Source organism: Myxine glutinosa, chromosome 1 (genome assembly GCF_964187855.1).
Source record: "Myxine glutinosa chromosome 1, kmMyxGlut1.1, whole genome shotgun sequence".
NCBI lineage: Eukaryota > Metazoa > Chordata > Myxini > Myxiniformes > Myxinidae > Myxine > Myxine glutinosa.
The window spans coordinates 278,052,483-278,124,571 of NC_136261.1; the positions used below are offsets into that span (position 1 = coordinate 278,052,483).

At 44.1% G+C, this 72,089-nt stretch overlaps 1 protein-coding gene across 3 annotated transcripts; it reads left to right on the plus strand.

The window, feature by feature from the left end:
- Positions 1 to 6,898: 6,898 nt before the first annotated feature.
- Positions 6,899 to 39,844, plus strand: LOC137437742 (tigger transposable element-derived protein 1). Of its 3 annotated transcripts, none has more exons than XM_078766308.1 (9): positions 6,899 to 6,926; positions 8,678 to 8,783; positions 11,940 to 13,929; positions 14,714 to 15,152; positions 15,352 to 15,470; positions 21,885 to 22,089; positions 28,563 to 28,767; positions 32,451 to 32,672; positions 34,903 to 39,844. In XM_078766308.1, the coding sequence occupies exon 3, from the start codon at positions 12,277 to 12,279 to the stop codon at positions 13,918 to 13,920; it is 1,644 nt and encodes a 547-aa protein (XP_078622434.1). In that variant the 5' UTR covers positions 6,899 to 6,926; positions 8,678 to 8,783; positions 11,940 to 12,276; the 3' UTR covers positions 13,921 to 13,929; positions 14,714 to 15,152; positions 15,352 to 15,470; positions 21,885 to 22,089; positions 28,563 to 28,767; positions 32,451 to 32,672; positions 34,903 to 39,844. The 3 variants fall into 3 exon arrangements, with proteins under 3 accessions (XP_078622434.1, XP_078622437.1, XP_078622441.1); XM_078766311.1 differs by lacking the exon at positions 6,899 to 6,926 and adding an exon at positions 7,738 to 7,987 and having other exon boundaries at positions 8,678 to 8,753; XM_078766315.1 differs by lacking the exon at positions 6,899 to 6,926 and having other exon boundaries at positions 8,265 to 8,753.
- Positions 39,845 to 72,089: the final 32,245 nt, after the last annotated feature.

Below are 72,089 nucleotides of genomic sequence, written 5' to 3' on the forward strand. Positions count from 1 at the left end.
AGAACTAGCCTTAAGGTGGGGTAATAATAAGTTATGCGATTAGTCAAACTCATGGATCGTGATTGGTAAGTCTTCTGGTGGCAGAGACCCTTGTGGCCAGTGATTGGTGAACCTCGATGGGGGTGGGAGGGGAAGAGTTGGTGGGAGGGAGACTTGCGGTGGCGTGGGAATTGGGTATAGAACTCCTGCACTGACATGAAGCACTGCACTGAGTCTATCTGTGTCTGTTGTGCCCTGATGCTTTCTCTGTCTCTTGGCTTGGTCTCCCCTGGCGTACTTGAACCAGGTCACGCTCTCTGGCTTGGCCTTGCTGTTTCTCTGTCCACCTCTCTGCCTCGAGCTGCTGGTTGCCCTGACCCTCCGGCTTGTTGTCTTCTTTTTGCCCTGATGGAGACGAGGCCATGACGTGCAAGTTCTCCTCCAGCTTCATGCTCTAAGTGTACTTCACCCTGTCTTTCCTCGACATTACTGGGTGCCTGTTGTGTGTGTGGTGCCGAGGGTTATGACAGGCTGGTGTATTACTGTATGTGGTTTTGTGGTCGGGATTTGTGTTATATTACGGCTTGTGTAATGAATTATTTATTTATGCCTGCCTGCCGTGTGTGGCCGTGGAACGGTCCACCGTATTTTGCCGCCATTTTGTTGTGCCAATTATCAGACTCATTTAGCATTCCTGAAGGGTAAAATTTATTATATTCCTGTTTTACAGTGCATTCAGAAAGTATTCAGACCCCTTCACTTATGCTGAAATCGTTTAAATTCATTTTTTCCCTCATCAATCTACACTCAATACCCCATAATGACAAAGAGAAAGCAGGATTTTAGAAAGTTTTGTAAATTTATTAAAAATAAAAAACTGAAATATCACATTGACATAAGTATTCATACCCTTTGCTATGACACTTGAAATTTAGCTCAGGTGCCTCCCATTTCTCTTGATCATCTTTGAGATGTTTCTACACCTTGATTGGAGTCCACCTGTGGTAAATTCAATTGATTGGACATGATTTGGAAAGGCACACACCTGTCTATATAAGGTCTCACAGCTGACAATGCAAATCAGAGAAAAAACCAAGCCATGAGGTCGAAGGAACTGCCTGCAGAGCTCAGACAGGATTGTGTCGAGGCACAGATCTGGGGAAGCCTACAAAAAAATTTCTGCTGCATTGAAGGTTCCCAAGAGCACAGTGGCCTCCATAATTCTTAAATGGAAGAAGTTTGGACCAACCAGGACTCTTCCTAGAGCTGGCCGCCCGGCCAAACTGAGCAATCGGGGGAGAAGGGCCTTGGTAATAGAGGTGACCAAGAACCCGATGGTCATTCTGGCTGAGCTCCAGAGATCCTGTGTGGAGATGGGAGAAACTTCCAGAAGGACAACCATTACTGCAACACTCCATCGATCTGGGCTTTATGGCAGAGTGGCCAGACGGAAGCCAAACAGTTCAATATTGGTTTCATCTGACCACAGAATCTTGTTTCTCACAATCTGAGAGTCCTTTAGGTGCTTTTTTGCAAACTCCAAGCAGGCTTTCATGTGTCTTTCACTGAGGAGAAGCTATTTTTTACTTCATTTCAATCTCCTCGTAGATGTCAAACATCGTCGTCCATTGGATGCCTCACTACAGCTTAGTGTTCTCGGTAAAGCATCCATTGTTTCGTCACTGAACATCGCGTGTCTTCCAACTATGCCCACATGACCTTTTCAGAAAATACTTTATGATTTCCCGTCTATAATGCATCTATCGCTGACAATCCAGCCCATCGAACATGAGATCACACATCACATCAAACCCACGGGTCCCTCTGTTTTCACGCGTGCTCACCAACTAGCAACCACGAAATTTTGTATCTCCTGCTAGGAGTTTGACTACATGTTACAATGTGGCGTCATCAGACCATCGTCCAGCAGTTGGGCATCACCACTGCACATGGTACCAAAAAAGTGTCCCTGCGGAGATTAACGGTCCTTAAACGAGACTGTTCCAGACATTTAACCCATTCCACACATTCAGGTTATCCACTACACTCCATGGTACCACAGTCTTCTACAAGGTCAACCTCATTCATTTGTACCATCAGATTCTCATGGATCTAGATGACATCCCGGAGACAGCAGTCACCACACCTTTCAGCCTGTTTGAATTCCTTCAGCTGTCATTTGTTCGGCCTACGCAATGCCAAACAAACCTTCCAATGTTTTATTGATCAGATGCTAAAGGTTCTGCACAACGTTCTGCTACGTGTGTATATATGATACTCTAATCGCCAGCGCAACCTTGGAAAAAACATCAGGAACACCTACGTCTCCTCTTCACCCATTTATAGGACTTCAGGCTCATCATCAATCCCACAAAGTTCATATTTGGTGTTCTAGGGTTGAATTTCCTCAGTCACTATGTTTACCGCTCAGACATCCGTCCGCTCGAGAAGATATAGATTATTTGGGATTTCCCTTTACCGGCATCTTAAAGCAAACTGCGAGAGTTTTTAGGCTTCGTCAACTTTTACCATCAATTTCTTCCAAACACATTCACAACACTGCAACCGCTGAACGAGTTACTCACCGCTGGTAAGCACCCTGAAGTGTTCCAACAGTCAGAGCCCACCTTGACAGCCTCTACACCTTCATAGATGCATTGGCCAACGCCTCACTCCGGATTCATTCGAAGCCAGAGGCGCCAACATGCCTGATGGTAGACGCATGCCAACATGCCTGATGGTAGACGCATGCCAACATGCCTGATGGTAGACGCATGCCAACATGCCTGATGGTAGACGCATGCCAACATGCCTGATGGTAGACGCATGCAACATGCCTGATGGTAGATGCATGCCAACATGCCTGATGGTAGACGCATCTGAAGTCACAGTGGATGTGGCCCTTCACCAGTTAATCGATGCCGACTGGCGTCCATTGGAGTTGTTCTCGAAAATGTTGAAACCACCAAAACGCAAGTGCAGTGCCTGCGATGGGGAATTATTTGCTGCATACCTCGCCATCAAGCACTTCCACCACTTATGAGAGGCCGCACCATTCTCTGTCCTGACTGACCACAAACCTTTATCTTTCGCTCTGTCCACCCATTCGGACTCTCACTCTCCTCACACAATTCGCTAACTCAGTTACATCTCACAATTCACCACCGACATCCGGCACATCAAATGAATTGCGAACTTGGTGGCCGATTCTCTCTCATGCATCGAGATATTGCTATTGTCTTCTACCAACACACTGGCCATCGATATTGATGCACTTGCAGCAGCACAAGGACATGAAGTTGCACCGTTTCCAGTCTGCAAATGGTTCGCTTACATTTTGCAAGGTACAAATCCCAGGGACAAACACTACCCTCATGTGTGATACATCAAAGGGACAGTCACGTCCTTTCGTTCTTGCAGCATTCTGCAATGTAGTCTTCGACACTTTTAACTCATTCGCCCACCTGGGTATTCGAGCAACCCAGCGACTCATCACCTCATGCTACGTCTGACTATGCATCAACGCCGACATGCGCCATTGGGCCAAGCAATATCTTCAATGTCAACACTTCAACATCCAACGTCTTACTGTCTCATCACTCGGTAGCTTTTCAACATCTGGTAGGCGTTTTTCATCAGGGTCCACATGGATCTTGTCTCCCAGGAGAATTCCTTTCAGCGCCCTGACTACCTTCAACCAGCAACCGCTATTTACTGACTTGTGTTTACCACTTCACCCGTGGGCCGGAGGCTACACCGATACCTGACCTCGCCTCACCTACCATTGCCAGGACTTTTGTCCACACCTGGATCACATGTTTTGATGTTCCATCAACCATTACTATGGATCGTGGTAGCCAGTTTGAATCAGCTCTATTTCGCGAGCTGACTCAACTCCTAGGTACCGACCTGTGTGTGAACCACCGCTTACTATCCAGCAGTGAATAGGATGGTGGAGCATTTCCAAGTCTTCTGAAGTCTGAAGATTGAAGACCAAGTCTTCTGAAGTCTTAAGATTGAAGACCAAGTCTTCTGAAGTCTGAAAATTGATTTCCAGGTCTGAACATTGAAGACCAAGTCTTCTGAAGTCTGAAGATTGATTTCCAGGTCTGAAGATTGAAGACCAAGTCTTTTGAAGTCTGAAGATTGAAGACCAAGTCTTCTGAAGTCTGAAGATTGATTTCCAGGTCTGAAGATTGAAGACCAAGTCTTCTGAAGTCTGAAGATTGATTTCCAGGTCTGAAGATTGAAGACCAAGTCTTCTGAAGTCTGAAGATTGATTTCCAGGTCTGAAGATTGAAGACCAAGTCTTCTGAAGTCTGAAGATTGAAGACCAAGTCTGAAGATTGAAAACCAAGTCTTCTGAAGTCTGAAGATTTTAAACCAAGTCTGCTGAAGTCTGAAGATTGATTTCCAAGTCTGAAGACTCAAGTCTTCCCTGAAATCACATGCCAACTCTACGCACTGGACGGACGTTGTACCTATGGTCTTGCCTGGTACGCGAGCTGCTCTAAGAGACGACCTTGGATGTTCCACTGCAGAGCTTGTGTACGGTGCACCACTTCGTTGGTTAGTGCTTGATATTTTCTAAACGTTACGTCGTGAAAACTCCATCTGTAATATGGATAACTACCCTTTAGTTAGATTTTTCTTGCAAATTATTTATTCTTGTTATTTCGTATAACACCGACACGGCTGCGGGGTAGCACCATTGGTTGAGGGTACGGCTGTGCCGCTGATGCAGTGCCCCCTGTACATTAGGGCAAGAACTTTGAATTTGGCCAGGGTTACGGCGATAGCTCAACTACTCTTCACAAAGGATAATCGTGGGATCTTTGATGTCCACCAAGTATTGCTGGCAGACGGGCCACCATTTTAATGTTATTCTGAGGGATGGCACATTGATGAATCAATGGCCCTGCCTATGAAACATCGCGAAGATCGTTTATAGCTGGATCAGATCCAATAATTTTTGAAATGGTTCTTCACCATTCAGCGATGGGGCCAAAAACGATATATAGCACAAACAGTATAGCACGATATCTCAAAAACTTGTGGATGAGTTATAATAAAATTTGGTGGATGAGTTTGTGAGGCGAGAACAAACGGATTACCTCCACCACCAAAGGTGGATGGAGGTTATGTTTTCACCTTTGTCTGTCTGTCCGTTTGTGAACAAAATATCTCAAAAAGTTGTGGACGGATTCGGACGAAAATTGTCAGAGATGTAGCGTATGTGACAAGGACGAAATGATTAGATTTTGGTGAAGATCCGGATCTGGATCGGGCTCGTATAATTTTTTAAGTGATTCTTCACCATTGGGAGATAGGGCCAAAAATGATACATCGCAGGATATCCCAAAAAGTTGTGGACGTATTTGGACGAAACTTGTTGGACCGGTTGGGTGTGTGACAAGGAAGAATCGAGTCAAATTTGGCGAAGATCCGGATCCAGCTCGTAGAATTTTAAAGTGATTCTTCACCATTGAGTGATAATGATATGGACAACCGGACGTATAACTATAATATGCTCTCTACTGAGTGCCGTTCTAGTTAGATTTTGGTTCAGGTCCTAATCCAGATCCGGCCGATCAGTGATATACAAAACATAAACTGTTCAGCCTGGCGGAGGTATGCTGTCTACCAAGTGCCCGTTGTAGTTCATAACTTTATTTCGTACATAAATCGTGTGGAATCTTTGAGATCCTCCCCTCGTCCCTCCCACCGATGATCACTTACTGCCTGCCCTGCCCCTTTCCCTTCTGTTCCCTCCCCTTTCTCATGTCTCCGCCAAACCTTCTTTCGTCATAAACTCTCGCGAGATCTGAGCATGGTTCGGAGCTAATTATCGTGAATTTTTATACAGGTCTGGAAATATAACGTTACATGAACCGTTCAAAGTACAAAGATAATTTTTGGATTGAGACGCATCATCGCTCATGAAATAAAGAAACAGATGATTCATAATAGTGTATAAGAATTCCCATACCACCGTCTACACCGCAATAAATGTGAAAACACGCAAGAAATGTTAAATCCGATCCCTCCCAAAACTCGTAAATTAAAACGATCTGTACAGAAAGAACTAAAAAAGTATCCACATGTTAGATTCCTATCAGGTAAACATATTGTACACATGTTGCTCGGTGTACTGCAAATTTCGTCGACATGGCAAGTAATGGCGATATCCAGTAAATGGCAAAGATACGAAACCCAGAAATCGATACTTCAAGAGAGAGGGAATGAAGATTGTGAAGAAATAGAAGAATTAAACATGCCTTGAGATCGGATATGGCTGTATTGGGGAACGAGGGGTGTGGGTGTAATATTGGTTTGTGAGGATGGCCGATGGTCGGTGCATTGTGATTAGATGGGTGACGACACTGGGGTTGGTGCAGCGCAGCGCAGGCATGATGGGCCGAATGGCCTCCTGCGCCAAATCCTTGCGTATCAAAATTAAAGTCTGAAGTATATCTAGTGGAATTTATTTATAAACAAATACTTTGAATTTAATAAATGTAATAAGGTGTCTAGTATTGTTATCTTTTCTTACGTTTGAGTTGTTATGTTTCTCCAATGTTGTTGTTGTTGTTGTTGCGGATGAGACGGATGTGTTTTGTGCCGGATATGATAGTGTAGCTGTGTAGGAGGAAGTGTGTCGTGTGATGGTGACGTAAGAAGAGAGATGCCATCTTGTGGAGCCCGACGTATGTGAACGTTACGTGCTGCGGAATAAACGGACTTGTGCCTGGCGATTATTCGCATCATTTAGCGTCTGTTGAGCGATGCAACGTCACAGGGACGCGATTTCGCTTCAGAAAATAATTAAAAACCTGTGGTAAATTAAGGAGTGGGCGTGGTCGTCAATGAGTGGGCGTTGTCGAGAGCTAATAAAACGCCCAATCGGGAGATCTGCTTCCTTTTTTTTGTTGGTTGCGATGATTGAGGTAAGAGCCTAAGACGGTACGCCGTCTTTCAGAGATGTTTTTCAGAGAAAACATTCAGAGATGTTTCATTCTCCATTGTGCTTTTAAGTGTTTGTCGATGAGCGTTGGTTTTAAATGGAAGCAATTGAGAATATTATTTTGATTTATTGCATTGGAACCATTTGGACGGTGATGTATCGGTTACGAAACCTGGGAATTTTGTTTTTATTAATAACAGTGAAAGAACTACAATGTAAGTGTCCATGAATATGATGACGGTGTTTCGGGATCGTGTGATGTTGAGATTCCTCTAAAATGAATCTCTCCTTACCACGTGCTTTCTTGGTTGCCGCCATTTTTTTTTCTTTTCCTGAATGTCGTATATGAACAATGCCAATGGTGACCACAGGGTGAAGGTGAATTGACTAAGTGTGAAGACTTGGTGAGCATGTACTTGGTGCTGTCTTGTCTCTAAGGGATATATCGATGCAGGCCAGCTACAAGGAGCTCAACTCTGGCTTTTCTTGCCGTTTATTCCTGCACAAAGTAACCTCCTTGATCTCTGACCGCCTTTTTATATGTCGTGGGTGGATTGGACGATTGACGTGGGACAAGTCCATTCAGGAATTTTGAGATTTGGCTGGATTGAGGTTTACTCTCTCCTTAAATGTTAAAGTCGATTTTATGTGTTAGTAGATATCTTATCCGTTTGTACAACTTTAATACAAAGTACAGTAAAATTGATGTTTTAGGTTCGTTTTCCTTAAAAAAAAAAAGATATTGTGAGTTTGCTTTTAAATAATCATACATAGTTTAAGGTTTTTTTTGTTCGTTTTTTTTTATTTTTTTTATTTTTTTTTTACGTATTCAGTCTGTGAATGCTGGCCTGGTTACATCATTTTTCTGGATGTGCTGATGCAGTGCCCCATTACCAGAGCTGGTACTCAATTTGCCGACCTCGGAAGGATGAACAGGCTGAGTCGACCCACCTGGCATTATAAATTCAACGATAGACCTGGATTCAAACTCGTGATCCTCGGATCCCAAGCCAGCACCCTAACCACCAAGGCAACATGCCTGATGTTTGTACCATAATGTTGAACCATAATCCATTAATTTTTAGATTCTTACCAGTGCAATCCATGACCTGTTAGTGTTAATGTGAGTGAGTGAAAAGCCATGTGATGCACTTTGCTTCTTTAGTGTGATCAATGGTGATATCGTTTGTCAGGGCCGTTTGGTTCAAATTCTTCCAAAAGCACCAAATTTGGCCCAGATGTTGCCCATGCCATACTCTTTCGATTTTTGACGGGCGCCCCCCCCCCCCCCCCCAGGGGCCCCATATTGGCGAAATACTAAATGGCCGCCCCCTGGATTAGAGGAAAATCGGTTAAATAACCAAAAGGGTTGGAATCGTGTATGATACCACTTTTCAGGGGTTTTTGAGGTCGAGGAATCCAATTATGATATTTTGATGATTTGAGGTCAAGGTCAACCCTCAAGGTCATCTTAAAGGTCATTTTTTGAGTCAAACATGTCGGTTTTTGTTTTTTTGTCAAGATTTACGCGAGGTTCACCATTTTATGTTTCTGGGTTGGGTAATCGAACTCTGACCTTATTTTTGACAATTAGAGGAAATATTTACATGTCTATTTCCTAATTTTCAGGCATATGCAGTTCATCAGTCTAATTACAAAGGTATGGATTTTGATGTTTTATGAACTGTATGCCATATCCTTGTGTTTAATTTTTGTGCTTTTCTTTTTTTTCAGATAATGCTGTGTCTGAGTGTCAACATTCCCAGCTGCAACGGTGGTGCCTGATGCCATTCGGACCTCACGTCTACTGGTGTGAACTATGTGATGTCTTCTACCGAAAGTATGAATTGGGAACTCTGTTGTCTTTGTCAATTGGACAAACCTCATGAAGCCTTGCAAACTCCTAAAGAGGAGGGACTTGAATCTCTTGAGAGAGATCTGAAAGACTTTAATGCTATTAGTGCCGATACTCGTCCTCCTGGTATCAATATCACAATTGGTCAGCTGAATGATGGCTCAGGTATTGCAGAATCTCTTAAATCACATAAGGCTAAGTATCACAAAACCTGCAGGAGTTATTGTAGTAGTTCTCGGGTAAAACGGGCGAGAGAGAAACTAAAGAAAGAAGCCGGTCCTCAGAATAGTGCAAAAAAACTCAGATCATCCAGCGAATTCTATCCTTTGGCCAATGCCATGAGCTGTGTGATATGTGAGTATGAGGTTAACCTCCACAAGGTAGTCGCCAATGTTAACCTCCACAAGGTAGTCACCGATGTTGTAGATGCCAACCTAAAGCGTTGGGCAAAGACCAACGAAAACTTTCCATTACTTGGTAGACTGGTTGCTGTAGCGGCTGATGCACATGCAGCTGACACCTATTACCACCATCAGTGTTATGTACGTTTGAGAGACTCTGCTCGCGCTGCCGAGCGACGAGAATCGGTGGGTCCCGTACCTCCACCCTTTGATCCCATCATCTGTGCTCAAATCGTAGCCCTGATCGAAAATGCAGACACCACCTCATTCAAGCTCTCAGAGCTATGCGAGATGTATCAAAAGCTTATCAGTGACCAAGGTCGCCCATGCCGAGATAAAAAAGAGCCACACTCAACTCGATTCAAGGAGCACCTTCTTGACCTCTTACCTGAATGGGGTGAGTTTTCAAAAGGGAATGAAGGCAGAAAGGATGTTTATATATCGCACAAAGTCAAGGTTGCTGATGAGCTGGCAAAGACGTATAGGTCTCAAATTGAGCAAAAGGATGCGCTTATTTTCATGCGAGCGGCCGTGATGATGCACAAGTTCTGTTTACAGAGCCAGGAGTCTTTCGACGGATCCTTCTCCCCTAACTGCCTCACAGCTCCAGTCTGCGAGGAGATGAGAAGTTTCTTCAATGTTGTGCTCCGGGGTCCGTCAGCCCTTCATGGGCGTGAGAAAATTGATGGCGATGCCAATTTGGATGCCCGGGAGAAAATCGCATGCGACATCTCCCAGTTGCTCATCTACAACACTTTCAAGGGTACACACCATGCTGTAAAAACGGCAGCAGTAAGGCACAGCAAGGAGGCAGATTGAAAGGTTTGTCATATTAATGTACAGCAAGGGTTGTGGTGCAGCCAGTGTCAACGAAGCAAGGCATCATCTCTTCACCACTGGAAGCAGATCACTGGAAAACATCCCACCTACCCAAGCCGCGCTGTTCCAGCATGTGAAACGAGCTCTACTACAGGTGCGTTTCTACTGGAATCAGGCCACCACAGTCCAACAGGAAATCCCTGACTTCAGTGACTGGGGCTGGCAAAAGGATGGCAGCAATAACTGGCAACCATTATGGACCACACAGCGATGCTTCAATGGCATGCGCCATTCTCCTACACTGTGGTTGCAAAAAGGCCTGCACGGGAAGGTGTAAATGCAACCGTGCTGGTGTCCGATGTACGGTCCTCTGCCAATGCGAAGGAGGGTGCATTAACAATGATGGTGGCGATTCATAGAGAATATGCCAGAGACACATAGGAAGCAATATCAATCACTGACAATCATTGTTACAATGTACATATTGTTGCTAAACTTTCCATTTTTTTGTATTTTCAACATTTGAAAGCATATTAGTCATGCAGTGCTGCATACTTGTAGTTACTTTATTTTGTCTGCAGATGTTATTTCTGAAGTACTTTAATAAAATTGTTCCTGAATAATGTTTGTGTTGTATTAGTGAAACTGCTGTTTTTTACCTTGGAGCCTAAAATGGGGTGGCAAAATATCGCCTCGATCCATCGAAATAACTTTAGAATAGGATTCTCCTATACCGTAAATCACATAAAAGTGGTATTATTTGTGATTCTAACTCATTTCGTTTTTTACCTATTAATGAATATGATGACCTCTGCTTAATTTCTGGTTCATGGGATCTCTATAATGCATGACCCTAGCATGTAATATTATCTGGAAACATCACATCAAGGTCAGGGTTAGATTACCCTCCCCAGAGGCAGATAAAATGAGGTACTGCTTGTAAATCTTGACAAATGACTTTTGACCCAAAAATGACCTTGAGGGTTGACCTTGACCTCAAATCATCAAAATAACAGAATTGGATTCCTCGACCTCGAAAACCTCAGAAAAGTGGTATCATACATGGTTCCAACCCTTTTGGTTATTTAACTGTTTTCCTCTAATCCGGGTGACAGCCATTTAGTATTTCGCCAATATGGCGGCCTGGGGGGGGGGGGGGGGCGCCCGACTTGGCGCCCGTCAAAAATCGAAAGAGTATGGCATGGGCAACATCTGTGCCAAATTTGATGCTTTTGGAAGAATTTGAACCAAAATATCCCTAAGGGCCCTGACTATTTGGTAATCTTTCTGCATTGGTTCACATGCACCATGTGATGGCCACCATTCCTTGAGTGTATCAAAAACCACAGGAAATAGAAAAGATTTGATTTGGACGAAATTTGGTGGAGATCTGGATACGAATTTTTTAAAAAGTGATTATTCACCATGGAGTGAAAATCAAAAACTATATATAGCATGATATTTGAAAAAGTTGTGGATGGATTATGACAAAGCTAGGTGGATGAGTTGGTTTGGTGACGAGACCGAATCTATTCAATTTTGATTAATATCTGAATATGGATTTGAGAATTCTTTCTTTTTTTTCCTTTTTTTTCAATACGAATTTTTTTTTTTTTCAAGTGATTATTCACCGTGGAGTGAAAGAATCAAAAACTATATATATATATATATATATAGCATTGTATTTAAAAAAAGTTATGGACGAGTTATGACTAAACTTGGGGGGTGAGTTGGTTTGGTGACGAGAACCAGCCTATTTGATGTTGGTTCAGTTCTGAATGCAGATCCGGCCTATCTGTGGGATACAAAATCTAAACTGCTCAGCCTGGCAGAGTATGCGTGCTCTACCCCGTGCTGTTTTAGTTTTGTTGGAATATGCCGAGTCCTTGTACTTAATACATTGCCTTTCCTTCTCTTTCAGGTTTGAAAACTCAAGTAAGCGGTGCCTTACCCAAGTCTACAAGGCAATTCAAAAAGTGAAAGATTGCACAGAAATTGCCAAATGCAGCACAATATTCCCTGCCTTCCCAAACAGGAAGCATTCCAGCTCTTCAAAATTTGGTTTGCTCAGGACACTGCATTTGAATATTTGGCATGCTTTTGAACTCTGGTTTTGACATCATCCATCCAGTTGGCTGCTTTTGGTGCATCACTCTGCTCTGTCCTTTTGGGTTTGCTTGGAAAAAGTACTCGTCATTAATTTGCCTTTCATTTGGCGATATCTGTATTCCGTGGCTTCTTGCTCTTTAGTTTAAGAGATGAGTTTGAAAGATAAGAAAAAGCGCTCATTGAAGGCTTGGTCACTTGAGGAGAAGCTTGCTGCTGTGGCTCGTGTGAGAGCAGGTGAATCGATTACGGGTGTAGCACGCAATATTGGGGCCAGCCCTGCTAGTGTCTGTGAATGGAAGAAGATAGAAGGAAAACTTCGTGAAGGTTTTGCAATGCGAAGGCAGCAGAGAGTTTTTCTGCTCAGTCGGTATGAGCAGATGGAAGAAGCTTTACTGTTTTGGTTTCAGCAGTTACGGAAAGAAAATTTACCCATCTCTGGACAGATGGTTCAAGATAAAGCACGGAAAATTTACAACAGCCTTCCTGCACCATCCTCTTCAGCCAAGAGTGAATCCTTCACTGCAAGTTCTGCATGGCTTAGCCGGTTTGAGGTTCGTCATGGCTTGCATCTTGCATCGGAGCAGGAAGAAAATGTCAGCACAAATATGGCTTTGGCAGAAACCTTTAAGGAGAAGTTTGCCAGATGTGTCTCAGAATACACACCAGATCAAGTTTACAATGCTGATGAGACTGGGTTGTTTTGGAAAAAGATGCCAAACAGGATGTTCATATCGAAGGAAGAGTCTGTGGCTGAATTTAAGGCATCAAAAGAGCGCTTGTCACTACTACTTTGTGCCAATGCTGTGGGGACAGATAAGCTGAAGCCTGTTGTGGTGGGAAATGTGAAATGCCCTTCTGCTTTCAATAAAGTTAGCATTTCCCATCTCCCTGTTCTTTGGCGCTACAACAGCAAGGCACGGATGGTGCAGACTCTCTTTGATGACTGGTTCCTCCACACATTCATTCCGCATGTGAAGGAGTTTCTTCATTCCAAGAACTTGGCAGAAAAGGCTGTTCTTGTTGTAGACAATGCAACGGCGCATTGTCACGGTATTGTGGAATACAGTAAGAATTTCAAGGTGATCTTTCTTCCTGCCCACACTACTACATTTCTCCAGCCCATGGACCAGGGGATCATTGAGAACTTCAAGCGGTTTTACACTAGGAACATATTTCATCGCCTGGCCCTTGCTGGTGAGCAGGCAGATGCTGTCAGAAGATTGTGGCAAAACTACACCTTAAAGAAGGCTGTCTATGACATCTCCCACGCATGGGATGAGATCTCTCAGTCGTGCCTGAATGGTGCTTGGAGAAAATTGTGGCCTCAATGCAGCCCGCTCTCTGATGAAGACAGTGTTTGGCAAGTCAGCACCCAAGAATTGGTTGCATTTGCCAATGATGTTTCTGGGTCCGAGAAGAATCCTTTGGCTGCTGAAGACATAGAGGAGCACATTGAGAGCCATCGGAAAGAGTTTGGTGCAGAAGATGTCGCTCACCTCGCAGTACAATCGGAGGAGCTAGAAGATGATTATTCATCTGACCTCAAAAGTGCTTCCGTAGCTAAACTGAAGAGTATTTTGTCACTGCTAATTCAACTGCAGGACACCGTCGCTGACTATGATCTCTGCATTGAGAGGAGGGATGGTGCCTTGAAAGAATTGAAATTGTTGGAGAGCCAATATTACCAGGTCTACAATGATAAAAAGATCATCGAAAGCAAGGATGACAACTTCTTCCCAGTTTACTGTTCTCAGCTTGTTGAAAGGGCTCCATCCCCATCTCTGTCGTTATAAGTCTTGCAGGTAAGCCGTACTTTTATGTTTTTGTTTGATTCAGTGGGTTACTATTTTGGGCCTTGTTGCTGGGGCTGACTAAAACATCAATTGTACCATGTGCATTTAATAATTATTGATTATTTGTTTGCATGATTTTATACAGCACCTGTGCTTGCTGTGTTCAGTATATCTTGTAACGAGGGCCAGGAAGGTGGTTATTCCCAGTTGTATTTAATTTAGTCGATTTAACTGACTGAATGAATGAATAAATTATTGTTTTTAAGGCCATTTTCCCCACTAGAGCAGGGGTTAGCCTTGCGGGCCCCATGACAATCATGGTTTCCTGTTTGAGGCAATGTTTTTATGGCCGGATGCCCTTCCTGACGCCAACCCTTAGTCGCCTTTTACGATGCGCAGGGATACGGTGTACCTATTCTAAATCGGGGTACACACCGTGATCATTCATCCCAGCAAGCTGGTACTCAATTTGCCGACCTCGGAAGGATGACAGGCTGAGTCAACCCCCCTGGCGTTAATTCAGCGATCGACCGGGATTCTAACTCAGGATCCTAGGATCCCAAGCTGAGTCAACCCCCCTGGCGTTAATTCAGCGATCGACCGGGATTCTAACTCAGGATCCTAGGATCCCAAGCCAGCACCCTAACCGCTTAGCCAACACCGGGCTTAAACTTTAACAGTCGATTTAACTGTTGGAAGGAAAACGTTTTTTCACTGTACGTTTTTTAGTCTTGTATCACTGAAGTAAAATGGCTTCAAAATAAAGTTTTAACCTGTTTACTGTATTTTGCAGGTTTACATCTTGATACATTGTTCTGCAGTCGGACAGAGTATTTGTATCTGGTTGTCGAACATGGAAATTCATCGACCTATTTCCATTTGTAGGAAGTGTACAACACAGAATAAACCATTTTTTAGGTGGGCTAAGAGTTTCAAAACAAGATAGCCAAAAGACATCGAACCATTGAGCATGGTGCAGGTTATTTGATGGTCGTTGATAAACGGAGCTACCTGAGGCTTTTATAATCACTTGTAATTAAATTGTGGTTTCACTGAAGACTGGAAATATACTGCCATCTTTGAAAATCTCAACTGTTCTAAAATGACTTCAAACCTTCACCGATGTGTAACCCTTCCATTGGAAATATTCATGATCGAATATGGATCATCTCCAGGAAACCCTCCTTTGTTTTGAAATGGTCATTGGCTCATTTTACATCGCACACCTTGAGGTACATTTCATCATCTGATCTGACCTTTTTCATTGGCTTTGATAATGGCTCTGAAAAAATGATTCGTATTTTCTGGTTTAATACCTGATTCTTCGTACCAACAATCTGAATTTCCTGCTTGATTACCTTTTTTTGTGAGTTTTAGCTTTGAGTACTCCAACATTTGTCTCCCCTGCCCCTCATGCCCTCCCTCTTCTAGGCATTTTACCGAACAAGGTGTGAACTACACTTTTTGCATTATTTTGGTTAGTTTTGCTCATTTCCTGCAAGCTGCTGTTTCCTTGTATCAGTTTCTGCATCAACAAGGTTGACCAAAAGGTGAGGTCATAGCTTTGATATTGTCAAAATGTATGCATGTGAATATTTTTTTTTGTGGAAATTGCTTCTGCAGGTAAACAATATGTAGCTTTTAAATATTTTGTGTGTGTGCGCGTGCGTTGGTGCGTGCGCGCGTGCCCAAGATATCTGTCAAAGTTCTGAACGTATTTGGATGAAAGTTGGTGGGATCATTGCCCTTGGGATAAGGAAGAATTGATTAATTTTTGGTGAAGCTCAGGATATTATTCTGGATCCAGGAATTTTTTGAAGGATTTTTTTACCATTGGAAGATAGGGCTCAGCAGTGGCCACCCATGGCGGGAGTATGCGCTCTACTGAGTGGCGTTCTAGTTGTAATATAAAATGTCTTTGTAATTATGACAGTGGGATGGCAGAGAGAGGGGCAGTATTGAGGTTGTGGGAAGGATATTTCAAAAAGCTGTTGAACTGGGAAGGAAGCTGGAGCTGTGGAAATCATGGAAGAAGGGAGTGCAGATGGCATTGAAGAGGATGAAGAAGGGAAGGGCGCCAGACATTGAGGTGTGTACTGAGATGATAATTGCAGCAGAGGGGGGGGGGGGGGGGGTGGCGATAAGGAAGAGTGGAGATGGAGATCGCAGAAGAGCAGCAGCGGTTGAGAAAGTGAAGGGGGACGACAGATGGGATGTTGATCGCTGGTAAAGAGGTTGGAGGTACAAGGTGAAATGGCTTTGGGATTTGTGGTCCTGGAGAAGGCCTATGACTGCTCTCTCGAGAGATGGTGATAGCGACACAGATGGATGAGAGTGCTGGAAGCAGAAGTTAGGTTGTGGGAATGGAATGGAAGGGAAGTTTGGTTGGTCCCGGATGTTTGAGTTGTGTGAACATTTGTTTGAGGCAGGGAAGTGCGCTCAGCCCACTCATGTTTATCATTGTGATGGAGCTGGTAAACTTGTGAAGAGTTGGTGGAAGATGCAGTAAGTACTGGGGGAGTCGTGTAAGGAGGCATTTGGGAAGCATGGGCTGAAGATGTGTATGGATAAAACTGAAGTGATGTGGGTCGGGTAGCAGATAAAATGTATGAATATCAGATATGAGAGGGGAAGGAGATCAGATAGGGAAATATGTTTGGGTATCTGGGGAGTGGGACATCCCTGGTTACTGATCAGATAGGGAACCAGGATGGCAATCCATCGCATTGTTTAGTGTCTGAGTGATGACACATCACAGGGATGCAATACGAAAGGGCAATGCATTTCCCCTCCTTTTCAGTCTTTAATGATTAAGGTTTTTGGCAGAAGCAGTGTAAAGCTGGTTTTAAATGTTCACCTCACTTGTATCAAAGGTTTGCTGACAAATATGTTATGTTATGTAAATTTGGTGACCAGCATGAATGCAAATTAACCAAGTGAAAACTCTCAGCTGTTGTGCTTGGTTGGTGCTGTTTTGAGAGGCCTAGCGCTGCAGGCTAGCTACAAGGGGCCAAACTCTGTGGCCTTTCTTGCCGTTTTCCCCCTGCACAAAGTAACCTCCCCCTGTAAATCACTGACCGCCCTTTCCATATCGTGGGTGTGTTGGACGCTTGATACGGGACATGTCCATTTTGGAATTTGTCTGGATTGTGGGTTTTACTCTTCAAATCGATTTGATGTGTTTTTAGATATTTTATTTGTATGTACGACTTTAATACGATAAAAGCAATGAAGAGTAGAAAAGCGGGAGGGCCGACGGGAGTTGTGGGAGATATGTTGAAGGCAGCGGGAAATTGGGTTGTGAAGAGAATGACGGAGATCTGCAATCTGGTGGTGAAAGAAGGCTGCATTCCAGTGGATTGGGAACTGAGTAGCCTCGTCCCTCTATACAAGGGGAAAGGTGACCCTCTGGAGTGTGGCTCGTACCGAGCGATAAATGTATTGGAGCATGGAATGAAGGTATTGGAAAGGGTGTTGGAGAGGAGGATAAGGAAGAAGGTGAAGATCGACGAAATGCAGTTTGGATTTATGCCAGGAAGAGGAACGACAGACGCGCTTTTCATTGTGAGGCAGTTGCAGGAGAAGTATATGGAGAAGAGGAAGAAGTTTTTTCTTCGGTTTGTTGATCTGGAGAAAGCATTCGATAGGGTTCCATGTGAAGTAGTGACATGGGCATTGAGGAAGTTAGGAGTGGAGGAATGGTTGATCAGAGTAGTGATGTGCAAAAGAGCGTGCACAGCTGTAAGGACGAAGGATGGGAACAGTGGTGAGTTTGAGGTGAAGGTGGGAGTGCATCAGGGGTCGGTACGAAGTCCACTACTATTTGTAGCTGTGATGGAAGTGCTGGCTCAACGTAAAGGAGGGTTTACCGTGGGAGTTGTTGTATGCAGATGATCTGGTGTTTGCAGAAAGTATGGATGGACTGAAGGAAAAGATGAACAAGTGGAAGGAATGTATGGAGACAAAAGGTCTGAAGGTGAATATCGGAAAAACGAAGGTGATGGCAAGTGGTAAAGCATGTGGTGAGGTGGAAAGAACTGGGAAGTGGCCGTGTGCTGTGTGTAGGAAGGGTGTCGGAGTGAATTCCATTCAAATTCAATGTACAATGTGCGCTGAGTGGGTTCATCAAAAAAGTAGCGGTTTGAGAGGGTCATTAACCATTGTGGCAGCTACATTCAAATGTAAGGTGTGCACAGAGGGAGCTGCAGATGGAGGAAATGTTGAGTTGGATCTTGGAGACGGTGTGAAGCTGGAAGGTGTGAAAACATTTTGTTACCTCGGAGACATGCTGAATGGAGAAGGTGGATCAGACTCAGCAACGGTTGCTAGAGTGAGATGTGCATGGAAGAAGTTTCGGGAACTGAGTGGCGTGCTGATGAGGGGAGTGTCGTTGAAGCTGAAGGGAAAGGTGTATGCTGCATGTGTGAGAAGTGTTATGATTTATGGGAGCGAGACATGGGTCATGAATGTAGAGCAGCAACGAAGGCTGGAAATGCAAATGGTTCGGTGGATGTGCGGAGTATTGTTGAGAGAGAGGAAGACAAATGATGAATTGCGAAAGATGATGGGAATAGAGCCTGTGATTGATGCTGTGAAGAGGAACAGGTTGAGATGGTTTGGTCATGTGTTGAGGAAGGATGAAAGTGACTGGTTGAGAAGAGTGATGGAAATGAATGTAGAAGGAAGTAGAGGACGGGGAATACCGAGAAAGACTTGGCTAAAGATGGTCGAAGACGAAATGAGGGCAAGGGGGTTAACAAGGGGAGATGCAGAAAATAGGGCAAAATGGAGAACATTGTCATGGGGCTAACCCCCGCTCTTGCAGGGAAAATGGCCTTAAAATGCCTGTTGTGTTGTTGTTGTACGACTTTAATACGAAGTACCTGTACATTCAATGGATTATTTTGGCTTCGTTTTGCTTATTAAAGAAAAAAAAAAAAATCTTCTGCATGTTTGCTCTGAAAGCATCATAGTTTGTCAATGTGTGTGTATGACTGGTTGTGCAGTGCAAAGGAGGAGATAGATGTTTACTGTACAGTAATCCAATAATTTAAAGATTCTTACAAGTGCAGTCCATGACCTGTTAATGTGAGCATTTGAAAATCCATGTGATGGCCACCATTCTTTATTTATCCAAAACCAAAGGAAATAGACAAGGTCACCAAACATTGGTGGCATCTTTACGACCTGGCTAAATTAGAAAGTATTCACAAAATACTTACCCTGCACAGCCCACTTGGTGTGTCAACATTTCTGATTTGAAGGTTTTTAAAATTTATTTATTTATTTAATCTAATATGGTTGGTGGATTACATGACTGATGGCATCATAAATTTACATTCTTCAATATAATTGTTGCTTGGGTCACCCTCGGGAAATGTCACTGAGCGGTGACATTGATCACTAAGCGTTGAGATGTCACGAACGTTGTCAAACTGATCAGACTAAGCGTTGTGCTTGTCTAATTATGACGTCGTCATGAAGGCACCAATGACATCATCGTGAACAACACTCGTTTCCCACACGTAGCTCCTTAGAATGAGCCACTTTTCAATTTTTCTCAGAGTGGTTTTGGAGATGTTGATATACAATTCCCCCCCCCCCAGATTGTGCCCATACCATATGACCCGACGTGTATAATTTTTAGTGATAATTATAACAAGGAGACGCATCCTATGGTGAAAACTGTCGCACCCTTTGCCGAGAATTTTTTTTTATTTTTTAAATGCAGACACTTATGACATATGTACATACACATCTGATCACTTAAGCTCACTTTTCACTTCGCCAATGCAGAGGAATAACTGACATTGACATCACAAAATTGTCTCTTTATGCATGAGCCATGACATTTGTAGATACAAGGGATGCAAGTATTGAGAAATTTCGATTAAACAGTCACCTTAAATTTTATGTTCTCCATACAAGCATGCATGATTGAATGAATGATCGTTTTAAGGCCATTTTCCCCGCTGGAGCGGGGGTTAGCCTTGTGGGCCCCATGGCAATCATGGTTCCCTGTTTGAGGCAATGTTTTTATGGCCGGATGCCTTTCCTGGCGCCAACCCATAGTCGCCTCTTACGATGCGCAGGGATACGGTGTACCTATTCTAAACCGGGGTACACACCGGCATCATTCATCCCAGCAAGCTGGTACTCAATTTGCCGACCTCGGAAGGATGACAGGCTGAGTCAACCCCCCCTGGCGTTAATTCAGCGATCGACCGGGATTCAAACCCAGGATCCTAGGATCCCAAGCCGGCACCCTAACCGCTAAGCCAACACCAGGCAAGCATGAAGGGACAAAATGATTTGTTGTTCTAATTGCATGTTGGGTACATCTGTCACCCCATTCAGGAGCCTTTAGGTATTGTGGGTTTGTGCATTTTGGTACATATATTACTTTGCGCATTATTCCTCCTTTTTATTTTTTTATGCCTCAATGACAGTGTCTGGAGGCATGATGTTTTTGGGTTGTCTATCAGACTGTCTTTCCATCTCGGTCCGTGATAGGTTTTCATTAACGCGCTAACTTGACAATGGCTGAAGGGATACAAGTCAAACTTGGTGCAGGTATGCATAATGAGGTAAATCTGAGGTGATGAGATTTTGTGGTCAAGAGGTCATGTTAGGTGAAAATCCTGTTGCTGTGATAACTTGTGAACCAGTGATGGGTGTTTGGCCAAAGTTGGTAGAAATATGTATCATGATGCAAAGATGAAATGATTAGATTGTGGTTGAGTTCAAAGGTCAGAGGTCCCATTTGGTTAAAAATTCTGTCCCCAGACTCTTGTGAACCAGTGATGGGATTTTGACCAAAGTTGGTTCAAGATATTATGATGAAAAGATAAACTTTAGATTTCTGCATCAAAGGTAAAGAGGTCATGTCAAGTGAAGATGCGATAGTTGAGCTGAAGGGATTTATATGAAACTTGGTACAAGTATCTACAATGATATAATAATGTGGGTGGAGGCATATCGGTCAATGAGTGCCGTTCTCGTTTTAATACAAGAGTGGGTTTCATGAAAAACTTGGTCGAATTATCTGTCATTGGGATAAATATTAAGAGATTGAAGCAAGAGAGGAAGACCTCGGTGCCGTGTAGCAAATGAATCTAGAAAGCATCTTGAAATGCAAATTCCATCTTTGTATTCAGACTTTTTCTCAACATGAAGCATATGCCAAACATGACAAACAGGTAAAATGATGATTTAGGTTACCTTCATCTTTTTACCTCAAAAACAATAGGCTTCAGTGACTTCAGGTGCTTCTATTTTCTTTAATTTTATCACCCCTGCCACCAAAGGTGGATGATGGAGGTTGTTTCCACCAGTCTTTCTCTGTCTAAACACGATATCTCAGTTGTGGACGAAATTTGGTCGACGTTGGGTGTCACACAGACCAAATGATCAAATTTTGGTGAAGATCTGGATCTGAATCAGCATTTTTAAAAGCGATTCTTCACCATTGAGACGGCATGATATCTCTTGTTGTGGTCGGATTCAGACGAACCTTGGTGGACAGGTTGGGTTTGTGAAAAGGACAAATCTATTTGATTTTGTTGAAGATCCGAATACGGATCAAGATACGAGAATTTTTTTCTATTCTTTTTGATTCTTTACTATTGAATGATGGGGCCAAAAATTATATGTGGCATGATATTTCAAAAAGTTGGGGATTTCTTGTGACAAAACTTGGTGGATGAGTTGGGCAAGTGACGAGAACAAAATTTTCGTTCATGCATCCAGATGTGGCCTACCGGTGGGATATACAATGTAAATTGTCCACCTGGTGGAGGTATACCCCCGACCGAGTGCTTCATTTATATACAGTGTATATATATTCCTTTTCTTTCGTGACTGGTGTTCTATGAAATCATGTTTACTTTTTCATTTGAGGCACCTGAACATAGGATGTACAAACCTAACGTGCCTTTTGCTGATGTGTGCACCTCTTGCTGCAGTGACGTAATTAATCACAACAGCGAGGAAGGCTTTAATCTTGGAGCAGCGAATGATGGAGACATAAGAATAGAAGTTGTTGCCAATCTTCATGTTGAACACCAATCCAGGCCATCAAAATGATTCGGACATTGAGGTTATGTGAAGGATAACCTGCTGTGACCACAAGTGCAACACCAGCTGAACTGCTTCCAGAAACATATCAAGGTGTTTACTCTATAGAAGATAGATTAATTGTTTTTTTTGTTATTTAATTTGCTTTTAAAGTGCAATCCATCTCCCCTCTTCAGTCTTTATTGATTTTAATGTTTTTGGCAGAAGCAGTGTAAAGCTGGTTTAAATGTTCACCTCACTTGTATCAAATGTTTGCTCACAATATGTTATGTTGTAATGTAAATTTGGTGACCAGCGTGAATGCAAATTAACCAAGTGTGAAAACTCTGAGCTGTTGTGCTTGGTTGGTGCTGTTTTGAGAGGCCTATCGCTGCAGGCTAGCTACAAGGGGCCAAACTCTGTGGCCTTTCTTGCCGTTTTCCCCCTGCACAAAGTAACCTCCCCTGTAAATCACTGACCACTCTTTCCATATCGTGGGTGTGTTGGACGCTTGATACGGGACATGTCCATTCAGGAATTTTGGAATTTGGATTGTGGGTTTTACTCTTCAAATCTATTTGGTATTTTTAGATATTTCATTTGTTTGTACGACTTTAATACGAAGTACATTCAATGGATTATTTTGACTTCGTTTTGCTTATTAAGAAAAAAAAAATAAAAAATCTTGTGCATGTTTGCTCTGAAAGCATCATACTTTGTCAATGTGTGCGTATGACTGGTTGTACAATGCAAAGGAGGAGATAGATGTTTACTGTACAGTAATCTTTAAGATTCTTACAAGTGCAGTCCATGACCTGTTAATGTGAGCATTTGAAAATCCATGTGATGGCCACTATTCTTTATTTATCCAAAACCAAAGGAAATAGACAAGGTCACCAAACATTGGTGGCATCTTTACAACCTGGCTAAACAAAACAACAACAACAACAACAACAACATGCATTGTAAGGCCATTTTCCCTGCTAGAGCGGGGGTTAGCCTTGCGGTCCCCATGACAATCTTCTCCATCTTGCCATATTTTCTGCACCTCTCCTTGTTAACCCCCTTGCCCGCATTTCTTCTTCCACCATCTTTAGCCAAGTCTTTCTCGGTATTCCCCGTCCTCTACTTCCTTCTACATTCATTTCCATCACTCTTCTCAACCAGTCACTTTCATCCTTCCTCAACACATGACCAAACCAGCTCAACCTGTTCCTCTTCACAGGCTCTATTCCCATCATCTTACGCAATTCATCATTTGTCTTCCCCTCTCAACGATACTCCGCACATCCATCGAACCATTCACATTTACACCCTTTCCTTCATTGCTGCTCTACGTTCATTACCCATGTCTCGCTCCCATAAATCACAACGCTTCTCACACATGCAGCATACACCTTTCCCTTCAGCTTCAACGACACTCCCCTCCTCATCAGCACGCCACTCAGTTCCCGAAACTTCCTCCATGCACAGCTCACTCCAGCAACCGTTGCCGAGTCTGATCCACCTTCTCCATTCAGCATGTCTCCGAGGAAGCAAAATGTTTTCACACCTTCCAGCTTCATGCCGTCTCCAAGATCCAATTCAACATTTCCTCCATCTGCAGCTCCTTCTGTGCACACCTTACATTTGAATGTAGCTGCCACACTGGTTAATGACCCTCTCAGACCACTACATTTTGATGAACCCACTCACCGCACATTGTACATTGAATGGAGTTCACTCCGACACCTTTCCTGCACACAGCACAGGGCCACTTCCCAGTTCTTTCCACCTCACCACATGCTTTACCACTTGCCATCACCTTCGTCTTTCCGATATTCACCTTCAGACCTTTTGTCTCCATACATTCCTTCCACTTGTTCATCTTTTCCTTCAGTCCATCCATACTTTCCGCAATCAACACCAGATCATCTGCATACAACAACTCACACGGTAAACCCTCCTTTACGTTCTGAGCCAGCACTTCCATCACTGCTACAAATAATAGTGGACTTAGTAACGACCCCTGATGCACTCCCACCTTCACCTCAAACTCACCACTGTTCCCGTCCTTCATCCTTACAGCTGTGCGTGCTCTTTTGTACATTGCCATCACTACTCTGATCAACCATTCCTCCACTCCTAACTTCCTCAATGCCCATGTCAATACTTTGCTTGGAACCCTATTGAATGCTTTCTCCAGATCAACAAACCCAAGAAACAACTTCTTCCGCTTCTCCATGTACTTCTCCTGCAACTGCCTCACAATAAAAAGCGTGTGTCGTTCCTCTTCCTGGCATAAATCCAAACTGCATTTTGTCGATCTTAACTTTCTTCCTTATCCTCCTCTCCAACACCCTTTCCAATACCTTCATTCCATGCTCCAATACCTTTATCGCTCGGTATGAGCCACACTCTCAAGGGTCACCTTTCCCCTTGTATAGAGGGACGAGGGTACTCGGTTCCCAATCCACTGGAATGCGGCCTTCTTTCACCACCAGTTTACAGATCTCTGTCACTCTTCACACCCCAACTTCCTGCTGCCTTCAACATATCTCCCACAACTCCCGGCGGCCCTCCCACGTTTCTACTCTTCATTGCTTTTATCGCTTCCTCAACTTCCTTCTCAGTTATCTTTTCTGCCGGTCCTAAAACTGGGTTACTCTGTTGCCATCCCATTCATTCTCTGTATTCAACAGCATTTCCATATATCTTTTCCATCTTCCTTTAATTCCATCTGGGTCCACAACGATTTGTCCCACTTCATCCTTCAAGCAACTCACTCCCATCACATCACACCTCTCTTTCGCTATCTGCTTTGCAATCCTGAATACTGCTCTCTGACCCTCTTCCGAATCCAAGCGTTCTCCGAACATTTTCCTACATGCCTCCTGCGCCTTTGCTACCTTTCTTTGCAGCCTTCTTGGCTGCCTTATAACTTTCATGCTCTGCTGTTTCTGCTCTCGTACCCTTCGCCTTCTGCCACTCCTTGAACTTCTTCCTCTTCTCGGCAATCCTCTTTCCAACTTCATCATCCCACCACCATGTTTCCGAGTGCCTCGGTGGTCGTTTTGTCCATCCACACACCTCACCAACGACTCCCAACAGACTAGCTTTCATTGACATCCCACCACTTTCAAGCTCAACCACATCATCCTCTACCCTACTCAGCCTCTCTTTTAATGCCTCCCTTACTGTCACCTCTCAACCTTCATTCTCGGTTGGTACTTCACCTGCCGAGCTCTCACATCTTTCACCCTTATGTCGCACACAACCAAGTGGTGCTGTGAAACAGCCTCCTCCCCCGGGATCACCTGTGTGTCCCGGAGGTGCCCCCTATCTCGCCTACGCACCATCAGGTAGTCAACGGTTGTCGTCGACCCACCTGACGTGTATGGAACAAGCTTATTATCCGCTTTCTGGAACTGAGTATGACAAATCAGCAAACTCCAAAATCCTTTCACCTTTTCCATTTCTCACACCACATCCGTAACCCCCATGAACTCACTCAAAACCGTCCATACTCCTTCCCACATGTCCATTTAGGTCTCCTCCTACCACAACAACTTCCTCATCTTTCACGTTTTCCATCAGCTTCTCTATCGCACACCAGAACTTGTCCTTCTCTTCATCGCTCCGACCAACCTGCGGAGCATATCCCGAGATGACGTTCACCAAGAGCTTTCCAATCATCATTTTCACCATCATCAACCTATCACTCACTCTAGTCACACTCACCACACTGTCTACAAACTCCTCAGAAAACAGGACACCAACACCATTCACGCCCTCCGGGCACCCTTGCCACACAAACTTGTATTTCTGTCCCTGCCTACCCTTCACCATTCTCACACCACTTCCCTTCCATCTCGTCTCTGGCACACAACATATGTCCTCTTCTTCTGACCAATACTTCCACCACTTCTCCTGATCTCCCCGTCATTCTCCCCGTCATTCTCCCCGTCATTCTCCCCGTCATTCTCCCTGTCTTCCATGTCCTAAACCTCAGAAACGATCTCCACTTCGGGCTGTACCCTGCCCATATGTAGTTGTAATTGTCATGGTTCTCTTTTTGAGGCAATGTTTTTATGGCCGGATGGAGGCCCTACCTGACGCCAACCCTCTTCGTCGTCTCTTACGACATGCAGGGATACGGTGTACCTATTGTACCTGGCTAAATTGGAAAGTATTAACAAAATACTTACCCTGCACTGTCCACTTGGTGCGAGTCAACATTTCTGATTTTAAGGTTTTTTTTATTTATTATGCATTTATTTAATCCAATATGGTTGGTGGATTACGTGACTGATGGCATCATAAATTTACATTCTCCAATATAATTGTTGCTTGGGTCACCCTCGGGAAATGTCACTGAGCGTTGACATTGATCACTAAGCGTTGAGATGTCACGAACGTTGTCAAACTGATCAGACTAAGTGTTGTGCTTGTCTAATTATGACGTCGTCATGAAGGCACCAATGACGTCATCGTTAACAACACTTGTTTCCCACACGGGGTTCCTTAGAATGAGCCACTTTTCAATTTTTCTCAAAGAGCGGTTTCAGAGATGTTGATATACAATTTCCCCCCCCCACCCCCCAAGATTGCCCACGTCATGTGACCTGACGTGTATAATTTTTCGTGATAATTATAACAAGTAGACGCATCCTGTGGTGAAGACTTTGTCGCACCGTCTGCCGAGAATTTTTTTTTTCTTTCTTTAATTCTGTGCAGACACGTATGACATATGTACATACACATCTGATCACTTAAGCTCACTTTTCACTTCGCCAATGCAGAGGAATAACTGGCATTGACATTACAAAATTGTCTCCTTATGCATGAGCCATTACATTTGTAGATACAAGGGATGCAAGTATTGAGGAATTTCGATTAAACAGTCACTTCAAATTTTATATTCTCCATACAAGCATGAAGGGACAAAATGGTTTTTTGTTCTAATTGCATGTTGGGTACATCTGTCACCCCATTCAGGAGCCTTTAGGTATTGTGGGTTTGTGCATTTTGGTACATATATTACTTTGCGCATTATTCCTCCTTTTTATTTTTTTATGCCTCAATGACAGTGTCTGGAGGCATGATGTTTTTGGGTTGTCCGTCGGGCTGTCTTTCCGTCTCAGTCCGTGATAGCTTTTCATTAACGCGCTAACTTGACAATGGCTGAAGGGATACAAGTCAAACTTGGTGCAGGTATGTATGATGAGGTAAATCTGAAGTGATGAGATTTTGTGGTCAAGAGGTCATGTTAGGTGAAAATCCTGTTGCTGTGATAACTTGTGAACCAGTGATGGGTGTTTGGCCAAAGTTGGTAGAAATATGTATCATGATGCAAAGATGAAATGATTAGATTGTGGTTGAGTTCAAAGGTCAGAGGTCCCATTTGGTTAAAAATTCTGTCACCAGACTTTCTTGCGAACCAGTGATGGGATTTTGACCAAAGCTGGCAAGATATTATGATGAAAAGATAAACTTTAGATTTCTGCATCAAAGGTAAAGAGGTCATGTCAAGTGAAGATGCGATAGTTGAGCTGAAGGGATTTATATGAAACTTGGTACAAGTATCCACAATGATATAATAATGTGGGTGGAGGCATATCGGTCAATGAGTGCCGTTCTCGTTTTAATACAAGAGTGGGTTTCATGAAAAACTTGGTCGAATTATCTGTCATTGGGATAAACATTAAGAGATTGAAGCAAGAGAGGAAGACCTCGGTGCCATGTAGCAAATGAATCTAGAAAGCATCTTGAAATGCAAATTCCATCTTTGTATTCAGACTTTTTCTCAACATGAAGCATATGCCAAACATGACAAACAGGTAAAATGATGATTTAGGTTACCTTCATCTTTTTACCTCAAAAACAATAGGCTTCAGTGACTTCAGGTGCTTTATTTTCTTTAATTTTATCACCCCTGCCACCAAAGGTGGATGATGGAGGTCATGTTTTCACCAGTCTTTCTCTGTCTAAACACGATATCTCAGTTGTGGACGAAATTTGGTCGACGTTGGGTGTCACACAGACCAAATGATCAAATTTTGGTGAAGATCTGGATCTGAATCAGCATTTTTAAAAGCGATTCTTCACCATTGAGATGGCATGATATCTCTTGTTGTGGTCGGATTCAGACAAACCTTGGTGGACAGGTTGGGTTTGTGAAAAGGACAAATCTATTTGATTTTGTTAAAGATCCGAATACCGATCATGATACGAGAATTTTTTTCTATTCTTTTTGATTCTTTACTATTGAATGATGGGGCCAAAAATTGTATGTGGCATGATATTTCAAAAAGTTGGGGATTTCTTGTGACAAAACTTGGTGGATGAGTTGGGCAAGTGACAAGAACAAAATTTTGGTTCATGTATCCAGATCTGACCTACCGGTGCGATATAAAATGTAAACTGTCCACCTGGTGGAGGTATACCCCCTACCGAGTGCTTCATTTATATACAGTGTATATATATATTCCTTTTCTTTCGTGACTGGTGTTCTATGAAATCATGTTTACTTTTTCATTTGAGGCACCTGAACATAGGATGTACAAAGCTAACGTGCCTTTTGCTGATGTGTGCACCTCTTGCTGCAGTGACGTAATTGATCACAACAGCGAGGAAGGCTTTAATCTTGGAGCAGCGAATGATGGAGACATAAGAATAGAAGTTGCTGCCAATCTTCATGTTGAACACCAATCCAGGCCATCAAAATGATTCGGACATTGAGGTTATGTGAAGGATAACCTGCTGTGACCACAAGTGCAACACCAGCTGAACTGCTTCCAGAAACATATCAAGGTGTTTACTCTATAGAAGATAGATTAATTGTTTTTTTTGTTATTTAATTTGCTTTTAAAGTGCAATCCATCTCCCCTCTTCAGTCTTTATTGATTTTAAGGTTTTTGGCAGAAGCAGTGTAAAGCTGGTTTTAAATGTTCACCTCACTTGTATCAAAGGTTTGCTGACAATATGTTATGTTGTAATGTAAATTTGGTGACCAGCGTGAATGCAAATTAACCAAGTGTGAAAACTCTGAGCTGTTGTGCTTGGTTGGTGCTGTTTTGAGAGGCCTATCGCTGCAGGCTAGCTACAAGGGGCCAAACTCTGTGGCCTTTCTTGCCGTTTTCCCCCTGCACAAAGTAACCTCCCCCTGTAAATCACTGACCGCCCTTTCCATATCGTGGGTGTGTTGGACGCTTGATACGGGACATGTCCATTCCGGAATTTTGGAAATTGTCTGGATTGCGGGTTTTACTCTTCAAATCTATTTGGTGTTTTTAGATATTTTATTTGTTTGTACGACTTTAATACGAAGTACATTCAATGGATTATTTTGTCTTCGTTTTGCTTAAAAAAAAAAAAATATCTTGTGCATGTTTGCTTTGAAAGCATCATACTTTGTCAATGTGTGTGTATGACTGCTTGTACAGTGCAAAGGAGGAGATAGATGTTTACTGTACAGTAATCCAATAATTTAAAGATTCTTAAAAGTGCAGTCCATGACCTGTTAATGTGAGCATTTGAAAATCCATGTGATGGCCACCATTCTTTATTTATCCCAAACCAAAGGAAATAGACATGGTCACCAAACATTGGTGGCATCTTTATGACCTGGCTAAATTAGAACGTATTCAGAAAATACTGTCACGCAACCGCGATTAACACCACAGTTGCGGGTGGCCAATTGCAAGGCTTTAACTCCCGAGGCGAAAACTCAATAGCGGATGCGGATTCCAAATCAAACACTTAAAGTTAAACGCGCGGAATGGCGGGACACAGCAAAGCTCCGCCGCCTTATCTATTAAAGTCAAACACCCAGGAAACTGCATTCAGATATATACAGAAAATAATACAAGGATTTATTAATGAAAAGTAAAGACAGTGAAAAAGCCCGCGCCAGTAATAACTCTAATCGGAAGCCTAAATTGGGATCCCACACACAACAGATATCAAACACTATACGAGGGAGATTACGAATGACAAAAGAAACACGTCACGTCGTGTACAGTGTACGCGGAGCCCTGGCTTATCTGTCTCTGTCTTCTTGTAACACGGCCGCGCTCAGCCGCCACCAGGCCTTCTCCAAGCTCCGATCCTCTCGCCACCCACGAGGTCAGTGCACCAATCTCCAAGGCACCCAACGCAGGCCAGCAGCTCCACCCAAGATCGATCCCCACACGAAGCACGAAAAGACAGGAACGGGGAGAACGCAGGTGTGACTGCACGTCTCGTCCTTCCAACTCGCACCGGGACTGGTCTCAACTCAACTCCTCCGGCTCAACTGAAGTGAACTCTCTGCGGGAGTGCTGGCAGCCAACTCTTCTGCAGAGCTCTTCTCAACTGCTGCGCAACGAAGAGCATGAACCACAAGAGACCAAAAGCTGCACTGCCAGACGCCAGAGAGGCAAGAGAACAAGAGCCAAGAGAGCGTTCGGCGCTCCCTTAAATAACCTCGCTCGTGACATCACGTCCCTTGGTGCGCCACCCAATCATTGCCCTCCACCGAATCACAGGCCTGTAGTGTTGTGATAGCGCGTGGCACTCAAGGCCCAGCAGAGGTGTAGCTGGCTGTGGCCATCATCGGCCGTGTCCTGGCCTGGTTTCCTGTCCGTTTGTTCCGAAGTCATTGTCAGGGAAAGGAATTATTTAATGTTGCGCTAGTGACCAAACTAATGTTTATGTGGTCTGCAGTGCCATAATGGACAAAGTTTTGACTACTAGGTGAGACACAGGGGCGTTACCTTTAATCCCTCACTACTTAACACTCGAATCTCCAGGTAGATCCACAATCATACATCTTACCCCGACAAACGCCTAAACATCAAGAACTTATTACATGTAGAGTCCCTGTCACGACAGTCGAATACCTACCTATACAGATCTACCTAGCTCTAGATGTTGCTCTACCAAATTCATAACAATACTTACCCTGCACAGCCCACTTGGTGCGAGCCAACTCTTCTGCGTTTGAGGTTTATTTATTTATTTATTTAATCCAGTCTGGCTGTCAGATTACGTGACTGGCGTCATAAATGTACATTCTCCAATATAATTGTTGCTTGGGTCATGCTCGAGAAATTTCAAACTGATCAGATTAAGCATTGTACATGTCTAATTATGATGTCCTCATGAAGGCACCAATGACATCATCGTTAACAACACTTATTTCCCACGTGGAGTTCCTTAGAAGGAGCCACTTTTCAATTTTTTCCATGGAGCGGTTTTGGAGATGTTGAGGTATAATCCCCCCCCCCCCCCAACCCCTAAAGATGGCGCCCATACCATGTGACCTGACATGTACAATTTTTAGTGATAATTATAACAAGTAGAGGCATCCTGTGGTGAAAACTTTGTCGCACCGTTTGCTGAGAATTTTTTTTTTTTAATGCAGACACATATGACATATGTACATACACATCCGATCACTTAAGCTCGCTTTTCACTTCGCCAATGCAGAGGAATAACTGGCATTGACATTACAAAATTGTCTCCTTATGCATGAGCCATGACATTTGTAGATACAAGGGATGCAAGTATTGAGAAATTTCGATTAAACAGTCACTTTAAATTTTATATTCTCCATACAAGCATGAAGGGACAAAATGGTTTACAGAGGAAGACCTCGGTGCCATGTAGCAAATAAAACTAGAAAGCATCTTTAAATGCAAATTCCATCTTTGTATTCAGACTTTTTCTCAACATGAAGCATATGCTGAACATGATAAACAGCTAAAATGATGATTTAGGCTACCTTCATCTTTTTACCTCAAAAACAATAGGCTTCAGTGACTTCAGGTGCTTTTTTTTTTCCTTTAATTTTATTACCCCTGCCACCAAAGGTGGATGATGGAGGTTGTTTTCACCAGTCTTTCTCTGTCTGAACACGATATCTCAAAGTTGTGGAGAAATTTGGTTGAGGTTGGGTGTGTCACATCGACGAGATTAAATGTTGGTGACGATCTGGATCTGAATCAGCATTTTAAAAAAGCGATTCTTCACCATTCGGACAGCATGATATCTCTTGTTGTGGTTGGATTCAGGCAAACCTTGGTGGACAGGATGGGTGTGTGAAAAGGACAAATTTGATTTTGTTGAAGATACGGATCAAGATATAATTTTTTTTTTTAATTCTTTTTGATTCTTTACTATTGAGTGATGAGGCCAAAAATAATATGTGGCATGATATTTCAAAAAGTTGGGGATTTCTTGTGACAAAACTTGGTGGATGACTTGGGCAAGTGACATGAACAACATTTTGGCTCATGTATCCAGATGTGACCTACCGGTGGGATATAAAATGTAAACTGTTCAGCCTGGCGGAGGTATAACCCCTACCGAGTGCTGTTTTATATATGTATTTTTCCCTTTTCTTTCATGGCTGGCGTTCTATGAAATCATGTTTACTTTTTGATTTGAGGCACCTGGACATAGGATGTACAAAGCTAACGTGCCTTTTGCTGTTGTATGCACCTTTGCTGCAGTGACGTAATTGATCACAATGGCAATGAAGTGAATCCACGAGAGGAAGGCTTTAATCTTGGAGCAGCGAATGATGGAGACATAAGAATAGAAGTTGCTGCCAATCTTCATGTTGAACACCAATCCAGGCCATCAAAATGATTCGGACATTGAGGTTGTGTGAAGGATAACCTGCTTGACCATAAGTGCAACACCAGCTGAACTGCTTCCAGAAACATATCAAGGTGTTTACTCTATAGAAGATAGATTAATTGTTTTTTTTGTTATTTAATTTGCTTTTAAAGTGCAATCCATCTCCCCTCTTCTGTCTTGATTGATCATTAAGGTTTTTGGCAAAAGCAGTGGAAAACTGGTTTAAATGCCCACCTAACTTGTATCAAAGGTTTCCTAAAGAATGTGCAATAAGGTACGTTATGTTGTAAAATATGAATTTTAAAGTATACCTGTTTGCACATTTCCTAATGAGACTTGTTTTTAGAGAGCATTTTGTCCAATTGGACGGTGGTGATTCAAGAGGATATGGAAAGCTTTGAGAGAATAATGATGTCTTATCTTTCGGGTCTGAATTCCTGATGAAATTCCCACAAAACTGAATTCTCTCAACTTCCCACATTTTAATTTTCCTTGGCATTCACTTACTGATTTAAACTATCTTGTTTACTCATTGAGCGCAATATATTTTTATGCATGTTCTCCTGTCGTTTGCACCCTTGACATTCTAAACCTTTTCGGCCAAACTCAGATGAAGCTTTGCTCAAGGGAGTGGAGGTTGGGGGTTGGGGGGTGAGGGAGAGAGGAGAGGGGAAACCATCTTGTGCAGCAATGTAGGTGTGAGGCATTGCGGAGCAAAACATTTGCAGAGCTTCCAAACAGTAACTTTTCAGTCCTGTATCAGTGATGTGTATGTCGTTTATGACTGTGATGGACAGTTTGATATTGAAAAAAAAGAAAAAAAGAAGCGACCGATGGGGATCCCCAGGTACATCAATCAAGAATTCATTTTCCAGCTTCTACTTTTTTTTTTCCCTTCTTTTTTTACACAAATGTCGTTGTCAAAAATAACACCAACCCTTACAAATAACACACATATGTTATAGATTTATCGATTCATATATGCTTTGTTGCAATTATCAGTTTTTGTTTCTTTTGTAATCGAAATGCCATGTCGTGGAAGGACGTATTGAGATGCTCTGTACACCCTAAAATGGCGTGTTTAAAACATGGGAATTCTTTCGAATTATTTGCAGTTAATTGGTCTAATTAACCTTTTTCACATCCAGGCATGGCACTGCACTTGTGGTCCCAAGAAGGGCACTTGGGCTGAACTGATTTGTCATTGTCTGCTGTTGAGCTGTTACTTGCTTTGTCGTGGCTGGAAAGTTCACTTGAGGTGCCACCAGTGTTTGATTCCAACAGCCTGGACTGCGTTGCGTGCTGTGTGGATGCGGAGAAAAAAAATTCCCGTGTTGCCAACTGTCAAAATCGCACACTCTAGGACGAATCAGATAACTTGTCATGTTCAATGAAGTGCATTCTTCAACATCCTTGCCCCTCTGTGGAGTCCTCCCTCCTCCTCCTCCTCCTCCTCCTCCTCCTCCTCCTCCTCCTCCTCCTCCTCCTCATCTGTTGTTGCCCCCACACTGGAATTTGAAGTCTGCATGGTGGGCGGAGTCTCCTGAAAGTGCTTGAAATGCATCTTCACATCCCTCCATCTCACTGATCATGTTCGGAGCCATTGTACAGGATAGCTTTCTGAAACATGACTGATGTTTCTCTGGAAGTCTGCTGTGCTGTGGAATTGTCCTCCTCCAGTTCTGTTGGGCCTGCAGTGCTTGTCCTCATTCCCAATAGAAAATTGCGATGTTGAGGTTCTGGATAGAGTCTGACTGTGAAGGTAGAATGTGCCCTGGGGTTGTTGACACTTCAGCTGGACGCGTTTATGAGGATGTCTTGCTCAATCCTCCTGACCATGAGGTTGCTCAAATCCCTTCTTGCTGCCTTTCCTTCCTGGCCTGTTCCAGGGCAGGTAATGGAATCCTCCAGAAGTTAAAAAACACTTTTTTTCCAAAGGTACATGAGGAAAGCACCCTGAACAAATTATGGGGCATGACAAACTATTTGTGGGTTACCAAAATTCTGAGCATCTTAAGAATTTTTGGGAAAATGTTTTGGAGTTTCTGTATGTAGAAAGTTCCTTTCTTGTTTTTTGTTTTTTTTTGCCATAGTTACAACAAAATTCAATATTTTAAGTTTTGGAATCTAAAAGCAGCTACCTGTTGAACAGCTGCAAAGCTTAACTTTTGGGATTTTGTGCTGAACTTCATGGAATAAATGTATTTAAAATAAAGAATTACAATAACTATGGAATATTCTTCCTTCTGATTGACGGGTGCAATTTCAATGTCCAACTAAGTTCACCAAGTTTTCATTTAATTCTTTTTTCTTCTTCTCCAGATGGCGTTGCTGCCTTCAACTGAATTTGGAGACGGAAACCAGGTTCAAAATCCCTCTGCATATTTGGAAATGACTCGCTTCAAGAGAAACTTCATATTTGTGTTTTGAATATGATGGCAATGTTGTGAATACTGTGGATGTTTTGAGGGTGGATGGTTGCTTCCAGTGGCTTGATCTTGGAGGAAATTTACTTTCCTTGAGGCAGATTCAAGTTTCTGATCTGCCAGCTCATTTAGTTGCACCAACGATCAGATTAATTTGGGATTTCTGGAAGGCAAAATTTGTTTTATTCCTGTTTTATAACCAGCCGTGGTGAAAGTCCCGACCCGATCACAGGGGAGTGAGATAACCTCTCGGTGCTGGCTTGTGAAAATCATTCCCGGTGTCTTAATCCGACATTTTCATATTTGGAAATAATGAGCAACAATTGTATCTTAACCACAATTTAAGAACATTTAGCATCTGTAACAATATGATTGGATATTTTTACGGCATCGCCCATAGGGCAAAGCCGTCTGGAACAGTGTTTGTCCGTCCATATGTATGTATGTCCCCTCAAACATATACCAATCAGAGCTGAGGATCTGGTCACATGACAGGGTTATATGATTACGGCTGACTCCACACACCGCCATTTTGATTCCAATTTCGTTCAGGCCGAACATATCGTCTAACCTGTCATATATCACAATCGTCATGCTCTACCTTTACATTTTTCATTGTGTGAAACAGATTGTTAAAATGATCATCAAATATCTAAAGCTTCGGTGTTACGGGTCTTCCAATGACACAGTATTTCCAAGTGGATTAAAAAATTTTATGCAAAATTAAAAAGGCAATGTAGGGATTACACTACAGTCCAAAAAAGCTCCGAAACAAGATAGGGATGATGCTGGTTTAGACTTTAGAGAGTAGCTAACAGTATTGCCATCACGTAACAATCCCCACATCACTGCCTCATTTACACCATCAGTTATTGCTTCAAGCTTCGACAAACACTCCACTGGTTACACCAGTACTTGATTACTCTTGTGATGTAGCCACATACTGAGACTCTATAAATTTCGCAGCCTGACTACAATGTTATAATATCAGTACATGATAATCAACTTCTTACTAACTGCATGAACATCTCTAATAACAGCATTCTATAATTATCTCCATTTGTGATTGGTTACTCGAAGTTGATAAAAAAAGAAAAGTAGGAAAGACAACTGAAGCTGCAAGAAGTCCCTGAAATTATACAGGAGCTTCTTATACTTATGCAGAAATGAAATGTCGGAGCTTCTAATACTTTTAGCTCGGCCTAGCCCAAGACAATAGACTGGAGGCAGTGATGTAGGGATTGTTATGTGATGGCAATACTGTTAGCTACTCTCTAAACCAACATGATCCCTATCTTGTTTCAGACCTTTTTTAGACTAGTTTGTCATCCCGACATTGCCTTTTGAATTTAGCATACATTTTTTTATTCACTTGTTTCTGTAATTTTTTGCAATGTCGAATAACAATGATACGGTACTCAGAGGATACCCAATCTTGGAGCAAAAGTGCCAAGATATCTTAGTCAGCAAAGTCAAACACTGCACATGTGTTCCTGTATTGTCTTACGTAACCCTGACTGTATCTTGCAGCTCTGTCTTATTGCTCGTTTCTCAAAGAGTAATGTCTTCATCCAGCCTCATGCCACACAATGCCCTGCAGTTAGAAATGCCCAAAACAACTGAAGTGGTTTCCCTCTAACCAATAGGGTGGGGACAGAAGGGAGGGGTGGATCAGTGGGTGGGGCCATTTTTTTTATCCACGTCATCCCTACGCTAGTACGTTGAGTCGACAGTGCCAGCACACTCTGATAATAGTTTTGGAAAATTAACTTCAATGAAGAACTTTATCAAGACGAGATATAAGTTTATCTGAAGTATCCAAATCCTGGTTCTGAGAAATCAGAAGACCTCGGTAATACTTGAGTAGATTCTCGCCAGACAAAAATGCAGTCACTATAAATCATCAGAAAGACATTAGTCAAGCACACTACACGTGGCACACTTTATCTGTGCATGCGCATAGCAAGGTTCAGGGTTGATAGTCGGCGTGGGGAAGGGCGTGGCCTTGCCAAACTATGATGGTCTCGGTTGAGCATGAGAGAACATGCTCTCAGAGAGTATCTAAATATTTAACTGGAGAAACAAATTACAACAAAGGATTCTGCCCCAAGTAAAACTCCAGTCCATTGCCATTGAGAGAGGCCCAGCTGAGAAATACACCGTCTGAATAATTATTGTAATATTTGAGTCGATGTTCTACTACTGATTTACAAATGTTGCAGTACAAACTTTATAGACGTGCTCACCAGTGGTGTTCTGATGGTGTTTGGCATAATTTTTTTTTTAGCTCACCAGTGGTGTTCTGAGGGTGTTTGGCATTAAAAAATTTTTTTTTTTTTTTAAATATAACATTTCTCTGCCCCATGCACTGCTTCCATGATCCTCTCCCCAATCCTAGTAGCCATAGGTAAGAGGGCATAGACATAAGGAAACTAGGATCTTTATATTCAAACATTAATTAATTGTTCCAGGTGATGCAGTATGCCAAAACAAAGATGAAAGGATCATTAAATGTCACTTCAAAACTTATTAAACCAGGACCAAATTGGACCAAATTTTAATCGGGACCAAATTCCATTGGACCAAATTTTAATCGGGAACTTTTGGCTCTTTGGGGACTTTTGGGTCATCAATGACTTTTTGGGTGATCTGGATCTTTTGGGTCATCAATAACTTTTGGGGACTTCTGGGTCATCAAGGGCTTTTTGGTTCCTTGGGGACTTTTTGGTCCTCGTGGACTTTTGGGTGATCTGGGTCATCAAGGACTTTTGGGTGATTTAGGTCATCGGGGACCTTTGGATCATGAAGGACTTTTTGGGCCCTTGGGGTCTTTTGGGTCATCTGTGTTACAGGGTCTTCCAAGGTCTAAGGGGTCTCAGCAGTCCAAAGGGTTCAAAGGTACATTTGAATAGTACTTGACGTCAAAAAGCATGATGTGTACACACACACACACACACACACACACACACACACACACACACACACACACACACACACACACACACACACACACACACACACACACACCATTTATAGTAGATTCAATTCCCGTGGATTCCTTGTTTCAGGCTGTTTATACTACGCCATCCATGATGCGCCGATGTAACGAATCTGGCACCGAGAACCGTGACTTGAGATGGTTATTGATCATGTGGTTTGCTTTTGGCTTGATCCGTGACTGGAGGGATGGTGATGTGTCCCTGTGTGCGGTGTATGCCGCTGGTACCTCGATATTATTTTATTTTTATAATGTAACAATGAAAAACAAGGCATTTCCCGAGACATATTTCTGCTGATATTATTTGATCCCACATAACATCACGCCGACATGGAGACAAATGTCTGGCGGCCCCGCCCCCATCAAGATGATTGACAGTCATAGCCACGCCTTCCCCGGTCCTATTCTTTAACATAGGAATGTCGTTTTCCGGACTTTTCATGTAATCCTTTAAAGCTACGATAATTGTAATACTAAAGGATGTTGCAGGAAGTAAAACTCTATGGAATGGTAGCAGAATCATTGACAGAGGCAGCTTGGAAATATGCCGTCTGAAGATTATTATGAACAAGAAGATGAATTCCTGGGTTTGACCAATCTTGTTTTTTTGCTTAATTTTGCTTTTGCCTTGGTCTGGAGAACTGAAAAGTGATCCCTACCTCGACAATCAGCTGAACAGACCAGGTAGGCTATCATACACTACTCACAATAAGTTAGGGATATTGTGGGAGTGAGTTTATTTTTTTTATAGGGGTTAGGGTTAGGGTTAGGGTATTGAAATCAAGAATGCTGTTTTTTCACACGTTAATAACCATAGATTTAGGACCAACAACTTTTTTCAACATAACTAATACACAAAAATCAACCACATCAAAGAACCTGCCAATATCCCTAACTTATTGTGAGTAGTGTATGTAGCCTAAGCGAGCTTTTAAAGAAGATAATCCAACTTTAGTTTTGCATGTAGCAGATGGGAGCGACGTTTTTTTCTGCACCATCCCTACATAGAGAGTACTGGCGTACTCTGATAGGCCTTAAGCTTCATGGCTCACCTTCAGGCCGCTTCGGACAAATTAGGCCAGGTTTCTTAATACAGTGGTATTGTTTTCATAATAATAATAGGGTTAATACTAATAATATAGTAAATAAAATCATAACTGAAATCCCTTTGTCGTTATTGCAAAGTTTCTAGATTGAAGCGGTGTATTGTTTGTTCATTGTTGACTCGAAACGTAGAATAAACTAAGTCGTATTGTTTTCGTAATAATAATAATGCGCTGTGGATGTTGCTGGAGTTGTGGGATGGAGGTCAGGGAGGCAGTCAATGCTGCATCCTCCATGGCTTCTTTGATCTGGTTAAACTTCATGGGGAGGCTTGGTACAGCTTTATTTTTTCCTCACTACACTTCATGGTGCCCTTGTTGTGCACTACTTTGGGCCGACTCTACCACAATTGATTGTTTTGATCTGCATTATTTTGATATTTTAAATTGCAATACTTTATATTGCCTTTCATATTTTCCTTCTGGCCTTTTTGTGTTGAAATAGCTTTTTAATCATTTATACATTTTATAACTTGTATTATTGTAATCAAAATGCATTATTTGTAAATTGACTAATGCAATGCAGCCTATGGCTGCAAAAGTTTTTGGAATAAACCAATTATTATTATAATGCAACAGTATTGTTTTTGTAATAATAGCATTAATACTAATATAGAAAATATAATTGTAACACTGCAATCCCTTTGTTGTCATTGAAAAGTTTCTCGATTGAAGTGGTGTATGGTTGGTTCATTGTTGACTCGAAATGTAGAATAAACCAGTGTTTCAATGCAAAAGTTTTAATACTTGCATTATTTGCTAACTGGTACCCCCACCCAGGTCATACTGGGTGGAACCAGGTCATACTCCAACTAAAGTATCAAACAAGCCTGGCGTCATCCATGTTCGACTTTCGGTCTCCAGTTCCAAGAGCCCGTCAGACTCGCTGGCATAACGGTTTTACTGTTCACTCTGAGTCTTGGCCATCGGCGTTCCGATTCCTGGCAGTCATATCAGACGTAAACACGTGTTGCTTCCCTACGTGACACCCAGCCCTTAATAAATAAAAAAAAGGATTTGAGCATGGGCAACTTTAGGTTACGACCACCATGTACGCTTGATGGGCTGAATTGACTCCTCCGTTGGAGTTCCTCGTAAGGGAACTCGGGTAACTGAAGTGCTCGTCTATGGTGGGCAGTAAAAACACGAGTACTGTTCTCAAATTTGATTTATTCATGGGACGTCAATGGAGCTTGGAAATGAAGTCTTAGTAAATACAATGAAGATGCTCTTTCTGCTCATATAGCCATGTTTTGTGATGGTTGTATTTTTTTTAATTTAATTATTTTGTGCATATACACTTTTACAATTGAATTCTGGCTTCAGTTTCCCAAAAAAGTCAGGCACTCACTTGGTGAGGAGAAAACTAAATTTAAAAGGTGAAAAGTTAGGATAAAAGGGAAAACAAATTGACCTCGGCCGACGTTCCACAGCATAGTTAAGGACGTTTGTGGACGCCTATTACTAGCTTATGAAAAATATGATTTGGGGATTGGCCTCACACTTTCCAGTTTATAGAATGTAAGTTCTCTGGACGAGATGCATTGTTTTACTGGTTTTTGTTTTCTTTCTTTTTATGCCAACGTTGACAACCACCAGTGTTTAATCAAAACTAAGTTTTTGAAAATGAATTGAATAAGCCATTAATCGAAAAAATAAATGATTAATTCATTAATAAATAATTGATTAATCAAAAAAATCCTTTCTCGCCACGGCACCTGGTCACTGTGTCCGAATATCAGCTTCGTAGCTCAAAAGGTGCCTGAGATATTGCCCAGATGAAAAAGGAAATGTGATTAATAATGAAAATATATAAATAGTAATAAATAGTAATTGTGGAAATTGAATGAGTAATCAATTGGCTAATAGAATACCTAAACCACCGTTTCATCCGAATCTGTAACTTAAAAAAAAATTAAATAATTAATCTATTCATCGATTAATCAATAGATCAAAAATACCCTTTACAGCCAAATCATTTGGTCATTGTCGTGTCCAAATATCAGCTTCCTCGCTCAAAAGAAGGTGGATCAGACTCGGCAACGGTTGCTGGAGTGAGATGTGCATGGAAGAAGTTTCGGGAAGTGAGTGGCGTGCTGATGAGGGGAGTGTCGTTGAAGCTGAAGGGAAAGGTGTATGCTGCATGTGTGAAGTGTTGTGATTTGGTGCCCTTGTGCGAGTGCGAGACATGGGTAATGAACATAGAGCAGCAACGAAGGTTGGAAAGGGTGGAAATGCGAATGGTTTGGTGGATGTGCGGAGTATCGTTGAGAAAGAGGAAGACAAATGATGAATTGTGAAAGATGATGGGAATAGAGCCTGTGATGGATGCTGTGAAGAGGAACAGGTTGAGATGGTTTGGTCATGTGTTGAGGAAGGATGAAAGTGACTGGTTGAGAAGAGTGATGGGAATGAATGTAGAAGGAAGTAGAGGACGGGGAAGACCGAGAAAGACTTGGCTAAAGATGGTCGAAGAAGAAATGCGGGCAAGGGGGTTAACAAGGAGAGATGTAGAAAATAGGGCAAAATGGAGAAGATTGTCATGGGGACGGCAAGGCTAACCCCCGCTCTAGCAGGGAAAATGGCCTTTAAATCCTCGTTGTTGTAGCTCAAAAGGTGCTTGAGGTATTGCCCAGATGAGAAAAAGTAAATAAGTACTTAATAAATTGATAAAATATTTATTGTTTAATCAAAAAACAAAAAATACCGTTTTTGCCAAAGCACGTGCTCACTATTGTGCCGAAATTTCAGTTTCCTAGCTCGGAGATATCGCCCAAACAAACATCATGCAGAGCACTGTACTTGCAAAATCCACCTCCCTCTGCTCCAAAAAGAAAGTTGCTATTGATCCATCAAATTGTGCATTCCATCAAGATTAAAATCGACGATAATGATCAAAGGTTAGGTCAATAGGATGAAAAGTGACGATTTTGTTTTAGATGAAAATTGATGATTTTGAAGTTTGACCTTGAGTTGACCTTTTGACCTGAAGTAGTTGGATGATTTTGGAAGTTTTACCTTGAGTTGACCTTTTGACTTCAAAATAGTTGGTTTACCAATTTAGTGACTATACAAATGTTGTTCAATGTTCAAGTCGATCGGATGAAAAAGGGTGATTTTAGAAATCTGACCTCTAGATGACCTTTGACCTCAAAATTAATAAGCTTCTCAATTGTGACGACCTCTACAACTTGAAGTTTCATGACGATCAGTTTTGAATCGTGACCTGTAGGCAAGTGACGAACAGACAGACAGAATAAGGAATGCAGTGGACAAATATACTTGAAAAATATTCGATTTTGCAAGTAACAAGAAACCGGAGTGAAAATTGAGTACTCCCTTTCAGCGCGCGTTATCGCCGGGTCCTCTTCAGTGCCTGGCTATGACGTCATCCAATGCTTGGAGATGGAATAGGAAAGGAGCGATGTACAATAATTACAATAAAAAAACATCTCCGCCATTCCAGTAAGATATGTTGATTTCGTACATAAATCGTGTGGAATCTTTGAGGTCCTCCCCTCGTCCCTCCCACCGATGAATAATTACTGCCCCTTTCCCTTCTGTTCCTTCCCCTTTCTCATGTCTCCACCCAACCTTCTTTTGTCATAAACTCTCGCGAGACCTGAGCATGTAAGTTCGGAGCTAATTATCGTGAATTTTGATAGAGGTTTGTGAAGTATAACGTTACATGAACCGTTCAAAATACGATACATTTTTGATTGCGACGCATCATCGATCATTAATAAACATGATTTATAATGTAAGAATTCCTATACCACCGTCTACACCGCAATAAATGTAAAAACGCGCAAGAAATGTTACATCCGACCACTCCCAAAACTCGTAAATTAAAACGATCTGTACAGAAAGAACTAAAAAAGTATCCACATGTTAGATTCCTATCAGGTAAACATATTGTACACATGTTGCTCGTTGTACTGCAAATTTCGTCGACATGGCAAGTAATGGCGATATCCAGTAAATAGCAAAGATACGAAACCCAGAAATCGATACTTCAAGAGAGAGGGAATGAAGATTGTGAAGAAATAGAAGAATTAAACATGCCTTGAGATCGGATATGGCTGTATTGGGGAACGAGGGGTGTGGGGTATAATATTGGTTTGTGAGGATGGTCGGTGCATTGTGATTGGATGGGTGACGACACTGGGGTTGGTGCAGCGCAGGCATGATGGACCGAATGGCCTCCTCATGCGCAAAAGTTCCTTTTGTCATTATGTGTATAAAGGGGGAAGTATATTTCGTGAAATTAATGTTAAAACAAATAGAATGTGAAAATATTTTTTTGATTTAAATTTGTCAAACAACTGACAGTCACCAACTGTGAAGGGCTATTTAGAAAAAGAAGAGGAAAAACTGACAAAACCTTCACCTCGTCCTGAGACAAGGAAACCTCACAGGATCACTTTGCAGGAGGGGTTATTTTGAGTGTAATAAATACAAAGGTAGTGAGTGCACTTTACTTCAGAAAAATGCAAAATAATTAAAAAAAATCTGTGGTAAATTGAGTGGGCGTGGTCGTTAATGAATGGGCGTGGTCAAGGTTGAGGTTGAGGGCGAATAAAATACCCGAGCAGGAAATCTTTCTCCTTTTTCCGTTGCTTGCGATGAATGAGGTGAGAGGACACGCCGTTGGTTTAGAAAATGAATCTGGTTTCAGTGTTTCAGGTTTATTTCATTCTCCGTTTTGCTTTGGAGTGTTTGTCGATGAGCGTTGATTTTAAGGAATTGGGAATATTATTTCGATTATTAAAACCATTTGGACGGTGATGTATCGGTCACGAAACCTGGGATTTTTGCTTTTATTAACAACAGTGAAAGAACTACAATGTAAGTGTAGTGTCCATGATGACGGTGTTTGGGGATCGTGTGAAGTGATGCTGGGATTCCCTTAAAATGAATCCGTCGTTACCACGTGCTTTCTTGGTTGTCGCCCCTCGCCCCTCCCCCCGCCACCTTTCCCTCCCAACCCCTCCCCGACCTACTCTCTCTCTCTCCCCTCTCTCTCTCTCCCCTCTCTTTTTCCCCCCCTCTCTTCCCCCCCCCCCTCTCTCCTCGTCCTCGTCCTCTTCCTCGTTCTCGTCCTCGTCCTCGTCCTCGTCCTCGTCCTCGTCCTCCTCCTCCTCCTCTCTCGATGAGTATGTGCTTGGTGCTGTTTCTTAGAGATCTATCTAAGGCCACAATGTCTTGTCACCTCTTGTAAAAGTTGTGATTGCCTTTGTGTGTAGAATGTCAATTCGTTTCCTTTTTCCCTTTTTTCAGATTTGAATGTAACCATGGTTGACACAAGCAATTATACCATTGAACAACGGATTGTTGTCAGTGTCTGGGTTCACGAACGTCCAAAAACGGGGAAAACAATGGAGGAGGTGCGTGTCGACTTCCAGCAACGATTCCGCCAAGAAGCTCCTTATAAAAAGACACTTCTGCGTTGGGAGCATAAACTCTTCGCAACAGGAAATATAAAGGACATGCCAAGAACTGGAAGGCCATCAACCAGAGGTCAGCGGTGTGAATTCGTCAAAGAATCTGTTGCCAGGTCACCAGGAAAGTCGACCCGTAAACGATCCGAGGAGCTTGGAATACCACGCTCAACAATGCAAAAGCACATGAAGGTTGATCTAAAATTGCACCCACATCGCCCAATGTCCGTTCAAGAGTCATTGGACGATGATTAAAACCAGATGGGAACGGGACGCATATGCAAGGATACTTCAGACATTTGGCACAATCCCAAAAGGTGGACAGGTGATCTTTCGTGATGAATGTGCCATATTGAAGAAGCTCTCGTTCTGGTCCAAGGAGAACCCACATTTTTATGAGCAAGTGCAACATCGTCCTCCACATCGTGATGTTGGCTGGGATGGATAGTAAATTACTATTTGGACCATATTTCTTTGATAGTCCAGTTAATCAGCACACTTATCTGGACATATTGCCAAACTGGTTTGTGCCACAACTGGAAAAACTTGGTATTAAAGACGATGTGTGGTCCCAGCAGGCAGGTACCAGCAAATTACGCAGTCGCTGTTACGGAATACCTTGGTGAGTTTTTCGGGAAATTTTTTATTGGTCATGGGTCACCAGTGCTGCCTACTCCAATTGATTGGCTAACTCAAAAGACCAGACCTGTTGACATGTGATAATTCCCTTTGGGGCTTCTTAAGTGATATTGTTCCACAGCAGTGAGACTTGCTTTTAGTCATACCACACCACAAATGCTCCAGAAAATGTCCCACATAACATGGTGCAAAATTATTATTATTATTTTTTTCGGTATACAAGATCGAGGATACAAAATGATGTAGTGGAAACTGATCCATTGGATACTTAAGGGTTGTGTCATGTGCTGTAAAATGTGCAAAGTAAGAGTTTTGAAAATGTATGTGGTATAACCTGTACAACCCTTCAATGTTGTCAGTTAATATGACAAAAGACACTTTTACAATGGGTGACGAGACATTGTGGCCAGACAATGGGTGTACAGTTATCCAATGATTTAAAGATTCTTACCAGTGCAGTCCATGACCTGTTAATATGTGCATTTGGAAATTCATGTTGTGCACTTAGTGTCTTTCGAGGGATCAACGGTGATATCGTTTGGCTATTTGGCAATCTTTCTGCATGGGTTCACATGCACCATGTGATGGCCACCATTCCTTGAGTTTATCCAAAACCACAGGAAATAGAAAAGGTCACCAAATCTTGGTAGTATCTTTACTAGTTGGCTAAATAACTCATTAAATAATGGTCAAAGGCATGAGCCATTACATTTTTGTAGATGAAAGGGATGCAAGTGCTGTTGAGCAAGCCAATTAAAGTCTTTTAAAATATATTGTCGTGTGATCCCCCTCGGTGAAGACCAGGAAATTACGGATGGAAACGAGCTTACTTTGAGGCGTTCGGGTCAATGGTGGATTTTCTATACAAGCACGGGAGAAAGAAGGGGAAGAAGAAGAAGTGGGAATTTACCTGACGGTCCGCGCGCAGTATTCAACCTGCGGGAAATAATCCAAACCGAACACGGATTTTGAATAGAAAGGGAAAATAATAAAAAGGTTTATTTACAAGAACTATTGGGACAAGGAAACGCGATGATAAAATCTAAATCCTAAGTTGGGACGTCCCTACATCAGACTTAAACAACAGGACAAAGGAGGAATCGGTAAAATAAAACGTTGTATTCTGTGTGATGCGTCTTAGCTCGATCAGTAGTCAGGTCCGTTCACGTCGTCCAGGCGCGGCTCCGGCATCTGCCCAAGCAGGCCTCGACGCACCCATGTCCACGAGGCCCCGACAAGGCCTCCCGCGTGAAGCGAGCGGGCATGCAACCCACCTCCGCAGCCGTACAATGTCCTCTCGGATTCGGCACGACCCTCCGATGCATCCAACGTTCGGGCCGAGACGGTCAAAGGTGAAGGGACCAAACGAGCAGGGCGGGGCAAGGGCAGAAGAACAAGGGCAAGAAGAAGGGTCGAGACAGAGGTCCGGGCCGGATGGATCCAGGGACAAGAAGGGAAAATGTCGGTTCGCCCGTCGTTTTTGTCAATCGCCTCGTGATGTAAGCCCCCTTTTTTCTCCAATCTCTGTCTCGCTTCTCGACCTCTCGAATGTTCTTCTCGTGTCCGTTCTTCCCATTGGCCAAGCTCTTTGGGCCGTGGTGTTAATCCAACCCGAGGTGGGCGTGGCCTCGGCCTGCTTGTCTGATGTCTGCCTGCCATGCCGGGGTCATGCGTGACCGCTTCCTGTCTGCTCTTCCGGTCAGTTTTATCATCTTGTGGCGGAGGGGGATTTAATTAGTGTGTGAACTAATGGATCTATCTACTATCTACTGTCCATTAGTGCATTGCCAAACGGGACACCGGAATGATCACAGAGGGGACGACGTACAATGGAATTAGCATAATCCCTACATGAGTTAACAAGCCCCGCCTCCTCATGGCAGGGACGAAGACACAAGCTTAATCCGACATTTGGGCTACAGAACTTATTACATCAAGATTCCCTATCACGACAGCCGGAGCATAATCCCTACGCAGATTTACCTGGACCTATATATCCCCCTACCCAAAATTCATAACAATATCTTCTACATACAAGCATGAAGGGACAAAAATGGCTTGCTTGTTCCAATTGCATTTTGGGTATATATATATATATATATATATATATATATATATATATATATATATATATATAATATACAGTGAAACCTTGACTTACGAGTTTAATTCGTTCTGTGACCGAGCTCGTAACTCAATTTGCTCGTTTCTCAAATTAAATTTCCCCATTAAAATGAATTGAAATGCTATTAATCCGTTCCAGCCCCCCAAAAACCACACCAATTTTTTTTGTTACGTGTTTTTAAATAAGAAAAATGTACTTTATAAATAACAAATAATGTATAAACAAGCACGACCTCGTATATACTGTACATAATAAAAGAGAATGTAAAGAAATAAACTGGTTTTATTAAGTGTATTTACTCACACTCCTCACTGTATTTACTCACTGTATTTACTGACACTGTCAACCACACAAACAACAACTTCTCCATCTCTTCATGGACAGAGGTCTGGAGCTTTGAAATAATCTTAACGCCCTTGGCTGGCGTTATAGCCTTTATCGACTCCTTCTGCTTCAAAATCGTACATATCGTAGAAGTACTACGATCGTACTGCCTCGCCAAGTCGACAACACGCACACCTCGCTCATGTTTTTCGACGATTACGTGTTTTATATCCAAGCACATCATCCTTTTCTTCTTCTCAGCACTGCCCTTGGCACTCAATTTCTTAGGACCCATGGTTAAAACTAAGAAATTTTCCAAAATAAACAAAATGCGAAAACAAAGCAACAGCGATACGGCAGAGATGCTTGCACGGCAAGATAACCATGTGAACTGAACGCTCGCTGGGCCACCTAGTGGCGGGTGGCGTAAGCTCGCTCGCTCGGAACTCAGATCTCGGCTCACATCACAAAGCAAAAAATCGACCGAGCGACGGCTCGTATCTCGGAAAACTCGTAAGTTGGTGCACTCGTAAGTCAAGGTTTCACTGTATATATATATGTATATATATATATATATATGTATATATATATATATGTATATATATATATATATATATATATATATATATATACAGTGGAACCTTGACTTACGAGTGCCCCAACTTACGAGTTTTTCGAGATACGAGCCGTCGCTCGGGCGGTTTATTGCTTTGAGATGCGAGCCGAGATCTGAGTTACGAGCTTTCGCCACCCGGTCACGTGGTTATCTTGCCGTGCAAGTACAGTATCTCTGCCGTATATCGCTGCATTTTTGTTTTCGCATTTTGGTTATTTTGGAAAATTTCTTAGTTTTAACTATGGGGCCTAAGAAAGTGAGTGCCAAGTGCAGTGCTGAGAAGAAGAAGAGGATGATGAGCTTGGCTATAAAACACGCAATCGTCGAACAACATGAGCGAGGTGTGCGTGTTGTCGACTTAGTGAGGCGGATGTGAAGGCAGCTGAAGATTTTATTATAACTTTTGCCGAACTGATAGAAGCCGAACGATACATCCCCCAGCAAATCTTCAACTGTGACGAGACAGGGCTCTTCTGGAAAAAGATGCCGAGGAGGATGTATATAACGGCAGAGGAGAAGAGCATGCCAGGCCACAACTTGTTCAGAGTGCCGGCGATAGCTCGCCTTCTCTTTGTGGAAAACACGGCACTGAGAAGAAGAAGAGGATGATGTGCTTGGATATAAAACACGCAATCGTCGAAAAACATGAGCGAGGTGTGCGTGTTGTCGACTTGGTGAGGTGGATGTGAAGGCAGCTGAAGATTTTATTATAACTGAGAAGAAGAAGAGGGTGATGTGCTTGGATATAAAACACGCAATCGTCGAAAAACATGAGCGAGGTGTGCGTGTTGTCGACTTGGTGAGGCGGATGTGAAGGCAGCTGAAGATTTTATTATAACTGAGAAGAAGAAGAGGATGATGTGCTTGGATATAAAACACGCAATCGTCGAAAAACATGAGCGAGGTGTGCGTGTTGTCGACTTGGTGAGGCGGATGTGAAGGCAGCTGAAGATTTTATTATAACTTTTGCCGAACTGATAGAAGCCGAACGATACATCCCCCAGCAAATCTTCAACTGTGACGAGACAGGGCTCTTCTGGAAAAAGATGCCGAGGAGGACGTATATAACGGCAGAGGAGAAGAGCATGCCAGGCCACAACTTGTTCAGAGTGCCGGCGATAGCTCGCCTTCTCTTTGTGGAAAACACGGTGAGATCCTTAACATCCAACAACTAATGGGACGCAAACGGGGCGCCCAGTTTAGCGGTACACACATTGATGAATCACCCTGCCTGTGATTCACCCATGACAGGTTATAGCTGGGTCGGGATTCAAACCCAGGCTGGACAGTTTAGACTTTAGAGTCAAGTGTGCGTACCTCCAGTCCAGGCCATCCTGCCAACTTGTATGCTGCATACAGGTGAAATATAAAGCGCGAGATATTTTTATATATACTGTATATTAAAAAAAAAATTGGTGTGGTTTTTGGCGGGCTGGAACGGATTAATAGCATTTCAATGCATTTTAATGGGGAAATTTGATTTGAGAAACGAGCAATTTGAGTTACGAGCTCGGTCACAGAACGAATTAAACTCGTAAGTCAAGGTTCCACTGTATATATATATATATATGTATATATATATATATGTATATATATATGTATATATATATATATGTATATATATATATATATATATATATATATATATATATATATATATATATATATATATATATTGTTACGGCCCGCGGATAAGGATGTTGGTTTGCCGAGCGGATGGCACCGCGGCCTAACAGTTACCCCGACTAACCCGATTCCCGAACGTTGGCCGGATCGCGCCACAGATATTCAATAGGGAAAAGACTAAGGCGACACGGATGTGAAGAAGAAGCAGACAAAAAGGTGAAAAGGTTGGAAATACGAATATAATTTATTTGCTATTTACAGGCTCAAAATAACCAAGGAAGAAGGAAAGATAAGAAAATAATATACAGAAGATATTAGAGACACCAGTGAAAATCGCTAGCTTATCTAAACAGGCTTAATTAATACCCAGGACAGAACAAACGAAACAAACTCACGTACACAAGAGGATGGAAAGGCAGGAGGCGGATGGCTGGAGGGAGAGGAAGGTCCAAGGGGGTCCTGCAGCCCGATCGGCGCGTTTAGCAGCCGCCGTTCCTTCGCGGCCCTGCTCAAAACCGCCGTTCAGGCCCCAAGCTGCTGTTGAGTGTTGTTGCTGCTGTGGCCGCCGCTGCTGCTGCTGCTGCGGTGGACGTCGCGTGCTTTTCCAGGACTACAACAGGCTTCTTGCTGTTAACTACTGCTCAGTTAACTCTTCTTGCTGTTAACTACTGCAACTTGCCTTTGCCTCTTGGAAGGCTAATCCAACTGAAGGAAATCTCAGTTCCTTCCACCAAGCTCGGAACAAGTGTGTGTCTACCCTCAGGAGTGCCAGGAAGCACTATCTCTCCTCACTCAAGAATGAACTCTCAAACCTGTCTCCTTCCTCCAAATCCTGGTGGCGTCTGGTCAAATCCGTTTCTGGTGTTTGTTCCCCCTCCATCCCCTCCCTTACCTCAAATGGCCACACAGTTGACATCGCACGTGACAAAGCCGAATGCCTCAACTCTGTGTTCGCCTCGAAATCCTTAGTCCCAAACCCATCTCTCTCTGTTCCCACCTTTCCCAGTCGAACCCAGCTGCTCCTGGACTCTGTGTCCTTCTCTCCTGACAAGGTGGAGGAGTTTTTGTCAAACCTCGACTCTGATTCTGCAACTGGACCAGACGGCATCAGCCCACGGGTCTTAAAATCCTGCTCTGCCGCTCTATCTCACCCTCTCTCTGTTCTTTTCACCCTATCTTTTGCTCAAGGTCATCTGCCAGCATCCTGGAAATCAGCTAACATTACCGCTTTACACAAAAAAGGTGCAAAAACAGATCCTTGCAACTACAGACCAATCAGCCTGCTCCCAATTATCAGCAAAGTCATGGAATCCATCATTGCTTCGGATATGAAATCTTTCCTCTTCTCCAATGGCTTGATCTCTGATCATCAATTTGGTTTCAGACCAGGTCACTCTACTCTGGACATGCTGCTTCTGCTGTCTCAACAATGGATGGAGGTCCTCAATGCCAAACAGGAAATCAGAGCTGTCTCCCTTGACGTATCAAGGGCCTTTGATACGGTCTGGCACCCAGCTCTGCTCACCAAACTCTCCTCCTATGGTATCCATGGAAATCTCCATGCATGGCTTGCGGACTTCCTCTCTGGTCGTAGTCAACGTGTGGCCCTGAATGGATTTCTCTCATCTCCCCTTCCTGTTCAGGCTGGAGTTCCCCAAGGAAGTGTGCTGGGCCCTGTGCTTTTTCTGGTCTTTATCAATGATCTCTCTGACTCTCTGGAAAATCCTCTCTATCTCTTTGCTGATGACTCCACTCTCTGCCGCTCCATTCCTCTTCCCTCAGATCGGCAGTCTGCAGCCTCCTCACTCTCTGAAGACCTGGACAAAATCACAGACTGGTCAAACAAGTGGAACATGTCTTTCAATCCTGCCAAATCTCACTCTCTTACTATGTCTCTCCGAAAAGATCGACTGGACAACCCTCCCATCTACTTTCTCAACAATCCTCTCCAAGAAGTTCTGTCACTCAAGCTTTTGGGTCTCACTATCTGCCATGATCTTTCTTGGGAAAACCACATTTCCAAGCTGGCCTCCAAAGCCAGTCGCCGACTGGGCATCCTCCGTCGTGCGAAGTCCTTCCTCGGCACACCTGAGCTCCTCACCACTTACAAGGCTTTCATCCGCAGCTCAATGGAATACTGTTCTCCCCTATGGGCTGGTGCTCCTGCCTCACACCTGGCTCGGCTTCACGCTGTTGAATCCAAAGCTTTCAAAATCATTGGAATCTCCCGCGATGAAGCTATCTCTGAGGGCCTTTCACTCACTCACCGCAGGCAGGTAGGTGGTCTTTCTGTCTTCTACCGACTCCTCTCCGGCCTTGCTCCCCCAGCTCTCTCTGTGCTCTGTCCCCCAAATATTCCTACAGGTCGCACAAGATCTGCCAGCAACCCTCTGATGGTTAAACTGCCGAAATCTCGGCTCTCTGCTCACCTTCACTCTTTCATTCCTCTTTTCTCCCGCCTGTGGAACAAACTCCCACACTCCCTTCAATCCCTCTCCTCCCTCCAGGTCTTTAAAACAGCTGTTCACCACCATCTCTTATCTTCCCCCATCCATAACCTTGATCTTTTCTACCCCCACTAATTCACCCCAGATCCACCTTGTTTGAAATTCCAACTTATTTCCTGGAAATCCTGGCAGTGTCCATATGTTTATACCTCTCCCACCCCCCCCCCCCCCTTCACATGCCTCCCCCCCTTCACATGCCTCCCCCCCTTCACATGCCTCCCCCCCAAAGCCCTCTCCCTCCCACAGATCTCTCGATGTCTCCATGTCTCTCGGTCCCTGCTCTCAAATGTTGTGTTTGTGTCCTTCCCCCTCTCTCCCCATCTTGTCTACCGCTCCCGATGTTATTTGTTTTATGTGTCTGTTTGTCTTTCTGTGTGATTAATGTTCGCTCTTTCACGAGCCTCGATCTTGTATACAAAAAAAAAAAAAAAAAAAAAAAAAAAGCGACGAATAGCAGGCTTTGTGCTTTCCGGGATGTCCTCTCCTTGGATGTTCTCTATGTTCTCTTTCTTGGTCCAACCACTCTTTACCACCAACCACTCAATGCAACCAACTTTGCTTCTTGCGCGCGCCTTTATAACGCCTCCGGCGATCAAGCCGCCGGCCTTCAGGACACGCCCATCGGTGTGCTCACCTCGGCCCTGGTTGGTCGCGCGACCCTCTGGCTCCGCCCTTGATGACGACGGGCGGGCACGCCCGTCTTCCCCGACCCGAGCACATGTTCAATGGTGGTTTTGGAGGGGATGTAATTGGCAATCGAGGCTTGGCAATGATGAAATGGGAAATGGAGGTTTTGGGAATGGGAATGGGGAATGAAGGGAATCTATCTATTTCACTTGGTGCAATGGAGTGTCATCTTAATGGGAGACAAGGCCTTACCCTAATACACATAATAAAGATATAACTATCGAACAGGGGTATTCTATGATTGGCTGACGTGTATGCTTTATGGACTAATTATGGGACGCCCTTTGACCTTTACACTACGGAGGTATTTACAAGGAATCATTACATTTTACAGAGGGTGATATTTACAACAATTTACTATACAATACAACACAATAAAAAAACACAATTCTCATATCCATAACACTGCATCCTCCTCCTCTTAGGCACGTCCCGGGCCTATAACTTTAACTTAGTGTGACACGTAGGTGTAGTTCGCTCTACTTTTAACCTGACCCTGAGTGCGACAGTTTTAAAACATAAATAAATATGTCCCGCTGCTCCATTGCACCCTACCTAACAGACTCACGCCCACAGCTAACCGAATTGCGGAATGGTCTTCAAACTATACACTGACGGTGGGGAGCATTATTTACAATGACGTTACTTTATTTACAAAACTAACCCAGGACCTGTGATTGTTCTTTCTGGGGGGGAGACAGTCTGCTCTGCATCGACGCACCCTGAAAGCACCCAAAACGCACCAACACACCCTCAAGCACCAATCGGTGCACAGTCATCACTGCACATCGGATTTTTATGTGAAAAAATAAAAAATATTTTTTCACATAAAACAGCTTTTTTGCGCGCAAAAAAATTATTTTGCTATTTTCTGAGAAAAAAAAAAATTCGCCCTTTTTCGGGAAAAATAAAATAAAATGCCCTTTTTGGTCGAAAATGTCTGACAACGCTAAAAAAAATTAGGGAATTTTTCGAAATTTTTCTAAATCGGACAAGTCACATTTTGCTGGAATCTCACTTATTTAAAAGGACAACTCACATTTTGCTGGAATCTTACTTATTTAAAGGGACAAGTCACATTGTGCTGGAATCTCACTTATTTAAAGGGACAAGTCACATTGTGCTGAAATCTCACTTATTTAATCGGACAAGTCACATTTTGCTGGAATCTCACTTATTAACTGCGATCGAAATTTTAAACTGTGATCGAAATTTTTAACTGCGATCGATCTCAAAAACAAAACGTTGCGTCCACTTGCGTGCGTTGCGTCTCCAGCGTGTACAGCAGTGAGGCGGTGTACTACAGTGAGAGAGTGTACACAAAGTGTGAGCAAGTCTCCTATCAAGATGAGTGCTGCTCTTCGTGACAAGTGGCTGAAGGAATTCAACGCTGGCGGCGATGGGGCCACCTTCAAGTACGTGTCGAGTGACACGGCTTTCTGTCGAGCTTGTGAAAAGACTTTCCGGGCGAAGCAGAAGTCTGAGCTGGCCCAACATGTCCGAGGAGACTGCCACAAGAGCAACTTGGCCTTGAAGAAGAAGAGGACGGTCACGCAAGCCACCATGGAGGACTTTGGTGGCGGAAAGAGGCACAAGTGCGACGTCGTGGCTCAGGAGCTGTGCCAGGCCATGCTGGCTGCTGGCATCCCATGGTCGAAATTGGAAAACCCTGCCCTCCGGTCGTTCCTGGAGAAGCACATCACTCTCCAGATCCCCGATGAAAGCTGGATTCGAAAGCACTACCTCGACAAGTGCTACGACGAGGCCTTGGCGGGGATCCGTGCCGACCTCGGACAGCAGCCCATCTGGCTGTCCGTCGACGAGACGACCGATTCGGCAGGTCGATATGTGGCCAACATCATCACGGGACGCTTGTCCAAGGAGGGGTACTTTCGTCCCCACCTCGTCCAGTGCATGTTTCTGGAGAAGACCAACTCCGGGGAGATCGTGCGCACAGTCAATGACACGCTGCGCTATCTTTGACCTGATTTCAAGCCGGAGTGCCTCAAGGTCCTCGTCAGCGACGCCGCGGCCTATATGATCAAGGCCGGCCATGCCCTGAAGGAACTCTTCCCGGACTTGCTGCATGTGACTTGCGTTGCCCACGCGCTCCACCGTGTCTGCAAGGCAGTCCGAGAAATGTTCAAGGACGTCAACGACCTGATTGCCACGACGAAGAAGGTGTTCGTCAAAGCCCCGTCGCGTGTTGTCCTTTGGAAGGAGCAGCAGCCCAATCTTTCTCTCCCCCCGGAGCCCATTCTGACTCGGTGGGGGACGTGGATCGACGCTGCGGTGTTTTACGCCGAGCACTTCGAGGCCGTCAAGGACATTGTGGACCAGCTGAACGATGACGACGCGATGGCAATCCGGAGTGCCAAGGACCTGTTCGGAAAGGCGGACATCAAGCTCAGTTTGGTCTTCTTAAATGCCCACGTGTCGTTCATCCCGAAGATCCTTAAGCAGCTGGAGGAGGCCGGCATGGAGCTGGCCAAGGCCTTCCAGCTCCTTGATCAGGCCAAGGAGGAGCTCGAAAAGATCCGAGGCTGCCGTAAGGAGATCCTGCTCACCAAGTTCAAGGCGGTGCTGCAGCGCAATCCCGACATTGGTGTGCTGAGGACAGTGGCTTTGATCCTGGATGGAGATCAGCACGGATCTGAGGTTGGTGTGCCGGCTGGAGTCAAGCTTGCCGACATCCCCCTCTTGAGGTACTGCCCCATCGTCAGCGTCGACGTGGAAAGGTCCTTCTCCGTCTACAGAAACGTCCTCACCGACCGCCGACACCGCTTCACCGAGGAGAACATTACCAAGATAATGATTTCAAACACCTACTTTAACCGTTCCTAAAAGGGTCTTGTCAATTTCTTCTAGTCCTCTACTTATTAAACAATGCGGTTGCAATAAAGGTACCTGAACGTCATTTTTTACCTGTTTACTAGCCCAGAGTGCTTAATGTTGTGCAGGAAAAAGCTTACCATTTTTTGTTCTTTTTTTGACTGATTTCTGAAAAACATGGTAATAATAAAAAATGAATAAAACGGGGGAAAAAAATATTTCGGGATTTTTTCACATAAAAAAAAAAAATTCCCGCTTTTCAAAACATAAAAGGCCTATTTTCTTAACATAAAAATCCGTAGTCTATACTCATCACTGTCCATGAATAAAAATAAAAACAACAACCCCTAACCCTGCAGGTGGTTTCTTGCTCTTCGGCTCCCTCTGCTGGCTATTATTATTTTCCTGGTGTTGTCATCTTCCTTTGCTGGCGGCCTATTTGCACTATTAAAATGCACCCAACGTGTCCATTTTTATTTATTTTATTTATGGCCCACAGGGCCGACTAGTGTGGTTCACCTGTGGGGCATCGGTGCCCTGTGGCCAAGGTCCGCCAGCAAGATCTCGGGCCTTCATGGCTGGTTCCAGCAGAGGGGCCCTGCCCCAACCCATGGGGTCCATAAGTGGTGCTCGGCCACAGACATGTGGTCCATAATGTGGTGCATCGATGCAGACAGCTGGTTCTGGGAGTTCCGGGCGCACAATGGCGGACTCACGCACGCTCCCCTCGGCGCCCAGTGGCACACAGGTCCTCATGTGGGAGACAAAGGGGGGGAGAGACAGATGAGCGAGGGGTAAGGTCACAAGGGTACACATCAAACAATGCAAGGCGAAGTGCGTACGGAGAGCGAAGTGAGAAAGCCCGTCCCTACCGTACGTCACCCCCCCCTGTCACCTACACTACCCTTGCCCTTACCCCATATGTACAACAATCTACACATTTACAAATCCGTCGCTACCGTCACATCTTCCCCCTATACCAAATTCGTCTTCACTCCCTCTACTTCAAAATTTGCCATCACCAATTCATCACCAATCCTCATAAGGAGGGAGAGATGGAACATCAAGCACAATGTCACACCCACGTCATGATGCATCTCACATTCCAAACATCTGCACAATAAAAATAATAAAAACATGGCATGGTGTGGAGTTACGTCATCCCAGGTGAGTGGATGTAGATGGTGCAAGGAGATTTCAAACCTAACTATCTTCTAAATGACATTAACACACTTTACACTACCCGGGGTCTTTCCCTGCCAATCCATTGGTCAACTTACACTATGGGTTCTAAAAACCAATTCCCATTGACCAAACTGTGGTGCTTCTCAATTTGGGGTCTCACTCCCCCGATTCATCTCCCTGTGCCCTTGCACAATTTCCGGGCTGGGTCGTGTAGCTCTCCCAGCAGGTCTACCCACCTGCACACCTCCACCACTGTAGTTGCCACCCGAGCTTACCTAGCTCCTCACCCTAACCTAACTAACTGGGGAAGGCCCCTCCTGGCTCTGTCACCCCTTGGTGCCTTCTGGCACTGGGCTACCCGGGTCCGTCCTCCGGATCCTCGGGCCCCATCCACAACAACTCTACCGGCTCCCAGAGCCCACCTGCGGCCTCACCTGGCCGACATCCTCACAATGGTGGAGTGCCCAAACCAACTACACACACTAACAGGCTACACGCCCAGCCATTTCCACAACACTAATGCACCCATCCAAACACCATTCTTTCACCCGCACCACAGATGCCAATATCCAACCACAATTTACCTATACCCTCTACGTAACACTTACACTACCCTCCCCGGGTATTCGTGATGGGGGTCCATCCTTCCCCCACTCACACCTTCGCACCATCCACTCCACTCCATAGTTTCCACCATACTCACTCCACGACCATCCATTCCAATACTCCATATATTCCACACTCCAGGTATTTCACACAACCATTCTCTATACACCTGTTGTTGCACACCTGTGCAATCACACCTGGTGCCACCTGCACCCTCCTTCCTTCCTGGACCATTTGGTCAGCACAACTCACATCACTATCACTCACTCAAACACTGCTCCATACACCTGTCCAGTTGCACACCTGTGCAATCACACCTGTTCACCATACACCCGGCATCATATAATCTACCTGGTGCCCTGCTAACTTAGTGCTCCCCGTCTTCCCTTTAAACTAAGCACATACCACGTCATTATCATCCACTCTAATCTACCTGCGTCCCCACTACAGGTATCAGTCACTACCTAACCTTACCGTTACCTCAGGTCATCTTCTCTAGATCCCTATCATTATATCCTAACCCTCCCGGGCTAGTTTTCACTGCCATAAACCCCATAAGACTAGTGCTCCTTTGCCCCCGCTGTGGGAGATGGCAGAGTTGCCATCCCAGCACATCGGGTATCTTCTACTATCAATTTTGCTCACCAAATTTCAACCAATCAAAAATTTGCCAATCACTACCCATCATCTGCCAATCCTTACTGCCAATCCTTTGCCAATCCTCACTCTGCCAATCATCAAATTTTGTTTCTCAATTTCGGGTCCAAACCACTATCCTCGTCATCAGTCTTCTCACTAGTGCCTCTCGGTGCGCCAATTCACTTCTAAAGCTCGGCTTCGTACAGCCGAGCAATGAATGCGGGTTGTTTGGTGCCGGCGGCTGGATACGTCCGGCACTCGGTGCAGGGAAGGAGGTTTACCCGGGCCGAGATCCCACGCACCACCTCGGCACGGAGCCATCCAATGGCCCGATCTCGACCTGCCGGAACGCCTCAACAAAAGGGGGTCGCCATGACGACCCTTCCTATCGGGCTGCCCGCTCCGCCTAGTGGAGCACGGATGCGGCCGTTCAAAGCGTGGCCCGGCGTGGATCGCGTATGGTGGTTCTTTCGAAACCGCCGTGGTTCGGATCCCCGCTGGTCCTCGCGGCACGCGAAACTGCCCGGTTCGCACCGAGGGCCCGATTCGGCTATAAGTCGCTCTAACCGCTAACCCGGTTACCGTCAATGCTTCACCTGCATGCTCACACGCATACGCTACCCCTTTCACCCTCACCGAGCTCGGTGCTCCAACGCCACCCGTACACCCCGCGTACTTCGTTATTGTACTCGTTCTTTCGCTCACAGACTTGGTCACACACCTGACCACCGCACACCTTTGCACACACTCGTCGTTCGCACACCTCACCAACACACCTCTTCGCGCCCCCTCCTCGGTCACCTCCTCGGTGACAACCACAGGTGTGCTCTCACTTGCACACCCAACCACGTGCCTCACTACCAATTCCAGCGTGCAGTCCCATACACGCTCTACCATTCCAGGTGTGCATCCTCTCTCACCTGCCACAACCAACTCACGCTCCGTGTCACTCTCACTACTCTCACCACCACTCTTTACAGCGCACTCTTTCCTCATGCACTCCTCTGTTACACACCTTCCTCGCACATCCTCTCGCGAACACTCTCCCGTTACATCCCCTGTAACATTCACCACAGGCGTGCATTCTTTCGTTACATCCTCTGTAACACTCCCCACTCCGCGCTTCCATGTGCCCCCTCGCACCCGCGCTACGACCAACTCACTCTTGACAGCGCACTCTTTCCCCATGCACCCGTCCGTTACACACCTTTCTCGCGCACACTCTCCCGTTACTTCCTCCGTAACACTCACCACAGGCGTGCATTCTCCTTTACTTTTGACAGCGCACTCTTCCCTCATGCACCCGTCCGTTACACACCTTTCTCGTGCATCCTCTTGCGCACACTCTCCCGTTACTTCCTCCGTAACACTCCCCACTACGCGCTTCCATGTGCTCCCTCGCACCCGCGCAACAACCAACTCACTCTCGACAGCACACTCACTCCTCGGCGCGCACTTTTTCCTCACACACCCCAGAGTCGGACATTCTCGCACACCTCCTCCTTCGCACACCGTACCTGTCGCACACTTCACCAACGGCCTCTCACGAACACCCGGATCCAAATCAACCCCCAAGCCGGCTGAAGCTCCCCTCACATCATCTACATTTCCGAATATATCGCCACTCACCTTGGCACCTCGTCTCCGCACCTCCTTCGCCACCTGCAAACTCTTTATTTTGTCAGCGAGCACACCATCACGATTTGAGCACCGACCTTGTACATATTCCATCACCTCCTCCTGTATTTCTCTCTTAGTTTCTGTCCGTCTCTTCTTAATTTCACTCACCCCCTCTTCCACCTTCTTTAACTTTTGCTTCACCTCTTTTATTTCCCGATGCGTCTCCTCAATTTCGTCCTCTAAGGCTACCTTGACCGTTTCTATGTGCGTCCTCACCTCCCGGTCCTTCGTCTCCATTACTTCTGTCACCTCGTCCAACCTCGTTGTCAGTCCCTCACGTACCATCTGACATTGCCTCTGTGTCGCTATTAAGTCATTTTTAATGTCGTTTTGTGTCGCTTTTAACCCTCCTAGTACCGCAGTGTTCCTTTGAACCTGCTCCACTAACTCCGTCTGTCCCACCGTCAGCTGTTCCACCTCCTCCGTCAGGTCCTCTATGCCCCCTTGTAACTTTGCCGTCCCATTTCTCACCTCTTTCTCCATACGCTTTTCACCTCACTTTACCTCCTCGCGTACCCCCGAGACCTCCTCACTTACACCTCGTCGTATCTCCTCCTTCATCTCCTCCCTCTCTTTTGTAGATGCCACCCTCATCTGTCCCAATTCATCCCTCTGAGCATCCAATTTGGTTTCTACCCCGATTTTCACGTCCTCTATCTGCTCTCCCATTTGTTTAATTTCTCGGGCGGATTGCTCCCCTATTTCCCGCAATTTGTTTTCCCATCTTGTTTTCTAACCCCTCTAACCCATTTTTCACCCCCTCTATCTGATTCTCCTGGGCAGCCATTCTATTTTCCACCCCCGTTAACCCATGTTTCACCCTTTCTATCCCATTGTCTAACCCCTCAAGTTTCTTGTCTAACCCCTCAAATTTCTTGTCTAACCCCTAAAATTTCTTGTCTATCTTCCCAATTTGGGAACTGGTACCCCTCGCTTCATCCCTCATTTGGCCCCTCAATTGCTCACCCTGAGCATCCATCTGGTTCCCCAATTGCTGACTATTAGCCCTCATCTCGTCCTTCTGCAGGTTGAGGGACGCCTGCATTTGTGCCATAAATTGCTCCATGAGGGCCTGCATTTGGGCCATCCCTCCCACTTGTACAGCGGGCGCGGCCGCCGTAGCCATGTGCGAGGCGCCTTTTTGCGCGCCCGTAACCTCGTGCGCGAGAGCGCCATCTTGCGCGCCTGAAACCTCCTCAACCACCTCCTCATTGCCCTCCTCCACATACATTTCCCCGCGGTCCTGGGTCGATTCTACCCCGTCTATCTCTCCCACCGACATCCCGTCGCCTTGACCAGCCATGGCGCGATTTCAAAATTCGGGTTTTGTAAAACAAAACAAATTTCAGTAGCTCGTAATTTTGAGCGCGTTAAGCGCGCTTCGGGTCCGTTCCCGCTCCCGACACCAATTGTTACCGCCAATAGTACAATTGGTGTTCCAAAATTTGGGCTAAATAAATTTAGTCCCAGGTCCGAATCCGACACTCCTGACACCAATTGTTACGGCCCGCGGATAAGGATGTTGGTTTGCCGAGCGGATGGCACCGCGGCCTAACAGTTACCCCGACTAACCCGATTCCCGAACGTTGGCCGGATCGCGCCACAGATATTCAATAGGGAAAAGACTAAGGCGACACGGATGTGAAGAAGAAGCAGACAAAAAGGTGAAAAGGTTGGAAATACGAATATAATTTATTTGCTATTTACAGGCTCAAAATAACCAAGGAAGAAGGAAAGATAAGAAAATAATATACAGAAGATATTAGAGACACAGTGAAAATCGCTAGCTTATCTAACCAGGCTTAATTAATACCCAGGACAGAACAAACAAAACAAACTCACGTACACAAGAGGATGGAAAGGCAGGAGGCGGATGGCTGGAGGGAGAGGAAGGTCCAAGGGGATCCTGCAGCCCGATCGGCGCGTTTAGCAGCCGCCGTTTCTTCGCGGCCCTGCTCAAAACCGCCGTTCAGGCCCCAAGCTGCTGTTGAGTGTTGTTGCTGCTGTGGCCGCCGCTGCTGCTGCTGCTGCGGTGGACGTCGCGCGCTTTTCCTGGACTACAACAGGCTTCTTGCTGTTAACTACTGCTCAGTCCAACGTTGGCGAGCAAGGCGACGAATAGCAGGCTTTGTGCTTTCCGGGATGTCCTCTCCTTGGATGTTCTCTATGTTCTCTTTCTTGGTCCAACCACCCTTTACCACCGACCACTCAACGCAACCAACTTTGCTTCTTGCGCGCGCGCCTTTATAACGCCTCCGGCGATCAAGCCGCCGGCCTTCAGGACACGCCCATCGGTGTGCTCACCTCGGCCCTGGTTGGTCGTGCGACCCTCTGGCTCCGCCCTTGATGACGACGGGCGGGCACGCCCGTCTTCCCCGACCCGAGCACATGTTCAATGGTGGTTTTGGAGGGGATGTAATTGGCAATCGAGGCTTGGCAATGATGAAATGGGAAATGGAGGTTTTGGGAATGGGAATGGGGAATGAAGGGAATCTATCTATTTCACTTGGTGCAATGGAGTGTCATCTTAATGGGAGACAAGGCCTTAGCCTAATACACATAATAAAGATATAACTATCAAACAGGGGTATTCTATGATTGGCTGACGTGTATGCTTTATGGACTAATTATGGGACGCCCTTTGACCTTTACACTACGGAGGTATTTACAAGGAATCATTACATTTTACAGAGGGTGATATTTACAACAATTTACTATACAATACAACACAATAAAAAAACACAATTCTCATATCCATAACAATATATATATATATATATACATATATATATATATATATATATATATATATATATATATATATATATATATATATATATATATATATATATATATATATATATATGTATATATATATATATATGTATATATATATACAGTGGTACCTCGGCTTACGAGTTTAATCCGTTCCGTGACGGAGCTCGTAAGCCAAATCGCTCGTAAGTCAAAGCAAATTTTCCCATTCAAATGCATTGAAATGCTATTAATCCGTTCCAGCCTCAAAAAAAAAACACCAATTTTTTTTGTTAGGTGCTTTTAAATAACAAAAATGTACTTTATAAATAACAAATAATGTATAAACAAGCACGACCTCGTATATACTGTACATAATACAAGAGAATGTAAAGAAATAAACTGGACCTCTATCCATGAAGATATGGAGAAGTTGTTGTTTGTGTGGTTGAAGGAGAAGCAGCTCGCAGGAGATACCGTGACCGAGAGCATCATGTGTTTGAAAAGATTGAAACTCGGATATCGAGCACAGACCACGAGGTGTTTTTTCTTTTTTCTTAATCTCGGTTTCAGTGAACTTTTGCTCTGTGCTCACGTGTACTGTACCTGTACCTGTAATGGTACGTCAGAGGATGGCACCTGTTGTCATCATATTAAGTGCAAGATGTTCTGCATCGTAAGTTGGTACACCGTGGTCTTTCGGCGGTGTTTAAGCCGGCCGTCTTGGCTTCTGTCACCATTGGCATTGAGTCTTTCGATGTAGGTAGGTCGTTGTGTGCCGGTGCCTTGGCCGAATTCCTTCATTGCTGCATTGTTAGCTCACCTGGTTTTTTATACCACATCTTTGGTTATCGGACCAGCGAATGACGTCATCTCCAAAGTATGGCTTATTCTCACTTGTCTTGGACGATCTTCTACTTCTAGCCTTACACCGTGCATTTGGTGTCCACTGTACTTACTGTACAGTGCCTGGTAAAATTGATGTAATGGGTTTTTGACCATGAACCGTCATGAACCGTCAACGCCATGAACCGCTAACACTCAAAAGCCCATTTATCGCGCCTTATAAAGCAAAACGCAAACCGAAAGCCATGCCTCTCAAGCGAGGCGTGCTTCCGTGGTCACGTGATCCACAGGTGTAGCTCATTATACCCGCACGCGCGACACGCTTTGGCGGTCACGTGACCAGCCACTCTGGAGGCGGGGATCCCCGCCGATGACGTCACCGGCTGGAGCAAGGAGATTCCTCGCTAATGTATTTCGACGATTGCGTGTTTTATATCCAAGCAGAGATGCTTTCACGGCAAGATAACCACGTGACCGGACCGGAACCGACCGTGACCGGAACTAAGGGGACGACCGGAAAATTCAAAAAAATAAATTTTTTGAGCTCGTACATCGGATCTCGGCTCGTATCCCAAAGCAACAAACCGCCCGAGCGACGGCTCGTATCCCGAAAAACTCGTACGTTGGGGCACTCGTAAGCCGAGGTACCACTGTATATGTATATATATATATATGTATATATATGTATATATATATATGTATATATATATATATGTATATACTGTCATCCCTCGCTATATCGCGCTTCACTTTTCGCGGCTTCGGTACATCGCGGGTTTTTCTCGCTAGTATATGTAAAATTATATATCGGATTTTTCATTATATCGTGGGATTCTGCGGCCTATAGGTTTTTTTAAATTTTATTTATTTATTATTTTAGCGGTAAAATAAGCATTTTCTAGCCTAAAAAATTAATAATAATAAAAATAAAAATATAACACATTAATTAAAACCTATATTAAAAGAATATTACAGTAAATCGAAATAAAATACGCATTATAAATGAGTAGACAAAGAATCGCGCATTTTGAAAGTCCCGTATTCTGGGGGTAATTAACTTGTCCATGATTCTGGGGGTAATTAACCCATCCGTAAGGAGGGTTCTTGGATGGTTCTTCGCTACTTTAAGTAATTTGCAAGGTTGATGCCAAACTGTGTCCTGCAGTTTAATGATCAATATGGTTTTAAGAGTCATCATACTTTGGGTAAACTCTAATTTACAATAACTTATGTTTACAACTTAGAGACACATGATCATGATGACGATTTCGATGATGTTGTCTAAAGCTGCAATTAAATTAAGTCGCTGAGTAACATGAATGACCGAGGTTGTGGAGGATGGGATTTTTCGGTCATTACCTTTTGATACAGATGAGATATCTGCTTCATCACTGCATCAGATCAGGAATAACCACCCTCCTCACCTCCTCTCCACCCCCCACTGCTTCCTACAAATTAACCATCAGGAAGCTGCTGCATATGCAAGAGGAAGCTAATGCATTTCTTATTAATTTTCAAAATTAATCATCATCTCTATTTTGAAGAGCTCATGAAGACTTCTTTATGCTTAGGCCTCAGGTTTGATTAAAGGCACTTTTGTCAATTATTGCCTTTTGCTTTCAAAAACACAATTTACATCAATGTAAATACTTTGTTGTACTGTACTTGTGTAGTTCCATGATCATATGTGTATGTTTGTTTGTTAATTAATTGCAATTATAAAAGAACTTGCATCAATGTGCTGTACAGCTATATATACACGTACAAATATTTTTCTAACACGTAAGGACTAAGGATGGGTCTCAAAAGTGTGTTTAAGAGTGTAGAAAGGGTTCATAAGAGCGTGGGAAAGGTTTATAAGAGTATGGGGAGGGTTTTTAAAGGCTTAAAATATATTAAAATAATAAAATGAATATATGGTTTCTACTTCGCGGATTTTCACCTATCACGGGGGGTTCTGGAACGTAACCCCCGCGATAAACGAGGGATGACTGTATATATATATGTATATATATATATATGTATATGTGTTGGAATTGAGACTTAGAACTTGGGACTCAGAAGACTCAGAGAAAGGAGCAACGGATATATTTATTAGAACTCGTTTACACAAGCTTGCGGACAGCAAGATGTCGCAGGAGGCTCACACGAAATGACCAACACTACAACAAGATGCTCTGAAATAATTCGATTAAAACTTGCTTTATATAAGGAATATCGGGTGTGGTTTTAGCTCACAAGATACAGAGACAGAATGGGCTCATTGGTCCTCCCACCATTAGTCCCATCCTGTTGTTCAGTTAGTTAGAGGAAGCTCATCCAAGGCCACTCATGGGTTAGCTCAGATAAGGAGATGGTCAGCAATATGTGGCAACATGTTTACAACTTTCTGTATAGAGACCTTGGTTGGGAAAGTACAAAGGGAGTGGGCACTCATAAATGTGTCAGCCTACAGGATATTGGCAAAGTCATGAGGGAGGCTGAGAGATAACAGCTGCAACCAAGGCCAGGAAGGGGAACAAGAGATTATGCCAACACAGGGCAAGAGCTCACAAGCACAGAACTCCTTATTAGGGTATTACACATCCTCAATGCACAAGAAAGGACTAAGTATCTTAAAAGAATACAGCAATCAGTCAAAACAAAACATATAATTGGTTATACTTGGTAATTGGTAAAGCAGTAAGAAAATACAAAGGGGGAGGGGAATAATAGCTCTCCATATATGTATATATATATATATATATATAATATATATATATATATATATATATATATATATATATATATATATATATATATGTATGTATATATATATATGTATATATATATATATATATATACATATATATATACATATATATATATATATATATATATATATATATATATATATGTATTGTTGCGGATTTGAGAATCCTGTGTTTTTTTTGTGTAAATATCACCCTCTAAGTAGTGTAATGATTTCTTGTAAATATCTCCGTTTTGTGTGTAAAGGTCAAAGGTCGTCCTCTTAGTTAGTCCATATACATGCACGTAGGCCACCATATACTCTTCTAAATAGTTATTTCCTTATTATGTGTATTAGTTTAAGGCTGTGTTTCCCACTAGTTGACTCTGCATTGCACCAAATTGAAATAAGACAGATTCCCCTCCATTCCCAAAGCCTCTATTTCCAACTGCATTCGCCGCCATTGCCATGTGCTCCAGCTCGGAGAAGAAAGGCGTGTCTCCACCTCGTCATCAGAGGGTGGAGCCAGGAGAGCCCTTGCCGACCAACCAAGCACGAGGGGTTTGGCTTGAGAGGGCGGAGAGAGAACGATCGGGGAGGTTCGCGAAGATTCGAGGGTGTGGCCTATATAACCCGTCACGCGACGCCCCCACCAGAGATGCATCAGAGAGGAGTTGAGTACTGCAGTCCACCGGGAGTGAAGTTGAGTTCCCCTAAAGGCAGTCCATCAGTGGAGGAAGAGCAGTCCACCGAGAGTGGAGTTGAGCCCAGTGGAGGAGGAGCAGCAGCGTGGAGCTTGAACCACTGCAGCTTTGATTCTTGAACCAACCGGAGCTGAACCAACCGCAGTTTTGACCACCGCAGCTTTGAGCGCTGACAGCGGTTTCGGCCGCGGCTACAAAGCGACGCCGCCGTGCGAACACGCCTGAGGAGGGGCGGCGGCTGCTCACTCCTGGCCCGACCATTCTCCTGCTCCAACTGAACCTTCTCTCCTTCCTGCCATTCCTGTCATCATCCCCGTGTAAGTCTGACTGTCGTGTCTGTTTTGTGTGTCTTGTCCCTGGGGTATAAGTTAAGCCTGTATAGATAAGCTAGAAATTGCACTGTGTCTTCTGGTCCTTCCATCTTTCTGTCTTTATTTTCGTTTCTTTCCTCCTCCTTGGTTCCTTTTTGATTGCGTACATAATTAGTAGTAATAAATCCTGTTATTTCCTACTTTTGCCTTCTTCTTCTTCACATCCGTTGTCCTTGTCTTTTCCCTCATTGAATACCTGTGGCACGATTTGGCCAACGTTTAGGATCGGGGTCTAGTTACTTGCTAATGGTTCGAGCCGCGGGCTGCCATCCGCTCGGCAAATAACATCTTGTCCACGGCCTCGAACGAGGTTGCTCACCTGCCTCCCCAGGAGGGAGCTGAGCAGCTTCAGGAGCGGAGACGGCCAGTGAAGATAGAAGGGGGACTAACCCCCCCCCCCCCCAAGGGGAGTGCCGTACTCCGTTTCCGTAACAATATATATATATATATATATATATATATATATATATATATATATATATATACTGAAACGCAAAAGAAACTTACCACCTTTGAAACCCTTAAATATCAACAATAACACTGCGTGTAGTAAATGTGTGAACTTATTTGTGGACAATAGTGTCCTCACTGTCAGACAAAACGGTCACGGATGGTCACTTGAACCTTCAATGGTCACTTCATAGCACAGCTGTTGAACAGCCGTTTTGACTGTCAGTGATTAGCCAAGGGGTACGGGATGATTTTAATGAGCTGCACGTGATGTCTTGATATTGGCTTTTAAAAGGCCAGTGCAAAATGGGCATTTCAATCAACATGTCACGATTGTCAAGGGATCAACGGCAGCGTGCCCTGGGCATGCTGCAAGGCGGACTGGGCTACCGGACAAACCAACAATTGCTAATTGAAACATTGGCATTTCATTGATGACATGTCAAGTTTTTGACCAAGATACACCATCTCATCAGTTTGTTCTACAGTACAGAACAGCACAGGTTGCAATGTCAGTCCCTTTCAATAGCGTGTGTGGCAGGTAGCTCAGTCCGCCTTGCAGCATGCCCAGGGCATGCTGCCATTGATCCCTTGACAATCGTGGCATGTTGATTGAAATGCCCATTTTGCACTGGCCTTTTAAAAGCCAATATCAAGACATCACGTGCAGCTCATTAAAATCATCCCGTACCCCATGGCTAATCACTGACAGTCAAAACGGCTGTTCAACAGCTGTGCTATGAAGTGACCATTGAAGGTTCAAGTGACCATCCGTGACCGTTTTGTCTGACAGTGATGACACTATTGTCCACAAATAAGTTCACACATTTACTACATGCAGTGTTATTGTTGATATTTAAAGGTTTCAAAGGTGGTAAGTTTCTTTTGCGTTTCAGTATATATATATATATATATATATATATATATATATATATATATATATATATATATACGTCACCCTATCCAGGAGCCTCGAAGTGTTGTGAAAATTAATCCCCCTTTTTCAAAAAAAAAAAATGTAGGAGTGAGTCTCATGGAAGAACAAGGTAGAACTGTGACTGGGACAAACATTAAGGGAATGAAGGAACAGAGAAGGAAACGAGTTCTTTGTAGCCAATAAAATTAACTGCATGCTGCAAAGCGCATACCTTTGCCAGGCTGAACCGTTTGATTTGTAGCCCACTGATAGGCGTTTGATTTGTGTGTGTGTGTGTGCTGTATATATATATATATATATATATATATATATATATATATATATATATATATATATATATATATATATATATAATATATATATATATATATATATATATTGTTGCGGATATGGGATTTGGCCTCCATCCATATCCGCTTGTAAATATTCCCTATTTCCCCAATACTCCCCAACTATCCCCAATCCCCCATTCCCTAGTCCCATTGTCTGTAAACAACACTCTGTAGCCCCGACCTTCCCCTTTTTCCCCATTAAATGTCGTGCCCAGGTTCACCGCATCTCACGTAGACAACTATAGGACATCTTGCTAGTTATTCTTAGTCTATGTCAGTTAAGGACTCGTTTCCATTAATTCTGACTCTTCGTTGCACCAGAATGTGATTGTATGGCACCATTAGTAAGTTTAGGACCTCCCAATACCTCCCCGCATCTCTTCCTCATGGAACAACAACACCAACAACAACAACAGCGGGGGCGGCGCGGCGGCGGCGTGGGGAGTGTGCGTCCTCACTCCGGCTTGGTTAGCCGCCATTGACCATGTGCTCCGACGGGGTTACCACGCAGGGGCTCACTGTCAGCTCCTCGTCAAGGGCGGAGCCCGGTAACCCCCCGCACCCAATAGGAAGCGGCGGACCGATTCCATCTGGGGCGGAGCTAACGAGCCGAGGGCGTGTCACTCCCCGCTGGACAAGCGCAGGAAGACGGAGGTGACGTCAGATGCGCCTCAGCTACGAAGGAGAACGGACGCCACCTCCAGCGCGACGATACCTACCCGCATCTTTGGACCGGACCGAGTCGATTCTGCCCCTGAGCCAAGGTGCACCTTGAGCCATCGATTCTGCCCTTCCTTGCCATCAATCCCTGTGTGAGTCAGTCTTGTCCCGTTTGTCTGTGGTCTGTCGGGAATAAGATAAGACCATGTATAAGTGCCCACCTTTCTGTGCTGTACCTCTTGTGCCGTGTAATCTAAACGTTCTGCATATCCCATATTATATCCTCCTCCGGAGGTCTTGAGAACTGTACCCCTGGTGTCGTGTCATTTAACCCAGCCGTTGTGTCCTTTCCTTCATTGATCTAGCGTAGCGCGATTCGGCCAACGTTCGAGTATAATCGGGTAACTTGTGCGAACACGGCGGCCATTCCGCTCGGCCCAGCATAACATCTTAAGAAGTCGTGTCCGTAACAATTGGTTGTCAGGAGTTGGATTCGGACCTGGGACTAAATTCATTTAGCCCAAATTTTGGAACACCAATTGTACTATTAGAGTAACAATTGGTGTCGGGAAGCGGGATCGGTCCCGGAGCGCGTTTCACGCGCTCGAAATTATAACAGCGAAATTTGATTGTGTTTTACAAAAAAAATAATAAAAACCCGAATTTTGAAAGTCGCGCTATGGCAGATCAAGACGGCTGGGTTCCGGTAGAGGAGAGTGAGGCAGGGTCGATCCAGGACCAAATTGAGGGACATGAGGAGAGCGAAGCAGTGAGGGTAGCAGGGTCGCAAAATGGCGTCGTCGCGCACGAGGTTGCGGGCGCGCAAAATGGCGCCTCGCACATAGCGACGGCGGCCGCACCCGCTGCACAAGTGGGAGGGATGGCCCAAATGCAGGCCCTCATGGAGCAATTTATGGCGCAAATGCAGGCGTCCCTCAACCTGCAGAAGGACGATATGAGGGCTAATAGTGAGCAAATGAGGGCTGATAGTGAGCGATTGGGTGAGCGATTGGAGGGCCAAATGGGGGTAATGAGGGACGAATTGGGGGTAATGGGAAACCAAATGGGGGTCATGGGGGGCGAAATGGGGTCCAATAGCGAGAAATTGAGGGATGACATGGGAAACCAGATCGGAGGGTTAGGGAGTAGAATAGAGGGATTAGACAATAGATTAGGGGAAATACAGGAGGGGTTAATGGGGGTAGAAAACAGAATGGCCGCTCAAGAGAATCAAATGGAAGGGATGCAAAAGGAGTTAGAGGGGTTAGAAAACAGTATGGAAGGCAAATTGAGGGACATGAGGGACCAAGCGGAAAGGGAAGTTAAACAAATGGGGCAGCAGATAGAGGGGGTCAGAATGGGGGTAGAAACCAAACTGGATGCTCACAGGGAGGAAATGGAGCAGATGAGGGTGGCATCTGGGCAGGAGATGCAAGTGATGGGAGAGGAGATCAGAAGAGGGGTGAGTGAGGAGGTCGGAGGAGTGCGCGAGGAGGTGAGGCACTGTAAGGAGCACATGGAGAAGGAGGTGAGAAAGGTGACTGTAAAGTTACAAGGGGGCATAGAGGACCTGACGCAGGAAGTAGAACAACTGACAGAGGGACAAAAAGAACTAACGGACCAGGTAAAGAAGAACACAGCGGTAATAGGAGGGTTAAAAGCGACACAAAATGACCTAAAAAATGACTTGGTAGCGACGAAGAGGGAATGTCAGATGGTACGTGAGGGACTGACAACGAGGTTGGACGAGGTGATAGAGGTAATGGAGACGAAGGACCGGCAGGTGAGGACGCACATGGAAACGGTCAAGGTAGCCTTAGAGGACGAGCTTGAGGAGACGTACCGGGACATAAAAGAGGTGAAGCAGAAATTAGAAGAAGTGGAAGAAGGGGTGAGCGAAATTAAGAAGCGACGGAGAGAGGATAAGAAAGAGATAAAAGAGGAGGTAAAATAATTGGTCCAAAGTCTGTGTTTGGATCGTGATGATGTGCTCATTAACCGGATGAGGGATTCGCAGGTGATGGAGGAGAAGCGAAGAGGAAGAGGACCCGGTGTAAGTGGTGACCAATATGGTCGTGCGTATGATGCGCCAGGTGATTTAAGAAGCTTGGGGGTCGAGATGGACCCGGGTGTTCGTGAGAGGCCGTTGGTGAAGTGTGCGACAGGTCTGGTGTGCGAAAAAGGAGGTGTGCGAGGAAGTCCGACTCTGGGGTGTGTGAGGAAAAAGTGCGTGCCAAGGAGTGAGGGTGCTGTCGAGAGTGAGTCGGTCGTAGCGCGTGTGCGAGGGAGC

Coding starts and splice junctions, on each gene's coding strand:
- LOC137437742 (XM_078766308.1), top strand. CDS start 12,277: ATGAGTTTGAAAGATAAGAAAAAGCGCTCATTGAAGGCTTGGTCACTT.